This window comes from Rutilus rutilus, assembly GCF_951802725.1.
Source record: "Rutilus rutilus genome assembly, chromosome: 1".
Classification (NCBI taxonomy): domain Eukaryota; kingdom Metazoa; phylum Chordata; class Actinopteri; order Cypriniformes; family Leuciscidae; genus Rutilus; species Rutilus rutilus.
Genome location: NC_140209.1, coordinates 78,833,012 through 78,895,464, shown reverse-complemented (window position 1 = coordinate 78,895,464; position 62,453 = coordinate 78,833,012). Strand labels below are relative to the sequence as shown.

The 62,453-nt window shown below is 39.1% G+C and overlaps 2 protein-coding genes and 1 long non-coding RNA gene across 4 annotated transcripts; 1 reads left to right on the top strand and 2 right to left on the bottom strand.

Annotated features, from left to right (window-relative positions):
- The first annotated feature begins 16,976 nt into the window (after positions 1-16,976).
- LOC311297571 lies at positions 16,977-19,217 on the top strand. The gene is made up of 2 exons (XR_014628832.1): positions 16,977-17,160; positions 17,739-19,217. It is a non-coding gene; the product is annotated as an uncharacterized lncRNA (long non-coding RNA).
- Positions 19,218-19,617: 400 nt separating this feature from the next.
- LOC311301261 (uncharacterized protein) lies at positions 19,618-22,883 on the bottom strand. 2 transcript variants are annotated; one of them, XM_084426230.1, is made up of 5 exons: positions 21,951-22,883; positions 21,679-21,800; positions 21,219-21,382; positions 20,995-21,127; positions 19,618-20,314 (listed from the first exon to the last, which is right to left on the bottom strand). In XM_084426230.1, exons 1-5 carry the CDS (start codon positions 22,030-22,032, stop codon positions 19,808-19,810), a joined length of 1,008 nt encoding a protein of 335 aa, XP_084282356.1. In that variant the 5' UTR covers positions 22,033-22,883; the 3' UTR covers positions 19,618-19,807. The 2 variants fall into 2 exon arrangements, with proteins under 2 accessions (XP_084282356.1, XP_084282357.1); XM_084426231.1 differs by having other exon boundaries at positions 19,618-20,269.
- Positions 22,884-29,337: 6,454 nt separating this feature from the next.
- LOC311275615 (uncharacterized protein) lies at positions 29,338-39,749 on the bottom strand. The gene is made up of 2 exons (XM_084384754.1): positions 39,404-39,749; positions 29,338-30,903 (listed from the first exon to the last, which is right to left on the bottom strand). Exons 1-2 carry the CDS (start codon positions 39,728-39,730, stop codon positions 29,485-29,487), a joined length of 1,746 nt encoding a protein of 581 aa, XP_084240880.1. The 5' UTR covers positions 39,731-39,749; the 3' UTR covers positions 29,338-29,484.
- Between the last annotated feature and the right edge of the window lie 22,704 nt (positions 39,750-62,453).

Here is a 62,453-nt window from a genome sequence, read left to right as displayed (position 1 = left end):
AACAGTTTGAGGCAGGATAAAGAGCTCCAGGAACGATTTGTAAGTGTGCTGATTTCGTTTATAACTCCATAGGGTAATCTAAAAAGTAGAATTAAGATTGTACACTGCATATTCTAGTCTGAATCCACAGCCTGTCACATTTTATATTTATGTATGATAAGCTTCATAGAAATGTAATTTGTAACACTTTTTTTGGATTTTCAGCTTCGGCTTTGTTTTACAGGCTTTGTTTCGAAACAGCCGTTCCTTTGGAACGTCCGCTGAACGAGACAAAGAGCTGCTGTGTCTGTCTAAAGGCAGCAGAGCGGGACATATAAGTTCTTAAAGCCCTAACAGGGCAAAGAAAACTCGAGTCCCCTTCCTCACTCGACGCCGGCAGGGCAGCCAGGGAAATGACCTGAGCCCGAAAAGGCGTGTTGAGGGATTTCGGCACATAGCCGTGCTTAGGTTTGAGTATGACTTTAGAGTCATTAGGACCAAACTCCAAGCACGCCGGGCTCACGGAGAGCGCGTGCAGATCGCCTATGCGCTTCACTGAAGCGAGAGCCATCAAAAACACTGTTTTGAAAGACAAATGTTTGAGGCTGATTGACTGGATAGGCTCGAAAGGGGCACCTTTCATGGCCGCCAGGACCGTAGAAAGGTCCCACATAGGGACTGACGGAGGTCTGGGTGGATTCAGTCTCCTAGCTCCCCTGAGGAAGCGGATGACTAAATCATTCCTTCCTAGTGACTGACCCAGCGTTGAACCGGAGAACGCTGAAATAGCCGCCACATACACTTTGAGCGTGGAAGGGGATCTGCCCTTATCCAACAGCTCTTGTAGGAAGGAGAGAACCTCCGTTACCTCACATTCGAGGGGTGAAAGGCTCCGAGCTGTACACCAGCCGGAGAAAACCGACCACTTTGAAGCGTAGAGTCGCCTGGTCGACGGCGCTCTAGCCTCCGTGATGGTATTCATGACTCCCTCTGCGAGACCAACGGGTATCCGTTGAGCGCCCACACATGAAGGGACCATAGTTCCGGGTGTGGGTGCCAAATCGAGCCCCTGGCCTGCGAGAGGAGATCTCTCCTCAACGGCACTGGCCATGGGGCGATGTCTGCTAACTGCATCAGAACTGGGAACCATGCCTGGTTCTTCCAGAACGGTGCTACAAGCAGCACTGGGCATTTCGTTTTCCTGACCCGTTCCAACACCTGAGGCAGGAGGGAGACGGGGGGAAAAGCGTATAGCGGGCAGCGCGGCCACCTTTGGGACAGCGCGCTGTCGGTCTTTGAAAAGAATGCGGGGCAGTGAGCGTTTTCGCGGGACGCGAATAGGTCCACCTCCGCTTTGCTGAATCTCTCCCACAACAGCCGGACTGTTTGTGGGTGTAGAGACCATTCGCCCGTAGGAACGTTGTTCCTGGACAGTCTGTCCGGGCCCACATTCAGCAGCCCGGGCACATGTACTGCTCTCAGCGAGCGTAGGTTGTGCTGAGCCCATAGCAGGAGGCGTTTCGCCAGCCTGTACAGGGGTTTGGAATTCAGACCGCCCTGGCGATTTATGTAGGACACCACTGCCATGTTGTCCGAACGGACTATGACGTGTTGGTCCTTGATTCGGGGACAAAAACGCGCCAGCGCGTTGTGCACTGCCAGCATTTCTAGGCAGTTTATGTGTTGGAGCTTTTCCCGTTCCGACCATAGGCCGAAGGACGGTCTGCCGTCGAGCAGAGCTCCCCATCCCGAGGTGGATGCGTCCGTAGACACCATCTTCACCCTCGAGGAAGTCCCCAGGCTTACACCTGATTGGTACCAGTCGTTCGCCATCCAAGGTACCAGGGCTGTGACACAGTCCTGATCAACCTTGAGGCGCAAATGACCGGACACCCACGCTCTGCGCGGAACCCGCGCTTTCAACCAGAACTGCAGCGGGCGCATGCGGAGCAAGCCCAGCCGGAGAACTGACGATGCTGAGGCCATGAGACCCAGCATCCTTTGAAATTTTCTGAGCGGGGTGAAAGCGCCGTGGCGGAAAGACATCGCCGCGCGCTGAATGTTCAGCACGCGCTGTGGCGACAGCCGCGCTGTCATAGACTGTGAGTCCAGAACTATACCCAGAAACGGAATCGTTTGGCTGGGGTTCAGTGAACTCTTCGCCCAATTGACCGTTATACCAAGATTCTCGAGGTGATCGAGTAAAATGGCTCTGTGCTCTATGAGCTGAGATCGTGATTGGGCTAGGATCAACCAGTCGTCCAAATAGTTCAGCACTCGCATGCCTCTGAGTCTGAGAGGAGCGAGCGCTGCGTCCATGCATTTCGTAAAAGTACGAGGTGCCAGGGACAAGCCGAAAGGCAGGACTGTATACTGGTATGTCTGACCCTCGAAGGCGAATCTCAAGAATCGCCTGTGATGTGACGCTATCTGTATTTGAAAATACGCGTCCTTCAGATCTATCGACATGAACCAGTCTTCTCGGCGAACATGCGCGAGAATTTTGCTGGTTGTGAGCATTTTGAAACGGCGTTTCACTAATACTCTGTTCAGTCGTCTTAGATCCAGAATGGGTCTGATACCGCCGTCCTTTTTGGGGACTAGAAAGTATCTGCTGTATATCCCCTGTTCGCTTTGAACTCGGGGAACAAGCTCTATAGCCCCTTCAGTTTTGATATTTCGGCGCGAAGTAGGTGTGCTACATTCAGCGGTACCGAAGTTTCGACGCGCGCTGTGAAGCGCGGAGGGCGTCGATAAAACTGTAGCGAGAAGCCTCTCTTTATAATGCCTAAGACCCAGTCCGAAACCCCTGGAAGCGCTGCCCATGCATCTGCATGGTTGGCTAGGGGCCGGATACAGAGCGCGCTCTGTTCGCCGTGCGACAGAGGTGCTACGGGGCTCACAAACATAGGCGTTATGCCTGCGGCATTTGAGGCGGGGGGTGCGCTTAATACAGCGGGCGGAGCGCTCGCCCTCGACCTTACAACAGTGTTTGACTGAGTGAGGGAGGGCTGCGCGAGCCCCGCGGGACTCATGTGTGCGAGTAGATGTGGGCTGGGAGCGGGCACATTTACTGCTTGGGGCGCGCGCGCTCACAGGTCTCGTTTTTACAGAGAGCCTGTGATCTGATAGACATAGTGTTCGTGGGCACTGAGTAGTGGGCACTTTTACTATGTGGGGGGCGCAATCGACCTGAGTCGATTTTATTTGCGCGAGCCCTGAGTGCAGGGCTGTGCTTATGTGTATGGATGGGCACAGAGGAGTGGGCATCGACACTACATTTATAGCACCATCGGCCGTGGCCGGGACACCAGAAATCACACTCTTTTCGAGACATATCTGGGTAGCCATAAAAACGGCTTTTGAGTGCAGGCAAGCGGGCACTTGTACAGGCTTGCGCTTTGCAGAGAACGCTGGGACAGCCGCGAAGCTTGGGGCTGAGACAGCGAGGCGCTTGGGTGGGAGGCCGGCCGCAACGGGACTCACACACCTGCGCTTTCCTAGGCGGGCTAGGACTTCTTCGGGACCTCTGGTTTCACCACAATCCTCGGTCGCGGGGCGCCGGGCGCTCGATCGAGAGCGGGGTCTCGAGCTGCGCTGTTGAGGCTGCTGCGAAGAGGGGGCCGAAGGCGGCGGCTGAGGCTGTGCGGTTCGCGGGGTCCGTTTGTCTCGACCCGCCGCGGAACCAGAGCGCTTCGGAAGGAAGTGCTTGAAGGCTTGAGACGCTTTCTGGGCTTCGGTAAATCTCTCTACGAACTCGGAGAGAGAAGAACCAAAGAGGCCAGCGGAAGACAGCGGGGCGTCGAGAAACGCGATGCGCTCGGAATCGGCCATCTCCGTGAGCGTCAGCCATAAGTGCCTCTCAGCGACAGTGGCGGAAGCCATACAGCGTCCCATGGCTTGTGCGGCAGCTTTGGTGGCTCGGAGCGTGAGGTCCGAAGCACTCCTCAAATCCGCAATACAGACAGCATCAGGTCCAACCTCGTCCCATTTACGGAGGAGATCACCCTGGAAAATCTGTAATGTAGCCATGGTGTGTAGCGCTGACGCGGCTTGCCCAGCGGCGGAGAATATTCGCGCGAGCAGCGTCGACGTCATGCGGCAGGCTTTTGAAGGCAACACCGGTTTAGTTCGCCGTCCAGCAGAGGGCGGGCACAGATGGGTCGCTATAGCCTGTTCCACCGGCGGCAGAGAGAGGTAGCCTAGTTCATTCGCCTTGTCCAAAGAGGAGAATGCAGGCGACACAGATGAGCGCGTACGCGCAGAGTAGGGCGCGTTCCAGGCCTTCGCAACTTCTTCATGTAACTCAGGAAGAAAAGGAGCGGGCTTAGATTCCGGAGAATTGCGCTCACCTGGGAGGAAGCTACCATCGAGCCGGGTGCGAGAGGGGGGCTCCGGTGCAGACCACTCGAGGTCGAGGTTCGCCGCGGCCAACGCGAGCACTCGCATGAGCTCCGTCTCGATGCTGGCTCTCACTGAGGGCTTTCGGGCTGGAGGCGCGAGGTCCTCAGAGCTCGCCCAATCCTCGCTGCCTGAAGCGAGGAGAGAACAGGAATCCTTTTCCCCCGACGCGGCCTCCGAAACAACTTCCTCTGATGAAGCGGCGGCAGGCTGCGGGCGCTGAGCATCAGGAAGTGATTCGGGGGAGGTCGGTGAAGCTGGCGGGCGAACCGGCGAGCTTGGTCGGGGTGGAGAGGGTTCCGGGACCCGCTGCGAGCGGCGCTTCTTACGGCGCTTCTTACGGCGCGGCATCGCTCAAGCCCCTGCCCCTTTTGTCTCAAAATGTATTGTGCCCCTCTCTAATAAATGTAAATAATAATAATTATTAAAATAAATATTATAATAAATAACAATACACTTATACACCATTGCCACGAACAATAATAATAAAAACAAATATTAAATATTATTTTTTTGACGGAAGCATTTGGCGGAGGTGAAGTGGCAGTAGGCGGAGTTCTTTTTTTCAGCGCTATGTACGCAACAGTTCGCCGCGAGTCTTCAAACTGTACGGGCAGCAGGTAACATTAAGCTAATACAGAAAAGTTACATTTATCCTACCATGCTACTGTAAAAGTTGCGGCAGCATGTGAGTTATGCTTAACAATCATAAAAGTATTACTCAATTTCAGCCGCATTCTGAGTCTGACAATGTCATTCGTTTTTGTCCAGGCCATAGCAAGTGTAATTAGCTTGGGGAAATACATCTAGTGAAAGGAAATTTCATGTCCAAGGAAAAGTCCATGTCCAGCTCTAAATTGTAAGGAATTTATATCTTTGATTTCATAGTACACTTTACAATAAGGTTCATTTGTTTATTATTCATATTAACTAACATTAACTAATCATGAGCAAAACAACTAAAAACATTACAGATCATGTACAAAGTAAAAAATCATCAATTGCCAGAAAGAATCCAAGGGTTGTTCACAGAAAGAGAATGCCAACATGACTTAAGGGGAACTTGTACAGTTCAAAAAGAACATAGGACCAATGCAAAATACCATTGTATTTCAGTTAAAGGTGTAAATATATGGAATAGCTGTCATGAGGAACTAAAAATATGTGGGGCACTTAATAAGTAAAAGAAACTATTTAAAAAGAATGCACTGAAACTATATGAAACCATTTAAAGAATGATAAATGAACAAGCTGCTTTTGTATTTGGATTGTGCAATGGTATTGCATAGGAAATACTAATGTTTTTGTATTCTGTTTATATTTGTTTGTCAACATAATGATGTAAGACAATAATTATTTTTATTTTTTATTAAAATATGAGATGTTTTAAAAAGGTAGGCATTATAAGCAAGAGCTTCAGCCTACACCTGTTTCAGACTGTGCTGTTGTTTGTTAGCTCAACTGTGTCTGAAACTAAACTAAACATTTGTTAGGCTACTGTAGGCCTATTTGTTAATCTTAGTTAATTATACAACTTTTAATTGTTTGTTCATATTATGTCACAGTCAGTGCATTAACTAATGTTAACAAATACAACTTTTGATTTTATTAAAGTTTTAGTAAAGGCTGAAATTAATATTAACTAAGATTAATAAATTGTGTATAAGTGTAGTTCATTATTAGTTCATGTTAATACATTTAACTAATGAAACCTTATTGTAAAGTGTTACTGATTTCATGATAGCTAACACTTTATTGAATACATAGGCCTACAATTTATAACATCAACATAACTAAACATGAATTCCTCATAATTACCGACTTGATTCTCTGTTTTGTTTGGTAATGTAAATAATAATTAGTTATATTATCATCATTTCCGAGAGAGGCTCTCTGACCTACTGCTGCTCTCCATCGAGTGAGATATTCCAAATGATTGTGAGGAAGTCATTAAAATAGATTAAACACAACAGACAGACGGATACTGCTTTAAATACAGGTGATTTATTTAAAAAATAAATGTTTTTTAAAAAAAGTGCCCTTTTTGGTCCTTCCGCCCCTGCCCCGGAGGAGGTCTGTGCACGCCACTGTATATATATATATGTGTTGTGAGTTATATATATATATGTGTTGTGAGTTATATATATATATATATATATATATATATATATATATATATATATATATACAGATGTGGCCTTTAAAAATGCGCGTCTCAGAGAAAAGAATGCCACGAGCACTTTCGAAATTCTGCGGGATCGTGCAGAAGGGGGATTAGGTGTTGGACGCAGGAAATACTAAAACCTGTAGATGGCAGTCGTGTTTCATGTGGCCATACTGAGTTGACGAAGTATGACGAATACAATGTTTTCTTTTGCCAGTTACATAAACAGTCCCATATTCTTCATAAAAATCCGACTCAAACGCGCATCATTTGTCTTATTTTTTTTTTTCTGTGTACTTACAGTAGAAGAGACGTGATGTAGGCTATGATAACTGAGTCTTATAACACAATAATTTGCGAAGACCTTTAAAGAGACCGAGATCATTTGCGCAATATCATTATCTAATTTTACATTTAGTTCATTTTTGCATCTTAACGTTTTAAATAGTTTTAACATGGTTGTAATGCGCTTTTCTGCATTACACACAGTACTTTTTATACTATCATGTTTCCCTTATAGGCGTCGATTTCGGTGGGGACGGTGGGTACGCACCCACCAGATTTCGTCATGAGTCATTTTGTACCCACCACTTTTAACTTCAGTCCATATTAATTTGACTTTTGGTTCGATTTTTTTTTACCGTTTTCAGTGGTTATGAGGAGCTAAATTAATTTAACCTGAGATGTGCGTTATATCGCTTTTTGATCATTCTTTGTGTTGTCGAATTTTGACACAGTTTCATTATTTGTTCATAATAATTTGATTCATAATTATGTCATTTTTTTCTAAAAGTAAAAAAAAAAAAAAAAGTTTTTTCTAAAAGCAATATTCTAAAGAGATACAAAGACATTGTACGTGTACCCACCAGATTTCGTCATGAGTCATTTTGTACCCACCACTTTTAACTTCCGTTGACCGTTTTCAGTGGTTATGAGGAGCAATATGAGAGAAAAAATTTGTAATCATTGTCTGACACAACAAAAAAATATATAATATTCATTTTATTTTAATTTTCGTGTTCGCATTTATGAGGGAAAAAACAACGTGTCAGTTTATGGTTATGGACGTGAGCGCTCTAAAAGCGGCAATAAAAGTCTGCTTTAAAACTTTCACAGAGACCTCAAACAGCTGCCTTTCTTTAAATTGAATTTCGTTTTGTATTAATTATATCTTAATTTTAATCAATGTTTCGTGAACCAATTGCCTGGATTTAAGAAGTAAATATAGCAGACAATCACGACATTGGAGGCGCCGGCGATATCTTATAAATGAACCGAAACTCAGCGTGTAATGCACATTCACATTTACAGTGTATTTAGACACATTTAGACGCATTCATAATCATTACTTTTACCGGTTCTTTGTGGCAAGCTTTATGCGTGCGGTCGTGCGCTTGAGTGCGGCTATATAGTAAACGCTCATGATCCATATGATATAAGTAGGCTAATTAAATTAATATAAAGGGGCGATTTGTCCACGAATTACTTAAATGAACAACTAGCCTAATATAGTCGACTAGAAAAAAAAACTTTTAGTCGAAAGCAGCCCGTATCCCACATATTTTTGAACCAGGCAACAGGACATCTGTGTTGAGCGAGGCCGAGGACCCTGAGCGGAATGAACGAGCGGAGCGGAATATTCAGAAATGTGCTCTCCACTCACGAGCTCTGATCGGAACAAACCCGAACCTCACTGTCTGCTGAACTTGCAGAATCATCAAAATATAATATTTTCTAAAGAAGAATTTTAAAACTTTATTGGTGGTAGTTGAGGAGAATTCCTCTTTCCATATCTAAATCATTTCGAGTGCAATATAAATGTATCATATTGTTATTCTTATTATATAAGAATAATACGTATTTTTTACAACATTTTTAACATATAGAGAATATAAGTTTAGCGTGTTGTGTGTATTTCCTAATTATAAGCTTTTGGTGAAATTGCAACAAAACTAAAAGAGTAAAAGTGCATAAAAACATAAAAACATGGCGTCGTCTCAAGAAATATCTGCGTACACACTAAACCACTGAAACCGACTCAAAACGATGTAGCCTAGTATACATACCAGACCAGGCACTGTAATTCTGCCACAGACATACACTAAAAACGGAGAAGACTTAAAGCATGCGCATAAACCTTGCGCGCTATACAACAATAATATTAGGCACAGTATAGCTTCTTTTTTTTCTTTTCTTTTTTTATCAAAAACTTTGTTGAACAATATGAACAACCATAAATGGTCTGGTACAAAATATGAGTCACGATATTCGATAGTTAACGGACGCTTAAAGCTTGCCACAAAGAACTGGCAAAAGTAATCATGTGTCAAATATAGCAAGGAGACATTTTAATTGTTTACTAATAAACTAGTGTTTTATGTGTCAGTCAAAGATGTTGACAATGCTGACTCGTCATCTTTGCAGATATTGTGAACGTGCTTATAGAGAGAAATGCACACTTACATAAGAGAGTTGTCTGTTTCTTTTCGTTTTGAATTGTTTTGTTTAAAAGTGGACATTTCAAGCTTTCTAGATACATTTTTGAGTTTCGGTTCATTTATGAGACGAGCTCAGTTCACGAGCAATGCAAGTTATATCGCGCCGGTGCCTCCATTTCCTGATTAAATCGTCTTAAATGCGTCTCCGTGTGGACAGAAACCAATGTATTCTTCCTGATTTAATCACGTAAAACACAAGTCTAAACACAAGCACCACTCTTCTGAATGATGGTAACCACAAACCTCCAAGAGTTTGTAAACCAATTGTTTGTAAAACATATTTAATATTTACAAATTCAAAAAAAAAAAAAAAAATGTTTTACAGTGTATAAATAAAACGACATGAAGAAAGTTATTTCCAAAATGTAATTAATTGCACAGTCTTTGTTTTAGCTGCTTGTTTTAGCTGCTACCAATTGCACAGAGTCAAGAAATTACAACCACCCACCCCCCAGGTCTGCCGATTGCTACCCCCAATGCTAATCGATCTCCTCTCAGGGAATCAAAAGAAAACCGTTTTTCCTGTTTTCACCAGCGTGTGGGCGGGGTTTTAATCCCTTGCAGTTCCTTTGTTTAAATGCTATTTAAGCAAATATACTATACATACGCTTTAAGTTATTTCAAATTAATGTTTATAGCTTAATTTGTTGATATCGCGTAACTTAATTTGACATATGTTGATATAACCAACTGACATTGTAGATTCCATTGCATGCCAGGAAGATTATGCTTTGTTTTAAGTAATGAGCATTTACTATAATATAGCCGCACTCAAGCGCACGACCGCTCGCATAAAGCTTTCCACAAAGAACCGGTAAAAGTAATGATTATGAATGCGTCTAAATGTGTCTAAATACACTGTAAATGTGAATGTGCATTACACGCTGAGTTTCGGTTCATTTATGAGATATCGCCGGCGCCTCCAATGTCGTGATTGTCTGCTATATTTACTTAAAATCCAGGCAATTGGTTCACAAAACATTGATTAAAATTAAGACATAATTAATACAAAACGAAATTCGATTTAAAGAAAGGCAGCTGTTTGAGGTCTCTGTGAAAGTTTTAAAGCAGTCTTTTAGTGCCGCTTTTAGAGCGCTCACGTCCATAACCATAAACTGACACGTTGTTTTTTCCCTCATAAATGCGAACACGAAAATTAAAATAAAATGAATATTATATATTTTTTTTTGTGTCAGACAATGATTACAAAAATGTTCTCTCATATTGCTCCTCATAACCACTGAAAACGGTCAACGGAAGTTAAAAGTGGTGGGTACAAAATGACTCATGACGAAATCTGGTGGGTACACGTACAATGTCTTTGTATCTCTTTAGAATATTGCTTTTAGAAAAACTTTTAGTTTTTTTACTTTTACTTTTAGAAGAAAAACGACATAATTATGAATCAAATTATTATGAACAAGTAATGAAACTGTGTCAAAATTCGACAACACAAATAATGATCAAAAAGCGATATAACGCACATCTCAGGTTAAATTAATTATATAAAAAACAGGGAACATTTTGTAAAAGCAAAACTGAACAAAATGCATACTTAAAATAATTGTATTAGGCTATGTGTTACCGAATATTTAATACCACTTCCCCATAATGTTGTAATTATTTTTTTAAAACAACATCTGTCAAACTGTCAATCAGATACCTCTTATCTGGTCATTTTTATTTTATTTTAGAAGTCATAACTGTTGATCACCCTTTGTATGGAATTTGTGAATATGAAAATTTAGAAGATTTACAAACTGTCGGCAAGACCTCAAACCAACCCCGGACATTCTGAGACTAACGTGGAAAAATCTTTATGCTTAATGCATTAAGACAGTTCAATTAAACTATTTATTAATAATGTAATGGCAAATCAGATGCGCCCAAAATATAAATGCTACGCGTTGTGCTGCAACATTACCTCACAAGAAATATCTGCACAAGAACAATCATACAAGAAATATCTGCACGAATTAAGAATCTGGGTAAGTCGCATTATTTAATTGCATTATGTTAGGATGATTTTGTGTATATATATAAAAAATACTGCTGGGTTTTTACAGGCAGAGTCACGTGTAGGCTATTATGCTCACACTAAATTCTCTGTTGCACTTATATAAATGCGCATTGCATGCACAATCATAGTTGTACAAAAAAGTTATGCGCTGGCAAGAACGTCACTTTGCTGTTTTAATAAAAGCAATGTTAAATATTCTGCATGCACTCATCTCCTGGAAACCACAGCAATGACAAAGCATATAAAAATTCGTAAACGTTGTCCAATACCCCTTCTTGTCTTAATGAACCTTTTGCATTTACAAATATTTTCAAATGTCTGTATAATACAGTAGCCTACTGTAAATATTTGTGTCTATTACTATTTATAATTTATATTTTATTGTGGATGTTTTCTCACAATCATGACGTAATGTGAAGTAAAAGAAAAAAATCTAATGTAAAGTTGTTTTTTATGCGCCACCTGGTGGATATTCTGTGAAGCGAAACACATTGAGGGATTTTTTAAGTAGGCCCCCCCCCCCCCGAAAGCACTTGCAGAATTCTGCGAGACTCTACAAGACGAATTGCCGAATGCCGCGGGAGAAAACGCGCGTTTTTAAAGGCCACATCTGTATATATATATATATATATATATATATATATATACAGTAAGCGGCGACCAATCGCTCGAAAATAGCGTTTGTCTCCGACGGGCCGCGGAAGGGCCGCCTTTGGTATAACGAAGGTGGGGTGGCGGTTGGCCCGCGGGCCGGCCGCGGAACGAATAGAGAAGAAGAATAAAGATAAGCATGTAGCCTATCAGACAATGACAATATTTTATACAAAACGAAACCATCAACACAGTCCAGCATCAGACAACAGCGCAGCATGTTAACATGGGTGTCGACGATGCTTGATAGGCAGAACACTCTCCCAGTCCCAGACTCTCCCAAATTCCCTCTGCACGCAATAGGACAGCACTTCAACCAACCAGAGCGTTTTCCCAACAGCAGAGCTTAGTTGATAGATTCAACTTTTGCCAAAACGACGAACACATCTTCCTTTTTTTAAGAATGACTTAAGTGCCGTTCTTTGCTCTTTTCTCAAAGAAAAACTTAACTCCAAGTCCTCCAGAGTCGCGGACAAAGCCGATTCGAAAGACTGTTCTCCAGCAGCCGTCATTCTTTGTTTTCAAGTGGCAGCCAGGTCACCGTCGCAACTCTGTCGTCATATGTTAAGCCCGCCCCGCCTACTCTATACACGACGTGATTGGCCTGACCCAATCTGGGTTTTTGCAGCTAGAAGGTGTATTGAGAGTTGCTAGACTGCCCTGGCTGCAAAATACATTTTGCTGCCTTTAGGGTGCATCTAGATTTCTAGGCTACTAATACGCACCAAAGCCTATGTTTACCTGTTGCCGAGGTAACGGGCACGTGATCGGCTCAGAATGCATTTTCAAAATGCACATTGAATTTTGCTACATTCATTGCGTGACACTTAATGGAAATGCAATCGCAAGTGTCTTAACTCAACTGTGAGTGTAAATGCAATTAAGAAAAAATTACATTTAAATTACAATTTTGCCACAGTTTTTGCTTGAACATGTTAAACATATCTTATAATTTCTGTAATACATTTAAATTTTAATTTTGCAACTTAATTAAACGCAATTTTGCAGCGTTAAAAATGTATTCAATTTACATATTAAAACTAGTGTATGAAATGGCAAATGTAACTTATATAATTGAATTTTAATTTTGCACGAAACATTGCACAAATGTATGGGGAAATTAAAATTTAAAATCAGAAATGCATTGCCATTTTACATATTGCATTGTCATTTTGCATATTACATTTCAAATAGAATATTGCTACACATAAACTTCCGTACACACACACACAAACACACACACACACACTGGCTATATAAGGACATTAATCTTACTACTAATACTACTAATAAGTAAGTATACTAATACTTACTACTCTTACTACTAATAATCCCACAAGCTCATTTTCATTTTTATGCGGATGATACCGTTATTTATTGTAAGGCTGCAACTTTACACCAAGCTTTTTCACATCTACAAACCGCTTTCAATCTTGTTCAGGCACAACTGTATCATCTTAAACTAGTTTTAAATGTTGAGAAAACTAAGACTATGCTCTTTTCAAAATCTAAGAAGTCTCTTGAAAGTCTTCCAAATATTTATACATGGAGAACAGATTGAACAAGTCAAATTGTATAAGTACTTGGGTATATTAATTGATGATCAGCTCTCTTTTAAGTTGCACATTGAAAAATTGGTACAGAAGCTCAAATTAAAAATAGGATTTTATTTTAGAAACAAAGCCTGTTTTTCTTGGAAAACCAGGAAGAGATTGGTTGCTGCAACATTTCTCACTGCACTTCATTATGGTGACCTGATCTATAGAAATGCGCCTGATAAATGTTTATCTTTATTGGATACTGTCTTTCATAGTGCACTAAGATTTGTGACTGGATGTAAAGCATCAACACATCATTGTACTTTGTATAAAATGACAAAATGGCCTTCATTATCAATGAGGAGGCACATTCATTGGCTTATGTTTATTTATAAGTCTATGTTGAATATGCTCCCTTCTTATCTTTGCACTTATATGTCTCGCAGCAACTGTTCCTACAATTTGCGTTCTGGTAATTTGTATTTGTTGTCTGTACCTATGGTCCGTACAGAGCTTGGTAAGAAGGCCTTTAGTTATGCAGCCCCTTCCACATGGAACACATTGCAGATTGATTTGAAGTTGCAAAATCTGATTTCATTTGGTCAATTTAAACATTACATGAAATCTTTGGAAATAGATGCTATAAATTGCTGTCACTGCTTTTAATATGTATTTTTAAGTAGTCTTATGCTGATTGTTTATGTTTATGTATGTGTGTTTGTTGTTTATATTTGTTACTGTGTGCTGTCAATACACTGTCATCTTGGCCAGGTCTCTCTTGGAAAAGAGGTTTTAAATCTCAATGAGAACCTGGTTAAATAAAGGTTAAATAAAATAAAAAAAATTAATGCACTTCATCAACACAGCCACTCTGAGAGTCACTTCAGCAGCATTTTAGCTTCATTCGAGAAAAACTATCATCATATCAAAACACAGAGGACCCTATCTTGCACCCAGCGCAATTGACTTTGTACACCAACGCATGTATCATTCCTATTTTGCACCCGCGCAAAGCGCGCTTTTCCCTCCACAGAAGCACGTCGCTAAACTAGGGAATGAACTTGCGCTCCCTGGGCGGTTCAGCGCAAAAAAGGAGGCGTGTTCCGGCGCAAACGTTCCTTCATGCTATTTTACAGGTTTAGAAAACAATTGCGCCACTAACCAGGAAAAAATAGTTTAAAGTCAGTGGCGCGTTGCGCATGTTATTAATATGCTATTTTAAGGGCGCATGCTTGGCCATAATCAATGTAGCGTGTGCACGCGCATACACTTTGATTCTCTCATCTACACAGAAGCAGCAGTTTTCATTTTTGCAAATCATACATTATTACGATAGATAGATAGATAGATAGATAGATAGATAGATAGATAGATAGATAGATAGATAGATAGATAGATAGATAGATAATTTATTATAAAAGCATACATCTAGCTTACACATTTACCCAAATTATCATACGCCTGTTTAACCGAAGTTAATTTGGGTGTGTTTCTCCATCCCCAACGTCCCTGACGAGAACGTCGGTCTCCTCGGCTGTGAAGCGCTCCTGGCGTGCGCCTGGCAAATCCGCCGTTATTATAGGAATCCGCTTTAGAACAAGCGCGCCTGCTCTTAAAGGGACTGTGAGATGACGCTCTGATTGGTTTATTTCACGTTACGCCCAAACCACACCTATGAATAATAAAGCTACTTCAGACCAACTCATTTTAGATTTGCGCCTGGCGCAAGAGTCATTTATCCCGCCGGGAAAATAGCAACAGCGCCAAGACCCGCCCACAAAGTTACTTGCGCTTTGCGCTTTGACACTTGCGTTTCAGATCGTTAAAATAGGGCCCAGAGAGACTCAAAGGTCTACACGGCAACCCGTCAAAATAAAAGTTTGGTTTAACCTTTGAAGAAAGTTTTGCTTAAATCATTACATTTTAAATAATTGATTTTAACAATTTAATTAAACCATTAAAAGGGAAATTTTTACTTCACAAGAAATGTATTCACGTAATTGATTTAATTGAAAGTTGTTTTTTGTTTTGCTTTAATTTCTAGACATTTTTTAGATGCATAAAACAGCTTTAATAATATACAAACAAAAGCAGATTTTTTAACTAACTGTTCTGATAACTTATGACCAGTGTTGGGAACGTTACTTTAAAAAAGTAATTAGTTATAGTTACTCACTACTTGTTCCAAAAAGTAACTGAGTTAGTAACTGAATTACTCTATAATAAAAGTAACTCGTTACCAGAGAAAGTAACTATTTGCGTTACTGTTAAAAAAAAAGTTGCAAAGAATTTGGAAACACTTGTAACGATCGTTACTGTGTATTCATGTTCATCACATTATAGTGCAGTGTGCCCTTTAAGAGAGATGGTTACGTCACTCATGACGTGTACTATGCGTGATGACATTGTAGGAGATGAGTTGAGACCATTGTAGATGCTAGACGTGCTCTACCCTTTTCCTGTATATTTTATTTGTTGACTAAGTTTTGTGACGCTAAGAAAGAGTAGCTCTCATGTATGAGAGGATTGCATTGCCTGTGCACTTATCATTAAATGTGCGTGATACAGCCTTTTCCGCCTTCAAGCTCTTTCTTCCCTCGATTTCTCTCGAGTTATCCGGTCCAAGCGTTACACACTTTGCAGTTTGAATGTCCTGTATAAACAAAATTACGGAACGTTTTTATGTTTCCACTATTCGATCGCGTCCGCGCCTCACACACACACACACACACACACACACACACACACAAGTAAACACTTTGCGACTTTTCGATCGCGCCTGCGCCTCTCTCGCTCTCTCTCTCTCTCCCTCTCTCTTTCTCGCGTGTCTAACAGTAGTTCCGCATAAATTAATTAATTAATTTGTACGCGAGTTTTATTTATTTGTATACCGTGTATTCTCCGTGTAAATGTGTATGCACCGATCGAATCTCTGTTTAGCTGGTGTGTGCGGTGCGTGTGCTGCCATGTGTGTAAAGGTAAAAACACACATCAAGCGAGCCAGGGGTGCGTTCGTATTACACAGTTTATTCAATCAATGCAAAGTAACGCGTCCAGTAATGTTAACGGCGTTGTAACGACGGGAAAAGTAATACCCGTTACTGAAAAAATAACGTCGTTAGGGACTGTTCGTTATTTATTTAAGGGGCCACCGGAGGAGTTTTGAGATCTGTTGTCAAAAAAGACATGACCCTCCCTTCGCCAGCAATACATTTTTTCTATGACCCTCCAAAATGATTGTGAAAAAAGGCATGACCCTCCCCGATAATTTATTGATTAGAAAGCAAGAGTTTATGGTTTAAAAAACAAACACACAATGGCTATCTGAACATCTTTGCCAAGCGCAAAACTGGTTTGCGCTTGGCAAAGATGTTCAGATAGCCATTGTGTGTTTGTTTTTAAACCATAAACTCTTGCTTTCTCATCTTGGGCTGTAACGATAGACCAAACCTACGATTCGGTTCGTATCACGATTTTTGATTTTAGATTTGAAAAAAAAATCATGTTTTCGGTGCTGATGCGGTGTAACCCCCAATTTCCACCAGATGCGTAACGGCTGCGGAACGGCTCCGCTGCGTGACAGCTCCGTGTTCCGTCGTCCGTCAATACCCACCAGGTCCGGATTTGTTGCGGAACGGCTGCGTCCATGACTGACAGCTGAAGTCACGAGGACCCACGAGATCTCGCTAATTCACGTATGATCGCGCGATATATAGTTTCTATAGGGATGGCTAGTGCCTACGTCATCGTAGCCAAATACGTCACTTCCGTGTCCAAACCGAATTGGGCTAGAATGGTGCAGTGCTGTGTCCCAAGTTGTAACAACAGAAATGATGTCAATAAAACGATTAGTTACTACCGCTTTCCTTTGGATGACAACGAGAAGAGGAGATGGCTTAAACTGATACGGTAAGCTGGATATCTAACCATGAAAAATACATTTAAGTGCGGGCTAGCGCCAGTATTTGCGCTAAACGTTAGCCGAGATAACGTTACCTGTTGCTGTTAACGATGGAGTGGGGCCACATAAAATAATCGAGATTAAAGTCATTATTTACGGGAATAAAGTTGCCATTTACTAGTTTAATGTGACTGAGTTTAAAGTCGTTATTTATGAGAATCAACTAGCTAGTTATTTATGAAAAGTCATATTGTAAGATATTAAACTTTTTTACAAAAAACAAACATTTTACAAGAATGAACGAGATTAATTACGAGATATACGTAATATTTTACAGAATTAAGTCGTTTACAAGTCCTTTTTTTAGATTTACGTGACAATTTACCAGAATAAAGTCAGTATTTACATTTTTGAGAATGAAGCCATTAACAATATAAAAGTCACTATTTATGTATATACAGTTGCCAAATTGTGTTGCTTTTGTGGAACAGGGGTGAGAGGGACAAGGGTTCTGCACTGGCAGAACCTACTTCTTTTTGTTTATCGCCACAGAGTTCTTTATGTAATGTTTTTTTCTTTTATCCAGGCGTAAAGATTTCACACCTAACTACAACTCAAGGGTCTGTGGATGGCATTTTCCACATGGCAAAGCAGCGGGGCCCACACGGTTTGCCTGGAATGAGGGAAAGGCTTTTCCTCACATCAGCCAGCCGACCAAACGGCAAAAGAAAATGCTCCCGGCGACTGTAGAGGACGAAGGAGGAGCTGAACCAGGCCCAAGTCACCTTGACACTGCTCAGAAGACCCCAAGTAGTTCAAGTGTTTTGGTGCTTGAAATTGAGAATAAGATGCTCAGAAAAGAAAATGACAAACTGAAGAAAGAATTGGAGAAACAAAAACAAACATTTTCATTTAGTCAAATATCCTCCCACCCAGACATAGTCAACTATTACACTGGCTTGCCAGATGCTGCCACAGTCTTATTTTTGGAGACCCTTCTTTCCAAATTTGATCTCCAGTATCACTTTGATTGGAACGTCCAAAAAATGCCCTTAATCGATCAGCTGCTCTTGACTTTGATGAAACTCTGACTGAATTGTGGTCTTGTTGACCTTTCTGTGAGGTTTAACTGCTGCCGGGCCACAGTCACCAACATCTTTATCACCATCTCCAGTGCCCTGTATGACATTTTGTATGTCGGCATGATGGAAAACAAAATTCCTTCCAGATTCAAGAACCAAACCTCCCTGCCACATTGCTTCCAACCATTTCCCAATTGTCGGATTGTGCTCGACTGTACTGAAGTACCTGTGTCCAACACAGAAAGTTTGGACACCCAAAGTCATCTGTACAGTCATTACAAAGGAGGTACCACGCTTAAGGCTCTGATTGGTGTGGCACCTAATGGATTCATTACCTTCGCCAGTGACCTGTATGGTGGAAGCACATCGGACAAAGCAATAACAGCAGACTGCGGAGTACTTCAACAGCTAGAAGCAGGTGACATGGTGATGGCTGACAAGGGCTTCACTATTCGTGACATTTTACCTGCAGGTGTTTCACTGAACATCCCAACATTCCTTGTCAACGGACAGTTCACAATGGAGGAAATCAACCACAACAGACTTATTGCCAGTGCAAGAGTTCATGTGGAGCGTTCTATTCAGCGCCTGAAAACATTTCACATTTTGTCATACATTCCGTACCAGTATAAAAAGCATGCAAACAAGATACTGAAAGTGTGTGTTTCTCTCACAAATTTACAGACACCCATCCTCCGTGAAATAGCATGAATTTCCTCTCACTGTTTGCCACAATGCCATCATCAGCATTGAATTTTTCTTTAACTGTATTCCATATGAACTGTATCAATGTTGTTTTTTACTTGCTAATCAATTTTCCTAAACTCACATGTTAAATGTTATATTTTTTTAAAGGTTTGTTATACATATTATCAACACAACTGTGTTTGATCCTCCATAAGCTGAATGAATAATTTTGTTCCGTTTGACAGCCTGGATGCAACTGAAGCTGAACAAGACAATTAAAAAGTCTTCACACTGATTATGTTGCTCCCACTCAATTTATTTGAACTGCATGTTACTGCTTTTCTTTTTCTTTTTTAGAATAAATAAAACAACAAAACACACAAACATCATTTTAACTGGTACAAATGCACAGATATTGATATATACAAATTGGGAGAGGCTACAACATTCAAACTGAAAATAATGCTTTAGAACTAGGAATGTCAAGATTAACTGATTTTTACAATAACCGCGGTCCATAAATCCACTCAAACGCATGAAGTCAATGGCAGGTTCATAAGTTAAATGTGAAAATCTTATTTTCATAGCGGCCAAAGGAAGAGTTAAAAAAAAAAAGGATCATGTGCAGCCGCGTTTGTCACGTAAAAATGGACATGAACCGTGTAAACACATGGAAAGACATAGATCTTTCAAAAACATCCACATAAATCTGCTTTCTTATAGCTAGCTAGGTAGGTATAGGTATTGCTAATAATGATAATAATAATAATAATAATAATGATATTCTACTGCCTATTTATAAGTTTACTTTTTATTATATTACTTTTTTATATATATTTGAATCCTGACATCCCTATTTAGAACATGTAAACAAATGCAGGGTTAATCATTTAATATCGGAGAGAATATGGGGCAGGAAAATGTCCTTATAAAATGTTTCTAAAACACTAATGTTGTTTGCCCAAGCTGGATCTTTATGGATGAACAGAATTACAACATCCAGCGGAGTCCATACCACCAGGTGGCATGTGCCAGCTCCCGTAAGGTACAGGTTGCCCTGAATTTGATGCCAGTAGTTGTGAGTCGGCTTCATTTTCAGTAGGCCAGTAACTTCATCCAGTTTGAGATAAAAGTCCTTTGCCTCTGCTGCCTGAATTATGGTCTTGTTTCTGGCTGCATAAGGACATTTCACCTCAATGATGCAGTCAGCAGATACTGTCCCATCTGGAGAGCCACCAAGCAGGCCACTGTCAGAGAGAAACACTCCGCTCTCCTGGATGGTCACACCAGTGCGCTTCATGTACTCTTCTTTAGCCTTTGGCTCATGAACGATTCCCCAATCACAAGCCTGGGGGTTGAAAGGGAATTTCATACACAATGGCATCACAAGGTGCTTTATAAAGGGAGAGAAGGAAAGAAATATCAGCCCAACCCTTGTAGTACAATCTTTGTTTACACTTGTTTGATTTAAAAATTACCCTAGGGTCTCTATGTGGGTTTTTTCTGCCACCAAAGGGTGATATGTAGAACTAATTGACAATAACCTTCACTGTATTTGAGAGTAAAAACATTTTTGGTGAAGAAACTTAATTGTACATAAATTTTGAATATGTGATAAAAAATAATGTAAACGGTCTAAAATACACTGTGGGCAAATTTACAACCCTTTCAAACCTAGTTTTGGCTGTTTAAAAGCCACAACCATTACAGCTGAAAAAACCTCTGATAAAAAAATTTGATCAACCTTTTTTCCCCAAACACTATTCATCAAGCTCAGACCTGATCAAAACAATTATTTTTTTGTTTTTAAATAATGGATTTTAACCTTGTGAATGCCTTTCATATGTGATTTCACTGCAGTGTCATGGTTGAATGAAAAATTGTGGTTATAATGGGAGTTGCTGGGGAGTATTACTTAAAATTTGATGCTGCAGAAAAAGTAATGTGCCAAAGCAGATGTTTTCACAAGTCTTTGGAAGATCCAGGAGTGTGATAGCATATAACAAATATAACTAAAGGATATGTTTTATTACAGTACCCAAGGGTTAAAAGAACTTTGTGTCCATCACTTACATGAGCTCCTTGCTTGAAGTTGTAATGACCAAGCAGCGTTTTGAATAATGAAGGAGGGTAAGAGTTCCTCTTCACTGCCGCCAACACAAGACCAAAGTTGCTGGCTGTAACTCTCTTCTTGCGATATGCCATCCTGTTATAAAGAAACACACAACAGTTAACCTCACAGTCACTAATGACTTTTAGTACACATGAAATCAATCGATCCTTGTATGTATTATTACCATAAGTCATTCTGAGTTTGCCCAACTGTGGCCCTCTCGATGGCTTCCTTTTGTTGTGGGCTCACAGCAAGGGATGAAAGGAGATGTTGAGCTTTGTCCTCACAATACCCGGAGTTGGCCAATATCCCATCAAAAGTTTTGACGTGATGGCAGGGGTCAAAAGTCTGTCCCAACAAATATCATTGAATCAGAATAACAACAATTAGATCCCTTCATGTCAACATTGTTCACAGACATACATATATTGAGTTGCCTTGTGTACGAAATGCGCGGTTTGAATAAAGTTAAAATTAAAGTCTGAACAGGTTTATGTCTGATTTGCAATTTAAATCTGTGGATATGTCAAACTAAATTTACCATCTTACTAGGGATATCGTCAATCTTTGTAACTGATTTAATGTTGTGTACATGTGAAGTTTCTGATAAAGCAGGACATGAAACAACAAAACACAAGTCAAACCTGAGGCAGTGCAGGAGGTTCTGGAGCTAATATCCAACCCAGACCTGTAAAACGGTCAAGCTGTGCCAGAGATGACGATGCCCATTCTCTGTCCTCCGGGGTGACAGGGCGTTTAATTCCAGCTGAAAAAATAGCATAAAGGATATGATGGTAACTGCTATCTAACCCAGGCTTAGATTTTACTATGAAAAGAAAACATATGGTCATTGTTTTTCCAATGATAACAAAACAGAAAGCATGACAGATATTTCCAAGTTACTCGAAGAACTAACCTTGTGATGTGGAAGGTGCAATCACAGACACTTTCTTGGCCGTGATTTGCTCTGTTTTGGGTGTCGTGGGCCTCTTCCACATACACTCGACATCCGTGCGGGTGAAGTTCTTCTCAGCCCAAATGAGGAGGGCTGCAACATGGTGGCACTTGGACCTCCCGATGGCACAAGAGCAAGAACTTGCCTTCACTTCCTGTCCCTCAACGTGTACCTGAGTGAAATCAACTTTGCTAACCCTCACAAAAAACTCTTAACAATGCTAAGAGGCAAAGCTTTGTAGTGCACTCTGTAAGCCTGCACTGCTAACTTTTTTTTATTATAGTATGTTTATTTTTTTATTGTTTATACTTTTTGCCCCCTGAAGTCTGGTAGTCACTGTATAAGATACCTCCTATATTTACTATTTAATTGTTCGTTTCCTGTCTATTCTGCACACCCTGAGTGTTTTCTTGAGAGCTGAATGTAACAAGTGAATTGTGAGATCAATAAAGGTTTTTCTTATCTTTGTGTTGCACTAGGTGGAGCCAACAACTAGTTAGGTAACGTCTAATCTGTATTGGGCGAGCAATACTTTTCCAGAGTTTTAAGTTGTCAACAAACCATAGGTACTTATTCTAACATAGCTAAGTACAATAGTTAACGTTACACTTGTACAGTAAAGTTAGCTTGGTGGCCGACAGCCTTATGTTAGCGAGGTAACGGTAGCTACTAAAAACTTGTAACGTTTGAACCGTGACAAATGTACAATCTTTTTATGGTAAAGGGCGACAGCTTAATGTTTGATTAACAATTTGTTTTATGCTCATATAAAACAACAAAAGTCATAGAAATTTGTGCCATTTGACGAGTCACTCAAGAGTCGGGACCTCACCTCAACCTCGTAAACTTTACTTTTCATTGAAGCCTGTACTTTCCCTTTCAGACTTCCACCTGCCAGCACACTAACAAAAGTGACCGGTTCCTTAGCTACTGCCATTGTGTTTACATTAGACGCAGCGGCTTGGACACGGAAGTGATGTCGTGACGTCACACTAGCCATCCCTATAAACAGAACGTTATGAGGAATGGCATATTATGACGTTTTCAAGGTGTAGTGTAGGGAAATATGATCCGCCATGATCACGGTGTATTTTATTTAGAAAATTAACCGGATCTTTTATTTTGTTTTGGTTTGTTCTGTTTTTTTGCTCGACTTCCTGTCCTGCGCATTCTGCCCTGTAGTGCTGCGGAGCTCTCCGGCATCCGGCAAAAATAGAAGCTCTGCGTATCTGCTCCGGAGGGCTGCGGATCGCCGGAGTCGGAACGCAGCTGTACCGCATTCAGTGGAAATACACTCATTGACTTTAATGGAAACCTATTGCCTCCGCCGCCGTGCCGGAGCCGCAACGCAGCCGTAACGCAGCCGGTGGAAATTGGGGGTGACTCGTTCAACATGTGGGTGGCGTTGCGAATAAAGCATCTAAAAGCTGTCACAAAGAACCGGCAAAAGTAATGATTATTAATATGTCATATAGCTAGGAGACATTTTAATTGTTTATTAATAAACAAGTGTTTTCTGTGTCGACTGCAAATATAAGGTTGACGATGCGTTGCGATCTTCTCAGAACGCGCCAGAGAGAAATGCACATTTCATAAGCAGAAAGCAGTCTTTTTTCCTTCGTTTTGAATTGTTCTGTTTAAAAGTAGACATTTCAAGCTTTTTATATATTTCTGAGGTCTGTGAGGCAAGTAGCATAGCACGCTGAGTTTCGGTTCATTTATGAGACAAGAGTCCAGTTCACTCGCCCGCGCCTCCGTGTGTCATGATTATATTTTCTACTTTATTTAGACTACTTCTTATTTATTAAATCCAGATGAAAGATTGATTAAAATTAAGATAAAATTAATAAAAAAAAACGAAATTCACTTTAAAGAAAGGCTTTGTGCTTTCTGTTTGAGGTCTCTGTGAAATTTTTAAAGTCGCTTCAGAGCCGTCATGCCCGTAATGGAGAACTGTCACGCCCGCAACATTGTTTTTTTTTTTTTTTCACATAAATGCGAACACGAAAAATAAAATAAAAATAATATAATATTTTATGTTCTGTGGAGGCCGATCTTTATTCATCCAGTGGGTAGGCTATATATATTTTGGTTTGCACAGTGTAATTTATAGAATTACTAAAAAATATTTTACATGCACCTAAAAGTTAAAGATTTTTTTTTGTGTCACGTCACATGTGTATTTCCCTCATATTAAATATAAAACGCATGTGTAGACTGATATTTTTCTAATGTCTTGACTCCTTTGAGATGTTTCAAATAAATGCATTTTCTGAGAATTTTTATTTTAAGTTTTGACTGCAAATGTCACGTCCATTCACTGGAATTGCCCAATTTTAACGAAATTATCCTCAACTAGTTTTTGTGGTGTAGGTCTATGTATTTTATGTTAACTTAACCCTCGTGTTATGTTGGAATTCTGTGCACTCCCCTTATGGTCCGGGTCAAATTGACCCGCATTGGATTCAATACAATTCCTCAAAAATCACACTATGAAAAACAACAAAGATTCAGGTTCAAACTGTAAACTTTTAATATCAGCATTTGTCAAATATTCCAAAAAATATATATCTGAAGATATGATTTAATGAAAATGCCCTTAGAAGTCAGTTTTCTATACATACATATACATGCACTAACATTTGCATAGCATTTATGTACAAATAAAAAAGTTCCTGTGCAAAACTAAACTTGTAGTTAGGCACTGGTTTGGTATAAAAAAGTCCATTTCATGCTGTGCAGGGCCCCACCACCCCTCTCGAATCAATGTAAATGGTACGACCCGCAGGTCAGGTGCTTCTGCTACGGACGCGGACCCGCGGTGAATCAGTTGATGAGAGACAGGAGGAGCTGGAGTGAGCTGTGATAGGAACTAGGAAGACAGGGGAAGAGTCATGTCTTTCCTTAAGAAAGGAAATTAAGGGGCTCAAAAACGAAAAGAAAAGAAGATTAAAGAGAGAAAGGCAAATGAGGGCAAGCAGTTGCTCACTCAGTTTTTTTAAAAGAAAGGTGAGCTCCAAATGTATCATTGAGCATTGACATTGTTTTAACATAAATATCTACTCCAGGTTGAATAGCACGATACATTTATGTTCGTACTCTGTTTGAATAATATACCAATACTTTATAGTATCACACCCTACATACAGGGATGCAAACAGCGTGCTTTTCGGCGCCTCGCGCTTTTTTCACGTCAGTTTGGGTGACAAAAGTCATCTGAAGCCATTCCATAGCTTAATGTGAGGGACAGACGTCTAATTACATCATTAAAGTTTACGGAAACTCGTTTTCCCTCCTCTGCGGCTGTCAATCATTCTCCATTCAGTAGCAGCTAACGTTATTCAAACAGCGCGCGCGCGCCTCTGCCGGTTACAGCAGGATGCACGGTAAAACTCTCTCCAATATGATATATTAACATTATAATGCTTGATCTGTAGAGAAAAGGCTGTGGATTTGCATAAAATGACTTTATTTTGTTGGAGTTTGTTGCTGTTTTTAAACGACTCGCTACCGTGTGCCTGTTAGATCACAAACAGCACAAGGACTATAAATCGGCATCAAACGCACAATAACTGGAATTTAAAACTGTGAAGAAACAAATGATCAATAAACTGTTGGACAGATAAACACTAGGATTTGTGCGCTCGACATGTCTTCGCTTTGTGCCGTGAACTTTTAAATGCACACTTGCTGTGACTCCATGTCGCTTTGAGCACATCATTCTGCACCCGCGATGCGCATACACGCTCTGTTTTGAAGCGTTTCATTTTATCATGGTTTTGCGCACTGAAAGATTATTAAAAGCCTATATTTTTTTATACCTAGCCTGCTCAATACATTTAAAATAAGCATAATTTAATTGTGTATTATTTCTGTTTAGTGTAGCGTAGGCTATATAAATACACTTCTAAATTCTTGACATTAATATATAAATATAAAATTGAGAAATGTATGATTGCCTGATTGAATTTTATAAGAGTACTAATAGCAATTTGTTTTTATTAACGTGTAGATTTGATAAAATTACTGTGCAGATTTTTTCAAGAATTACTTTTTGCTGCTGATTTATACACTCGATAAGTTTAATAAAAATACATAATACATTTATGTAATATTTAAAGGTGTTAACCGTAATCTTACACTGCAAAAATCAGAAGTTTACATAAAAACACTGTATATTTCCCTCCATTGTCAAAATCTAACACCCGCAAAAATCGTTAGCGCCTATTTTTACCGCATTGCTATGAAAATTAGCTCGCGCACGCTCTTACATTAAGTACAGGATTGTTCTCAGTTTAATGCACATCTTAATGATTGAAAATGACTTATTTTAAAAACGTAATTCAAAGACTGAATGTCTAGTTTGGCGGTTAGTGTACCCTGTGATTCTATAGTCTGCATTTATTTTAAACAGACAAATAATCATCAATTAACTTGTACTTTTGACAATAAAACAAAAATATATTAATCAGAGTGTGGCTTATTTTGTTTACATTTTAAATGTTTCTATGATAAAAATGCAATACCCCACCCATTGGTATCACTATGGTATTTGGTACGGGGGCCCAGCAAGATGGTTTGTACCCAGGGCCCAAAATTTGGTGCTACGCCCCTGGTGCCATCACTCGCATTTTCCTATCAACAGTGGAAACAACTTAAATACTCCATCATTTCTGGTCATACAGAAAATAATAATACATCAGTCGCAACTACTTGTATTTGTGTAAACTCACAACAACAAGAAAACAGTGTGCCTTTGTAAAAGAAAAGAAAACGAACAGGACGCGCTTTCATGATCTCTGTAAATTGAAACGCGTCTCAAAAATGAACTGACAAACAGTGTATAGACAAGCCTCACAGACATGAGAAATATAACTAACTATATAAAGTTTATTAAAAAAATGTCCACCAACGAAAAAAATCCAATCGAAAGCAAATACGGTAGCTACCATCTGATTATGCCTAATCCTGTCCGTATGAAAGGCACGCATCTACAGCGGAGATGGAGATATGTAGGCTATGCAGGCAGCCTACACTGATAAGAAAATATTAGTTCATTAATAAACAATTAAAATGCTTCGTTATTTTTTTCAGATACATTTATTATATCATTAGCCTACTTTTGCCGGCGCTTTGCGGCAAGTTTTATGCATGCGCTTGAGCGCGAAATATAGTCTACATGCACCCAGGATTGAATATAAACATGCGATTAGTTAATTGCTTAAATGAATGACTAATCTAGAAAAATCCTTTAGTCTATGGCAACTCTAATCAATAGCCTACATTTAATATTTGACATTATTTAATTAGTAATTAGTATCCAGCTCTTCACATTAATTAGTTGAGTTAGCATAATTAGTTGAGTTAGCATAATTAATGAACTAATACTATACTAATAAAATAATAAAATACAATTTAAATTAACCATATATTTCTATATAGCATTGCTTATTCCACCACACAAAGAACTGTTTATAAAGTGACAATCCGTCATACATGTGAAGATTATGTATCTTGAAGATTTTTGTATTGTATTGTATCTTCTGTTATAAAGACATTTCGTCAATTAAACAAAATAAGAACAAAAATGTTGTAAAATTTTCTGTTAGATGTGTTTTGACAACTTTTTGGTTAATTATATCTAATGAATAATATAGCCTAACACAAATAAATCTTATATATAGGTAATATATTATATAAAAAAAACGTATAGGCCTATAAAATATATTTTCAAAAAGGGCCTCATTGATTAATTTTGCATGATTAGGGGCTGCTACTATTTGCTTAGAGTGTAAGTTGCAGGTTAACCACCACAGCCAATTAATGTGTAAATTAAAGTGCTCTATATGTATATATTTAATTATTTCTGTCTTAAAATGCGTTAAAATAACATTTATTGGGGTTTCTTCAAAGGTAGCGTTTTTTCAGTAACTGGGTGATGACGTCACAAGAGGAACTCGCAACCCATACTCTGCTATTCTTACTGTATTATGGCTATTTGGAGAACGACTGAGGATGTGGGAAACCATCAAATTCTTTATGGACCACAGCCCTACAATTTTTAACCGGTCAGGCGTGAGAGAGGGGAGCCATGGCACTCAAAGAGTTATTAATGCTTGGTGTGAGGAGAATTAGTGGAGGGTTGGCCAGGTGTCCCGGTGAGTAACGTTAGCTACGTTAGAGCAAGTCTAGCCTGGTGCAAACTTAACCTGGATAATATAACGGAACAAGAAAGTCTTTTCAAAATCTTGCCGTCATGTAGAATAGCAAGGAGGGACAACGACTGAAGACATTATTTACTTACAGTAAGTCAGTCCAAATCAGAGCTGTAGAGATGCACACACTGCACAGGCACCAATCGCTAGTCTCATCGACGCCTCAAACGTCATGTAATACCCTTCCTCAATCCACACTATTTCTCACGATTTAATTAGCGATGTTTATTGTCAGAAAAGAAAAAGAGAGATCGATGTCCCCATCACTGTGTGTGTGTGGGCTATCAGCAGTGGAGAGTGTGTGCTGCCGTGAGGTGAACGCGTTTTGGAGTTTAGTGGAACAGCTCGACCCGCGACCGGCTGATCTGACGGCCTGAACCCGTTTGTTTTGCGAATAGCGTATTCTCATTTCAGGCAGGATCACGGCCCCCTTGAAGTCAGCACACACGAGTATGTTTACAGTTGAGTTATTTTATCCATAATTTTTTTTATCAAATAAAACATACAACCAACTTTTCTGTAGTTATGTAAGGCATCTATAGCTGCTAGCGTACGGTAACTCTACTAGCGAGTTCCTCTTATGACGTCATGCCCCATCTAGTGGAAGGGAGCGGGAGCGGTTAAAACCACTGTTAAAAGTGCCAACTTTTCGTATTATATCAGCATTTTGGTATAAAAAACAATGGTGGGCGGTTCTTATCTTTATGTTTAATAAACACATTGCATTACTTCGTGAAAAATTTAACCTGCAACTTACACTTTAAGCTTTTTGAACGTGTGATAAAGGCGCGATAGGCTGTAAATTTTATGTAGATAAAGGCATATTTTGTACATGACTACACATGTCCTTATAAGGGCAAAAAAAGATGTCGTTTTAACGACATAAGATCTCGTTATTACGAGGAAAAGATGTCGTTTTAACAACATAAGATCTCGTTATTACGACATTATTGAGGGGAAAAAATAATATGTATGTGGCAGCAATGCGTCACCGTAAGAAAGCTTGTAGGTTAGTAAGAGCTCCAAGTACAATCACAATCAACTTTGCAAAGTCCTGCTTTAGTCAAAATCATAATCATAGGGTGTGTACTGTATTAATTTGACGGAATATTCTGTATTTTTTGTGTTTATTTACAGGTGTTTTACCTGTGCTTTGAATATTAAACTGCATTGCATTGTGTTTTATAGTTAACAGAAATGTCCGTAAATTAATGGATAATGTCCCGGTAATGAGATGCCAGTTCTTTTTCTGTTATTTTACGGATTTATATTGTAACAGTTCAACAGTAATCCCAGTTATTTTTGTCATCTGTGTAGCACCACAGATAACTTGAACCATATTTGGCACAGGCATGGTCGCTGCGGCAGGCCTTCCCATTTTTAGTTTTACTTTTCCAGAGCGGAGGACTGCAGTAATCCCAGCCGCCTGAGGCTTTCTTACACCAGTAGTAGTCCTCGCCGTATGTGGCGCAGGGGTGATCATCCAAACATCTCTTTCCTTTAGCCGTGATGAGTGAGTACCGCGGTGAGCACTCTATCTCCGTCCAGCCTGAGTTACACCAGTAGCTCTCGAGATTGGGCTGGTACAGGCAGGGAGAGGAGCAGCAGGGCTTGACTTTATCTCCTATGTAGCACACACAGTTGGTCCTGGTATCTGAGACGCTTGAGCAGGGCGATCCATCAGCTGCAGTCTTCTGCTTCTCTGGGACCAACAGGCATTCAACCGCATCCGACTCCTCATCACGCACAGATTTCTTTACTACTGGTCTGAGATCAGTTATAAGACAAGCACTTCCAGCAGAAACCTTCAGATCCTCAGCCATAGTATAGTAAGTGTCCATGCTGTCAAAGGCTAATTTTGCTGACATCTCTTTCACCTTGACTTTCTTATCAGAGGATTGGCTGTCACTGCCGATGGCCCTTTTCACGGCATTATATGTGGTCTGCACAGATGTGCTCGTGTGGATTTTACTTTTGAACTTCTCCTTAACCATGTCTAATTTATTATTGTCACCAAAACAAGCATCTGCAAAAATAGAAACTCTCTGTGGAGTTCCTGAGAGCTCACTGTAGAGTGTGCTGAGCTCAATCTCCAGGTCTGAGACACTGATCGGGTTTATGCCAGACTGGTCTGACTGGTTCTCTGCCATATAGCCAAAGGAGAAAGACTTTCTGTCATCAGTGTGGTGTTTATAACAGACAGCCGTCCAGATGTGAGAGGGCACCGTCACCCTTTCATAGATTTCTTTAGTCTCTTCATTGGTTTCTTCAGGCTCTTCTTCGGTTTCTTCAGGCTGTTCAAAGACTTTCTTAAAGTTTCCTGAATAGGGTTCAGAGTCTTCCTTCTGTGGTATTCGTAGATTTGCGTTAGGTACCGTACCTGTGACAATGTAGGCTTTTGCTGAACCACCATCACTGCTGAGCTGGTTTAGTAAAACACTCCTCAAAGCTAACTCCCACTTTTTCCAGTGGCCCTGGTTGAAACACGGGTCCATCGGTGCGGCATTGGTCAGTGTGTATGTTGCCGTACGGCCATCACCGCAGCTGAAGCTGCTGGGCTTCAGGTGTCCACGATCATATCCGGTTAAACTGTAGTCACTGCTCATGGCCTGACTTCTTTTAATAACGTCTTCATCTAGTCGAAGCTCTGTCAAGTCTCTCTCACGGACCATATTTCTATCTGAGTAACCTTCAGAAATCTAGAGAATAAATAATATGTTAGATGGTTAGTTGGATGTTGACCACTTCTCTAGAGGAAAAAGGTTCTGTTTTTTCTGCCTACTTCGTCTCTTTTAGGGGACATTTATAATGTTTACTGTACAATTACCGTATTTGCAATAACAAAACAGAATGAAGACCAATAATTAGATTAACAGAACTGCTTCTAATGGATTGCAGAGTTTAAAGGATAATTCCGGTATTTAACACTTTGAGTCTATTTTGTAGTTTGTTTTGGATGAACAAGAGTGGTGGACAAAGAAATTTTGTCAATGGTTCCTGTCGCGACTTTTTGACTATTTTAGAATTGCCCATGACCACATTTGAATGGAAGTCAATGGCCATGTACAAACACATCCTTAAAACAACCCTTAACGTTCGTTTTCAAAACTGTGCAACTCACCGAGTGGTTAGTGGTGTTCGTTGATGATTAAAAACAAATATATCGGCGATATATCGGCGCGATGTATGATTTCAATCTGTTTATTTTTCTATAGTGGAACTATATTTTCAGATACCTCACAACCGCGTATAAACTTCCGCTCTTCCATTGCTCTGCTCGTGCTAGCCTTGAGAGAACCAAGCGAAAAGACCTAAAAGACTACAATCAAATGTAAACAGCATCCTTTCCGTTTCCGTTAGCGCAGTAATATCAACGAGCAATGAGTCCTCCAACGGAAATCAATGGATTTTACAAAATGCCAAATAAAACACGACAGAAACTGTATTTCGCTACGCTACTTGTTTTGGAACATCAACGAACACCACTAACCACTCGGTGAGTCGCACAGTTTTGAAAACGAACGTTAACCCCCTGGGGACCAAAAACGCGCCGGCGCGTTTTGCTCGTTTTTTTTTTTTACCAATGAAAAATAAACACAAAATGCTCTGTTAATTTTGATCTTTAATTTTCGTGTAATACATCAATCGATCCTGTTCAGTTTCTATTTTTTTCTGTATACTCACAATAAAAATAAAGTGTTTTGCTTTTTGACAAATAAAGAAACTTTAACATGATGCGATTTCTGCCTTCTCTCTGTCAGTAAACTCCCATTTGAAACGCGTTCGAAAATGATCTATAACTCCGCGAAAATTCAGTCAAACAGGCAAACAGACCCACGGGCATAAAGCTTGAGATCACATCTTTTAAATGAAGTCATTTATATAAAAAACAAATATGATCAGCTTCTGTAATCTGTATAAAAAGAGAGCGACTCCAGTCGAGCTCATTACGAGCTCATTGACTTTAATTAGTTCACGCCTACTCACGGAGCGCGCTAATCACAAGATAATGTGCTAAGCCATCTATGCAAAACAGGTAAACGCCCCCAAGCAAATGCATTAAACGCTTCAAGTTTCATCATTGCGTCACCTGCGCGTTGGGAAGATGACACGGTACACCGGTGCGGAAGCCCTTCAGTTCGTCCTGGATACATAGCAAAATCTCCAGTGTTGAAATCCTGGTGTTAAGGACTCTTAGAGTAAAGAGTTAATTTTCTGGTGTTGAATTTCAAGGGATTAACTCTGCTAGTGTAAACCGCAAACTCTGGCTGGTGAAAATACGTAGAGTTACTAAATTTACACCGAGCGAGTGTTATTAGTTACATCCGGGACATTTACGTGCTGGGCGCGACGAAACGACCTGAAACTTTTTTCCACAGACACCATTTTCTTTGACTCGCGATGCAAGGCATACGAGGAGGGAAAACGCAGATATTAGATTAGATTAGATTAGATTCAATTTATTGTCATTACACAAGTACAAGTACAAGGCAACGAAATGCAATTTAGGACCGACCTGAAATTAGTAAGAATACAGCATAACATGAGGAGAGTTGAGGAGAAAAAAAGGCAACCCCCAGACTATGCTCCAATAGGGAGTACAGTTTGGGGACAGTAAAACACCTCAGCAATTTGCACATAATCAGTACACAACATGAACACACAAGACTTGCAACAGGGGAGGGGGGAGGGGGGAGGGGAAATGGGGTTGGAGGTAATCCAGCAAAGGCAAGCAGCCATCCGGTCCTGCAGCCATTTCGGCGCTGGTCACAGACCCGCCTGACAAACTGGTGGTAAAAAGCGTCGAAGGCGTGGGATGGGGGGTGGGGGAGGGTGATTGCATATCTGTATCTATGTAAGAGTTCGTGTATGTGTAGGCCTGAAGAGTCGCTACGCCTGGCATCCCAATCTAGGTGCCTCAGTCCGCAGGATGTCATATCGAAACACAGCAGTTGCCATGGAGACAACCTTGATCAGGTCCCAGACAGAGTCAACAAACAGCAGGTGTCAGTGTGGAGTCGGGGAAGGAACGAGAGCGTCTCGCTGCAGTGCTCTCTCCAGAGGGAGTTGTTGTTCCAGCAGCGGCCTCGGCCAAGGCCAGTGCTGATAAAGGGGGGCCAAAAGCAGATAAGATTGTGGTTGTTTGGTCTTGGGACGAGTAGCCGCATTCCAATTTACACAGCTCCTGGTCCGTTTGGGTCTCCGAAACGATCAATTTGCCTTTGCAAAGCTGTGAGCTTCTCCATGATGTTATCCATATTGTGGTTCATAGTCACAGTCTGAGTGCCAACAGCTCTGCCCACTGCTTCAATCATAACGGGCAGCCTTGTGGGGCTTTGGACAGCTGTCACCGTCTTCTTAATTCCTCGATAAACCAGGGCAATGCCTAATCCAAACAGCAGAAAACCTGTTATCATGGTTCCGAATAGGTAGATATCTTCAACGTCCTCCACGGAAAGAGCCGCCAGACACACGACCCGCCACCTCGCCCATGCGTCCATCGTGTAGCCAGCTGCGAACGTTCCGTCAGGGCAGTCAGGTTCCCCCGAACCCAAGCTTCTCGTCGAGAAGATGGTGTCAATTGCGTTGAGAGACCAGTTGATCAAATCCATAATTTCTTAATTTGTAGAGTAGTGCGGAGAGAGTCTCTCAAAGTACAAGACAGTAGACGAGACGAGAGGAGCAAAGCAGGGAAGATAAGGGAGAGGAGGGTAGAAAAATGCGACCGCCTTCGTTGAGAGCCAAAGCAAGAAAGGATATTAAGTGTTTTATCGCATTTATATATGCATTTTATTACATTATATTGTTTTATTACAATATTTATGTGCTAAATCGTTCTCAGAAAGGCATTTTCGTTGACGCGCGATGCGGAGCAGACCAGGATGAGGTTGCTTTTAAACAGAGAAACGACAAAAGTAAGTGTTTTATCTAATTTACAATATGTATTTTATAACATACTGATAGAGAAATTTAAATGCTCTGCGTGCTTAAACGAGCCGAAACCTTTCTCAAAGGAGACATCTTTGACTCAATACGGAGCTGACGACGAGGAGATTTGCTTGTAACGTTAACAAGAACGACACCGAAAGTAAGGGGTTTTTAACCTAATTTACAACATGTATTTCATGGCATTATATTATTTTATAACGATATTTATGTGATGTGCGTGCCTAAACCTTTCTCACAGACTAACGTTATGCCCTCCATCTTCTTTGACTCGTGACGCAGTGCAGACACGGAGTTTGCTTTTAACGGTGAAAACACAGAGTAAGTGTTTTAACTCATTTACAATACGTATTTTATAATGTTATTTTGTTTTATGACAATATTTGTGATGTGCAAATATCATAATGTATTTATCCTCAAACTATCTTTTACTTTAGTTTGCCAGCACACCTATCTTAACTGAAACCTAACGTTAACTGAATTTTTTTTTCTTAGAATGTGTAAGTTAATTCTTTAAGATTAACGCTAAATGTTTATGAAAATGTATTTATCAGATTCAATTTTGGTTGATGTTTGGATTCTTTAATGTTTAAATGTATTGATTTTGCTATTTGTGTTTGCTAGGACCATTTCCATGCTGCACCAAATGGCTAAGGCTAACCAGGCTTGGTCTTTAAAGGCTGTAAGTTACAGACCCTGGTGAGGGTCAGATTTTACAGATAACATATGAGATAATGTGCATAAACATAAAAAATAATCATAGCTTTGTTGCTATTTGGTATAACTAGATTTTTTGTGTTTCATAACACTCCTTTTGAATTTGTCCAGTCAGATTACTTTACAAAAGTATTTTTTCCCCCCTTTTTTCATTTTACTTAAATAAAATTAGTTTTCAAACCAATTGTTTTCATGATTTGACAGGTAGATGTTTTCTTGCTTTTTAATTTTAGACTCAACTGATTGGGAAATCTCTGCCCATCACCTGCCTCCAACATCACAAAGCCACAAGAAGGGAACGAAGATTCTTCCGTCAGCTGACTATTTAGAGCGATTTCTTAAGGTGCGTGTCTAAATTTATTCCTAAAGGGTTAGTTCACCTACAAATGGAAATTATGTCATTACTTACCCTCATCTCGTTCCAAACATGTAAGACTTTCTTTCATCTTCACAACACAAATGAGGATATTTTTAATGAAATCTGAGAGGTTCCTGTCCCTCCATTGACAGTCCACGTAACTACCACTTTCAAGCCCCAGAAAGGTGTAAAGGTACATCATTAAAGTACTCCATGCGACTCCAGTGGTTTAACATACATTTTATTAAACTACGCAAGTGCTGTGTTTGCAGCAACAAAACATTTACCACTTAATTTATAAAATATAAATTTCCAACATGCGTTGTTAAGTGAGCGTGCATCGAAGATGAATAATTTGTAAATAAAGTTGAGTTTTTTTGTTGTTGTTTTTTCGTGCAAACAAAGCACTCTTGTTGCTTCATAAAAATTTATACCTCTCTGGCTTTGGAAGTGATAGTTGAATAGGCTGTCGATGAAGGGACAGAAATCTCTTAGATTTTATCAAAAATATCTTAAGTGTTCCGAAGATGAGCAAAACTCTTACTGGTTTGGAACAACATAAGGGTGAATAATTAATGACGGAATTTACATTTTTGGATGAATTAAGTCTTTAATTTACTTGGAAATCAGTAAATTCAAGTCTTAATCTAACCAAAATAGTTTATTGTTTTAGTCACGAAAGTCTAAGATTATTGAACTTTTTCCACCATAAACTTGCTGCATTTATAAAACACAAATAGTATTAATTGTAAATGGTCTGGTTTTGTGTTGTCTACTCTAGGGAACCAGCACTACAGGATTTTGAGAAAGTTGGATCTGCACAGCCTTTCCTGCTCTGTGAAACAACTATGCACTGAACTTTACTGTTAGCAACTGGACACAACTGATCCACTCATATCCTGCAACTGTTTTTCATCTGCTGAATGTTGTTGCTGTACTGTTGCAAAGTCGAAGGTATTGACTCAGCTTCACTGACACAGGACTTACATTCACTGACATGTACAGGACTTGAAGTATTAGACCATTTGATGAGCAGCTTTCACATAATTCTGATGACAGAAATGGCTATATCTTGCCTTCATTTATTTTAAAAGTTAACCTATGATGTATGATGTAAAGGGACTTGTTCGTTAATAAAAACTAGTTTGTTAAAACAACTGTTTGCATTTTGACTTTATTTTTAACTTTACAATGAACAGAATTCTACTATGATCTCAGACTAAGGTTACATTTGAACTTTCTGGATTGTTTTGATGTGCATTCAATGTTATCAATAGGTTAAATGCTTTGCTTTTATTTCTGAAAATATTCCTTTTGTCAAAAAGCAAATCTCATAAATACAAACTCATTTTGAGTCAAATTTAACACTCCTGAAATGTATAAATTGATTCCGAATAGTATTACAAATCAATACAGATCAATTCTACAAGAGTTGCATTTTATGTTAAACTTTACATCCTATGTAGTGTTAATATGGCAACAACTCGGTAGTGTTGAAAGAAAAACACACATTTGGTGTTAAATTTTGACACTACGCACTGGTGTTGGGTAAATTCAACACTAACCAGTGTTGACTAGTGTTAAAAGTTAACTATTTAGGGAGTTGCTGCAACTCTATAATATTTAACACTTTGAAAAGTGTAGTTTTAACTCGATCTAGTGTGGACCAATATAGACACTTTTAAAGTGTTGAATTTAACTCTATAGGTGTTGAATTAGCACTGCTGATTTTGCTGTGTACTAGCGACGAAGAGTCCAGATTTTCATCAGAAGAGGAGCGCAACTACTCTGATGACGACCGTTTGTATTTGGAAGAGCGACTTGATCCAGCCGTGGATAGAATTTCGGATGAGTAAGTATTTATTCTTACAGTACTTGCATTAGTTGACAAGCTATTCAAAACATGAGCTTACATATTATACTGGGTGGACTTGCCATCCAGAGTAGGCTATTGACATTTGATATCTACCTATATTCAACACGACCTAATGAAAGTGCATATCTATACCATGAATTTAATATCTCGTACCATTTCAACGTCAAAAATGTTTTGTTTTGTTTTTTTGTGTACATATGCTACACCCCTTGTTTAGGAAATTTGTATTTGTATGTGTAGCCTAAATTATATGTTTAGATCATTATGTATGAAACAAGATAGAATTTAGAAATTATTTTAGAAAGTAGGCTTAGTAGGTGTTTAGATTATATTTTGACTATATAAATGCTGCCTCATTATCATTAACGATGCATGCTCGCAAATATCAGTTGTAAATGTGTGTAAATGTGCTGAAATGTGTAAATATACCCAGTTAATGAAGTGCACAAATGTGTTAGGCTAATGTTTGCGGTGTGCCTCTCCGGTAATGGCCCATTGACACGCATATAGGCTTATTGCACGCGTCTAAAATTATTTACATCAGTTATTCATTATAGACTAATGCTACTATAGTTATATTTATGTAATAATATTCTTCAACTTTTTTTAAAGGAATGTAGCTTCATCACTACCTCCGCCTGCAACTCGGAGTGCGCTTAGCAACACAGTCAGAAATCAGAAAGAGTAAGTACATATTTACCCACTATTTTACAGATGTTAGTTCAATTTTGTTTATACTTAGTGTTAATAATATGAGCCTGTATGACTTTATTATTTATTTTTGGAGATTGGTTGATGTTACATATGTTTTGTAACTTTTTTAAAAGGAATGTAGCTTGTTCACTCTCGCCTTCCACTGCAACGAGGACACGCAGCAACAAAAATCAAAAAGAGTAAGTACATATTTACCTACTATTTTACAGATGTTAGTTACATTTTGTTTATATACTTAGTGATGATACAAATGTAGCCTATATGTGCCTGTTTGCAACAAATGTGTTGTTATGCATGCACAATATAACAATTATTGATTGGTAATGTTAATATAAAAGAGCTTATATTGTGTTGCTTTATCAGCATTACTAAATGTCCATCAGTTATGCATGTGCTGGAATAGTACTCTGTAAAATATATGATAAAAATAGTTTTCAACTTTTTTTAAAAGGAATGTAGCTTGTTCACTCTCGCCTTCCACTGCAACTCGCAGGACACGGAGCAACGGAAATCAAAAAGAGTAAGTACATATTTATCTACTATTTTTTTTGCAAAAAATGTGTTATGCATGCGCAATATTACAATTATTGATTGGTAATGTTAATATAAAGGAGCTTATATATTTTTTTGTTTTATCAACATGCTGATTGACCTGCCCTGGCATGCTGATAGTACTTTCATCAACCTTTATTAACCTTTATTAATATTATTATTTTTATAGGAATGTGGCAAAGAGGGCCAAGACAAACATTCAGAGATACCTGCCTTTACTTTTGTTTTTACAAAATTACAATAAAACAGATTGAAAAACAAAACATTTGAATCTCCTCATTCTTTGTTCAGGCTGCCTCACCTGATGGCCCATTAGCACTTGGGGGAGCGTCTATGTCACACCCCTGGTCTGAATCTCATTAATATTGATGACCCATTACCACTCCCACGCATAAACCTCTTCTGACAAAAAAACATTGTTTTACAATGTTTAAATCAATGTAGTGTTTTATGTGAACAATTAGGCAGGATGATTTTCACATAATTTTGAAGCTAGAACTCAAAGGGACAACATCAATTAGTCAAAAGTCTTGTGGACACATATTTAATGTGTTTTGTGTTCTTAAATCAGCAACTTTCATTTTATTTTTTTCCAATAACCACGCATAAACATTATTCTCTTAAAAATACAAACATCTACATACACGTTGCTCGCATATTATGGTAGCCCTGTTTGTGCTATATAGAGTGAATTTACACCTTTGCCATTAACATGTTTATGAATAACTGAAAAAAGCACAAATTTCAAGGCATGTCAGAACATCTCAAGGACCCCAAAAACAGCTTGGTCCCCAGAGGGTTAAGGGTTGTTTTAAGGACATGTTTGTGCATGGCCATTGACTCCCATTCTAAAGCGCTCATGGGCAATTCTAAAATAGTCAAAAAGTCGCGACAGGAACCATTGACAAAATTTCTTTGTCCACCACTCTTGTTCATCCAAAACAAACTACAAAATAGACTCAAAGTGTTAAATACCGGAATTATCCTTTAAACTGCTAATAAAGTGTTTTGTTAGAGAACAGAAGTACATAGTCACCTGTGGCTCGACGTGCCAGATGTTTGACCTTCCACTGTCACTCTCACAATTAGGATCAAACACGTAGGCGCTGTAGAGGGGAATCCTGTGGTGTGTTGAGTACAGCGTAGCGTAGTAAGAGCGCATGGGAAATGGTATGATGTTTTCTCCTCGCCTGGGTTGTTCTTGACCATACACCTGACAGATTGTCTTGGCATTGTGATCCATTCCTCCTGGTTCTGTGTATTGGTAGAAAAAGTTCTTACACCCTTTAAAATCATTGACCACTTCTGCGTGAGCCCTGAATGCTGTCAGCACAGCACAGGTGAGCAGACCCAGAGCAAACATGATGTGGCGCTGGTCTCGTGTTATAGAGACAGCAGAAGCACAGCCGCTTTAAGTACAGTCTCAGTCAGAGGGGTGGTTGTGGGTGGGACTGACATTAACAAGTGAAGAAATGAGGAATATGATGGGACCTTCACCTCATCATGCTTATGGGACTAACTTTACTGTAAAGCAAACACTTTCAAATGCTTCTCAGTAATAGAAATGCAGTGCTTGCAATTTCCACTTCAGTTTTCTAATCCCTGTTACTCACTTCTGCGTCTGCAGCGAGGAGCTGGTGATTGGAAAGTCAGATACTCCCTGTTTTGTCTGTCCGTGATCGTTCAGGGTTTGTCTCAGTAGTGAGTCATTAGAGAGCGCTTTAACCCCCAGGTCTAAGGTGTTTTTGGGGCCCTTGAGATGTTCTGACATGCTCTGACATTTGTGCTTTTTTCAGTTATTTATAAACATGATAATGGCAAAGGTGTAAATTCACTCTATATAGCACAAACAGGGCTACCATAATATGTGAGCAACATGTATGTAGATGTTTGTATTTTTAAGAGAATAATGTTTATGCGTAGTTATTGAAAAAAATAAAAATGAAAGTTGCTGAAATAAGGCCACAAAACTCATACTAAACATGTGTCCACAAGACTTTTGACTAATGGATGTTGTCGCTTCGAGTTCTGGCTTCAAAATTATGTGAAAATAGTCTTGCTTTATCGTTCACATAAAACCATACATTGATTTAAATTGATGTAAAACAGGTTTTGCTTGGAAAGCCAATATGCGAGGGGGGCGTGAACGAGGAGTGGTTTACACCTGAGAATACAATGTCCCACCCACTCTGCATAATGAGCCATTCATTCAGGTGTGAAACTGACTGAGCCACAATGCACAATGGACAAAAGATATATTTAGAAGAAGACTTATATTGACCATTTAAGATTATGCTTACATCTATCTTGTAAATATGTTTTGGTATTTTATTAAAAAGGTTACATTTACAACAATAATTACAATTTCAACAATATTTCAAGAGTACTCTTTCTTTGTAAAAAAAAAAAAAAAAAAAATGATTGTAGGCCTACATATTATTATGTATTCATTAGTTTGAATATAGCCAACATTGGAACAGCTTACATCTTAGTTGATTACTTTATTTTTGACAAAAATAGTGTATATATATATATATATATACACATGTACATATATATATATATATATATATATATATATATATATATATATATATATATAACATAACATATGAGTAGAAATTGCTAAACAAAAGCTTATTTGATGTGGCAGTATATTCTACAGTAAAAACTGTTCCCAAATCTAGTCAACAAAATGTTGTCTTTCATATTTCGCCTGACTGTATCGTTTTTATGAAATATTAGGGCAGTAATATTAATTTGCAGTTTAACCCTCTGAGGTTGACAAACGCACCGGCGCGTTTTGCTGGATTTTTTCCACATTGTAGTACTATAAACTTAAATTACTCCGTCATTTATGGTCATACAGAAAAAAGAAATATAAAAAAATAATCTGTGATATTTCTCCTTTTGTATGTGTCCACTTACAATCAAATCAAAACATTGTGCTTTTGTAAAATAAAGAAAATAAACAGGGTGTGCGTTCTGCCTCTCCGTCCGGTGAACTTTTTTTTCTTGAGCACGTCTATAAACTGAAACAAAACTCTGCGAATACTTGTCACACATTTATGAGCCATACACCTTTATAAACATTTAAGTGTGTACTTTTAAATGATCGGATTCAAACTGAAAACAAATATTCTCTGTTTAAGTAATTTGTATAAAACCAACAAGATGTCCAGCTTCTCAAACGCTTCCTCATTACAGTTAATTTGGCCACGCCCACTCGCGCAAAAGATATTCACATGCAAATCTCCACATGGAACGCATCTCGCTCATTACCTCAACAACAAAACACTTCACTTCACTTTTCGTCGAGTTTGAAAGACGTGCCTGAGCTTACATTGGATTTACCTCAGAAGAAGAAGAAAGCGATTTGAAGACAAGAAAGATGTAAGGTAAGAAATTCTTACATATTAGTTTATTGTTGCATAAATTTCACATTGCAGTTGAACTGTTGCTAGATATGGTGAATATTATAATATTTAGACCCGTGTTTATTGTTACTGTGTTTGTGGATATCTGCTCAAACGGTCAGGGGATCTCTAGATAATCCGTAATTCGTTTGGAGTTATAAAACGAAAATACTGTTTTTCTGTTTTTTGTTTCAAAACGAAAAACCAAATAACCGTTTTTGGTGTCAGAATCAAAAAACGAAAAACCAATTAAAAACGGCCCGTTTTTCGTTTTGAACTTCAGTCAATTCGTTTTTCGTTTATAAACGATTGTAGACTAACTATAACGTTTTTAGTGCAACTAAAGTAGCACTGGGTGTGAAAAAAAAAAAAAAAAAAACACTTAAGTTAACTGAAATAAAAATTAAAACTAATAAAATAATAACTCTGGCTGTTAGGGAGAATTAAACATTTGTAAGACCATTGGTGACCTGTAACTTCAGATTAAGACAAGTGAACTAATTTTATATGAAGCTTAGGATAGCAGGTAGCCTATTTATTTATAAGTTTCTATTATTTAATTCACATTTTAGTTTTGTAAATCATTTAAGGGCATATATGCAAGTGAAAGAGTTGCAATGCAGAGCCCTGATTCACTGTACCTTTGTACATTATGATGTACATTTGTATTTAAAGACATAAATTGACATCATCCAATTCCACAAAAGTAGTGCCACAATTCAAAGATGTGGCTTACCATAAACCATGATGTAAATATCTGAAAGTGACAACAAAGGCCCTTTTATGGTGCCGGAGGAAGGAGTGGCATGGTGTCCTGCCAGTCCAGCATTTATTTGAAGAGAGAGTGATGGTAGGTGACTGGGGCCAGTCTTGCTACTATCATCAGTCCTTAAACCCTGCACACAGTGCACAGGCTCACATCCTCCAGGTATTGGGGAAACTCTGGGAGGCCCTGACACGAGTACTAGGGTAGTACCAGAGTACGAAAACTAAATGATTTAACTTCACTTTTATTTTACTTTACACAAGTACCAAGAGTACAGAGCACTGCCTTTCCCTGGTGGTTCATCAAACAGAATTAAACCCAAAAAAGCACTAAAAGATCTGAAAGTCCCAGGGCTAGAGATAATTTTTGACTGAGTAAGGCTAGGTTTCACACACAAGTAGGTCTACATAACTAATGAGAACTACAAGCTGCATAAAAAATATTTCATCTACTTTACTAACATAATAAGTATATTACACTGGAGAAAAATGCGAATGAAAATAAAAATTATACAACTTTATAGATTTGTTTTGGGAGAGTTTTGTTTTGACACAGAAGGGGTAACAGTAGATGGTGGAAGCTGAGAGTTTTTAGCAGCTATAGTGCCATAGAAAGATGAGCTGGAAGGCACGTGAAGTTCTGTACACCCTTCAAACTCAGTGATTAGCTTCTGTTGGTAGCAGTGCTTGCCTTCTCTTTGATATAAACACAAGTCAAAAGGTCAAACCCTTGTTGCCTGTTGTCGCCACAGAAAGAGTCGGTGCACAGAAGGGGGTAGAGTGACCTCTGCTGGTTGAGCTTCCACATAGCAAGAAATATGTTACAAAACTAAAATGTGAATTAAATAATAGAAACTTATAAATAAATAGGCTACCTGCTATCCTAAGCTACATATAAAATTAGTACACTTGTCTTAATCTGAAGTTACAGGTCACCAATGGTCTTACAAATATTTAATTCTCCCTAACAGCCAGAGTTATTATTTTATTAGTTTTAATTTTTATTTCAGTTAACTTAAGTGTTTTTTTTGTTTTGTTTTTTCACACCCAGTGCTACTTTAGTTGCACTAAAAAACGTTATAGTTAGTCTACAATCACCTCGTTAACTATAGTTACTTTTATTTTGAAAGTGTTACCGGTTACTTTCGCTTCCAAAAAAGGAATAGACCACGTGACTTCCGTTTTTGGTTTATAAACGAAAAACGAATTGACTGAAGTTCAAAGACTCTCTTCATTCTTTGTTCAAAAAGGAATAACGATAAAATGATCGCCAAAAACGAAAAACGGGCCGTTTTTAATTTGTTTTTCATTTTGAAACAAAAAAACAGAAAAACGGTATTTTCGTTTTATAATTACAAATGAATTACGGATTATCCAGCATAGACCACGTGACCTTCCGTTTTTCGTTTATAAACGAAAAACGAATTGACTGAAGTTCAAAACGAAAAACGGGCCGTTTTTAATTGGTTTTTCGTTTTTTGATTCTGACACCAAAAACGGTTATTTGGTTTTTCGTTTTGAAACAAAAAACAGAAAAACGGTATTTTCGTTTTATAACTCCAAACGAATTACGGATTATCCAGAGATCCCCTGACCTCAAACGTATATGTATATGGTAACCATAACGTTTTATATTCGAGCGCGATCGCGTTTGAATGTATCTTGGATCGGAATCATGTTTGAATGTATCATATTTTGGATCGCGATCGCGTTTGAAAAGCAAACGGCTTCATGTTTTTACTATTATCTCATTTCATATCATCATAACGAATGGAAACATTTGAAGTAGCCTAACATGATAATCAATATATTTTTCTCTAGCTTAGTTGTTACTGAAATCTTTTGGAAGATTTATACTGTTATAGGTTATTATTTTATCCAGCACTGCGCATAGCTTATGCCTACAAGCAGTGGCGGCTGGTGCTAAAAAATTTTGGGGAGGCACAACAAACTGAATTTTTAATTCAGGACTGAATGTAGGCTTATTGTTAAATAACAATTTAACAGTGATAATAATGTAGCTATATCATTAGCCTAAAGTTTAGCTAAAACTTCAGCCGGTAGGGTAGCCAATTGCCAAATAAATCTGAATTTTTGGGCTAAATGGCGATGTATGGTATAATCTGAGTATTTAATTATTATTTTTCTATTTGAATAAAAAAAAACCTGTATTTAATTTAAAAAAAAAAAAAATTAATATCCTGATCGATATTGTCCTACAAACAATGTTCATATTGAAGGTTATAAAAACAAACATAGTGTTGCTGTCTATCTGCAGTCTATCCAAAAAGGGGTCAAATCACATTACATTCTAACATTGCAACATTACAATCTAAAAACAAAATAATGCTTTTTAAAGAAGTAGTTAAATTTACTAAACCAAAAAAAAAAAAAAAAAAAAGCTAATATCATAAAAATACACATGTAGGTTTGAAATTCTCTAGCACATTTATGTTCACCAACAACAACAAATATTCAACAACAAATGTTTTAGCTAAATATATTTATAATTTAGTGCTAATGGGTCATTCTACGAAAATGTCCATTTTTCTGTCCCTAGCCTTTACAGAAATATTACACTTAAAAAACACTTTAGGGTTACAATTTCTTTACATTTTAAAATAAAACAACATGTTATTTGAACAAGTACACCCTCTTGAGCCATCAATGTGGCAATATTTGATTTTTATTAATTATATAGAATTTCAAGCACCACAGAAGTGCTCGTCCCCACAGTCATGTACAGAGGGAAAATGCTTTATTTTGAGGTCAATAACAGATTTTTACACCATTTAAAATACAATAATGTATACTTAACTATCAAATATATTATGTTAATGATATATATAAAAAAAATGCAGAATAAATATTATAAAATTTATAATGAAATTATACCATGGGCTGTTTAAATACTCGATTCTGATTGGCTGGAAGGTGTGCAGTAAAACCGTTTAATGCACAGGTAGTTCCAGTCAGTTTGATTACAGTTCGAAATTAATCCGCTACATTGGTAACCATAGTAACACAGATACACTTGCAAGCAGAGTGAGAGACGCATATGGAAACGTTTAGGTAGGCTAAATGGATGATTTTTGAATATCGTTTAATTTGTATCAGTGTTGCCTGTCATTCATAAATAATTGTAATAAATCCATTAAAGAATCATTAAGTTAGCTATATGCTTAAGCAACGAGGGGACTGTAGCTGCTAGACTTTAAAGAAGAGATCGACGCACACAGGTAACTTGCGCACGCATCTCTCTCTCTCTCTGTTCCTTCTCCTTCAGTTCTCTGTCTCTCTCTTTTAATAATGAATTTAAATAAATGTGAATTCATTCAAATAAAAGCAATCTGATGGCTCTACTTTATTTAAAGCGGACGGAGTGCAAGAACTGACGAGCCTTAACTTAAGAAATAACCGTCATTTTTACACGTCTGTTAAAAATATACACTGTAAACATCAGTTACAGCTTTAACTTATTTTTAACTTGGCAAATAACCAAGGTATAAGCGGGATAATCCACGGCTAGCCATGCACACAAAGAATTTTAATGCACTTCGTAGAGGCAACCACCCTCCGCTTCGCGTCGGGTGGTTCTTCGCCTCTACGTCGTGCATTAAAATCCTTTAATGCATGGCTAGCCGTGGATTATCCCTTACGTAGTGGTCCCCTGGAGTTGTGTCACTGGTGTTACCGTTAAACAAAAATCTCTTATTTTGAAATAAAAATCACACTGATGACATCACTTGACTTCCTTCTTCCAATTTCCTGAATATCTATGAAGAAAAGCCCATGGTAGATCCAGTGTCTCTTCTCAGTTAGCAGAAATCTTCTCATTTATCTCATGATTTCATATGAAGCTTTTAGTTGAAGTCACTGGTATGACCTACTTTACTGTTAGGTAATTGTAAAAAAAGCTAGAATACAAATGGATTAAACTGCTTAATTTAGTTAGTATACCATGATTGACAACATGTGGTTTGTTACCTTGCAGCAGCCATTTTGTAAAATTAATTTTTCATGAAAATTGTCACTGGTGTTACTGTCATTGGTGTCACCTTTCTTATGGGTAACACCAGTAACACCAGTGACTTCCATTTATAGATAAACTTTATTGTGTCACTGGTGTTACTGTCTTTTTTTCTCTCACATTAAATGCAATGTCACATGTGACATAGTAATAATGTTACATCCATTTTATTCTGCTACACTCAAAAGTTAAGATTTAAAGGATTTAAAGGAATCATTACTTGATTTTAACTTGATTTTAACTGGTTTTCAAATATTTTCATTGTTATAGCAAATAGATGGTAGTGGTGCAGATGAACTAACCTCATTCAAGCACACTTTTAACAAACCTGATTCAAATAAATAAAACATAATCTCCTTATTTGTTGTGTTATTATTATTTTTTGCTAACTCTGTCTACATGTGCTGAAAAAAAATTGAAATAATATTTCATAAAAACCTTTAATATTGCCAAAGAAGTAAGGTAACACCAGTGACAAAAAAAATGGTACATGCGGTCTTTAAATAAATGTACAAAAAATATAAAAAAATCATTAAGCTGTAATTTATGTGTATTCATAAAGTCAAAGGGTAATCTAATAATGTGGTGTAAGTTTAAATGTTAGAAAAAGAAATCAATTTTAAGACATCTTGCCATACCAAAAGTGGACGTTTCTGTAGAATGACCCTAATGTATATTTTAGTCAGAATAATTGCGCTCCTATTCATTGCGCTCCGTCTGTTCGGCGCGCATGCACGCAGGGGCGCTCGTTCACGGAAGTATAGCTTGCAGAAAGCTCGCCCACTCATGACAGCAAACTGGACTTTCTAACATTTTAGTGTTGCACGGTGTACCGATACTTCAAAAGTATCGCGATACTCGGAAATTAAAAACGTCACGATACCTAAATTTATCAGTATCGATACTTAAAAAAAAAAAAAAAAAAAACGCCTCCCTATGGACGTCTGTGTTTTTTTCCTGACGCACGCAGCAAAGGACCTGCCGCTGTCAGTGTCATGTGACAAAACACAACAGCGAGATGGCTGCATGTGCGAGCACAAGTGGTCCACGACTCGTAGAAAAAGATGACGCGAGGAGTGACATATGGAAGTACGTTGCCTACCTTGCTCTGTATCGATTATCGATACTTCTAAGAATGACCGCGTTCCAGATTTGTAAGGCCGGCGACACACTGGCTGCGTGTCGTGTCCGTTTTTATTTCGGCTCCCATGTTAACTGCCTGCGTGACACGCGTCTGGGCGCAGCTCGAGACAAGCGGAAAACGCGTGCATGCTAGAAATAGAACCGACGCCTATTTGTCACGCGACACGCACGCGTGTTGGAAGCGTTTCCAGGCAAAACAGAATAGGAAAAGGTGTTTCTATGTCATTTTGACACAAATACATATTAATGAATGACATTTTGATGTTTGAAAGTTTTGACATAAATACAATATAATAATTTAAAAAAATATTATCGATTTTCAAATATTGCACCTCTCAATACAGAACGAATTATTCTGTAGCCTATTTTGCCGTCAACACTGCCGACGTTGTCTTTGCTGCTATATTTATGTTTAACATTAAGTAGGCCTTCCACAACTCTCTCCCCACATGTCAAATATATCACCAATGAGGCTTATCATATGTTACCAATATTAAACATTGTTTAATATAATCGCTGTTCATATTTTTATTCAAAGCTCAGAATCAAGATAAAGCTCTTATGTTTCTTATGATAAATAAGATAATGCTGCTAAATTTATAAAATATTTCATATTTTGTTCAAATGTTTAATATATCTGCTGTTCACATGTTCATTTATTAGTGTGTTATATGATTAGAATGTTGTCCCGGTTTTAAAATAAAGCACAGCAATGATATTTGAGAGTGTTTCTCCCTTTTCAGGAAAAGTATCGAAAAAGTATCGAAATCGCAATACTTGACTTGGTATCGGTATCGAAACAATAATTTTGGTATCGTGACAACACTATAACATTTACAGATGGAGAATATGTCCGTGAAATGTAAGTTATGCACTGAGGAAATTATTGGATGTCACTTCAGCTTATGGCTAAATACTATTAGAGGTACATTTGTTTCCACCAATCGCTGCACAAGTTAAGGTTACGTATGATGACGAAAGCACGTTAGTGCGAGCCCTCCCGGAACCCATAGAGCTGGTAAGTCCCGCCCCTTCCGTAAAACCCCGCTGGACCTCAAAGTTGAAAAACCGTCAATGCAAGTGAATGGGAGAAAATAATTATTTTCTGATCCCGTTTGAATTGTGCCATGAATGTGAACATATGTTGTCTGTGAATTTTTTATATTTTCATGTTACAAGTTTGACAGTATATGGTATGATTCTTCGGCTAGCAGTTGTGGAAAAGACATAACGAGAAAGACTACATGTCGCCTATGTGACGTCACCCCATAAAGTTGACTTACCCGTGGTTTTCGCCAACATTAACGATTGTGTCCTCTGCCTGAAAGAAGGCGGTGAAGTGCACCAAAGACACAGCCATGTTTAGCGGGATCCGTGAGCTTGTCCGTGTGCGAGTGGTGGTGACGTTTCAAACGCGTCGAGAGTTGTAGTCCACAAAGTGCTCTCACACAAAGTCTACCCGTATCAAACTTCTACCCGCTAAATTGTATAATTCTTTACACGAAAAGTTATAGAAAAAATTCACAGACAACATAAGTTCACATTCATGGCACAATTCAAACGGGACCAGAAAATAATTATTTTCTCCCATTCACTTGCATTGACGGTTTTTCAACTTTGAGGTCCAGCGGGGTTTTACGGAGGGGGCGGGACTTACCAGCTCTATAGAGAGTGCATTGCAGTGCCTGCAGTTCGAAAAAAAAAATCTTTGAATGTAAGTCTATGGGAAGACTCTGGGCGATTCTCAGCCAGAGTGAAATCGCCCAAAAAGAGGCGGTACTCCACAGAACGTGACTCGGCGCTGATTGGACTATATCCAGAGGCAGAACAACAGTGAGTGACTGCTAGCGTAACTCTGTGGTTGAATGAGATAGTGATTGAAAAAGTCCCTTTCACACTTTAGTTGTGCGTCGCCCGATCGCCCTAATGAAGAAACCGCCGCTGCCTACAAGGCACAACAAACCTGGTGTTCACTGTTCATTATATTAGCCTATATATTGTTGGAAACGTGTGTGTGTGTGTGTGTGTGTGTGTGTATTCTGTGAATTTTAAAAAGCAATTTTAACCAGAAAAATCTAAAATGTATTCCCAAAATCGTGCAGGCCTTTCTCTTGATATCAGTATGTTCACTTTTTTTTTTCAGGGCCCAGATGACACTAAAGGCCTCATTATACTTCTGCGTCGGACCTACGCCGGAGCCTATACGCCGTAGGCAACGTGTTGGTTTTAATTTATACTTCTGTGTCGTTCTCCGCGTTGACGCGTACCTAGGGAGCGTGTGAAACCCCGAGGGAGGGGTTCTGGCAGACCAATCACAGCGCTTGTGTCCGCGTAGAATTGACGCGTTGTTACATTTTTGGAGAGGTGCACGTCAGGGTACGCCGTAGGGTACGCGCGCCACACACAGCCTACGACGTAGCTACGGCGGCAGTTCGACGCAGAAGCATAAAACAGGCTTGAGTCCTGCTGAATTCAACATTCACATGACTCTCTGTACATGGTAAAGTGAAAATCAAACACCTTGGAAATGAAAGGTATGTACAATGTTTTTAGGAATGGCACAAAGGTCTCTGTCTTTGGATCATTGTTTTCAATAATAACTTTTTTTGGCACTTGTTGTGTATCTTTGGATTATGCTGTGTTGTAAATAAATCCAAACAATTTAAAAGCCATTCTTTTTTAAATGTCCTCATTTACAGTATTGTGCAAGGTTGCCCAGAATGACAGGGGCAAATGACAGCCTGATAGCTCCTAATAGTCCTAATGATAGCTCCTAAAGTCTTGTGAAGAAATAATCGGTATGGGTTTCATAGCCTTATTTCAGTGAGAATTTTTTTTTGTATTTTCACAAACCACGCATAAATGTCATTATCTCAAAATTACAAACTTTTACATACATGTTGTTGATATATTATTGTAGCAGAGTTTGTGCTGAATACAGTGTAATTAGACTTTAGCCATGAAAATGTCACAAGTAACAGAAATAACCAGAAATGTCAGAGCATGTCAGAACACCTCCAGGGTCCAGAAAACAGCTCAGACTCCAGATGTTTAATACGTTGCTTATACAAATAGCCTACATTTTATTTCAACATATTTCAGTCGATTTTTACTCAGTATAGCAATACAGTTTGCTAAAACATCATCATTCATTCACACACAGAAACGCAATTCAAATTTATGAACGCTTTTTGCAAGCTGTGGTAAACAGCGCACATCTCTGCCGTTCATTCATTCACACACAAAAAACTTACTACAGTATTCCTCAGCTCAGTCGGATCCTTGCTCCTCGAAATACCTGCACTTCTGAGGTACATTTTCCATTATAGTATTATTCCTCACAGCGCTGCGAGACGGTGTAAACAAGTACAATGTATTTTCTCGAGCTGATATGGGGGCGTTCACAGGCTTGCGTGGATTGCCTCAGTCATTTGCGTTTGAATAGCGCGCACCCTCCGTGGGCGGGGTCACATTAAAAATAATTAGATGAGATGAGAACAACTGACATCTCGCTCTTTTCTTACAGATTACATGAACTGAGAATATTTGTTTTTTATACAGAGGTTTCAAGTAACGAAGTACAAATACTTTGTTACATTACTTAAACTGCAAATTAATATTACTGCCCTAATATTTCATAAAAACGTTACAGTCAGGCGAAATATGAAAGACAACATTTTGTTGACTAGATTTGGGAACAGTTTTTACTGTAGAATATACTGCCACATCAAATAAGCTTTTGTTTAGCAATTTCTGCTCATATGTTATGTTATATATGTACATGTGTGTATATATATACTATTTTTGTCAAAAATAAAGTAATCAACTAAGATGTAAGCTGTTCCAATGTTGGCTATATTCAAACTAATGAATACATAATAATATGTAGGCCTACAATCATTTTTTTTTTTTTTTACAAAGAAAGAGTACTCTTGAAATATTGTTGAAATTGTAATTATTGTTGTAAATGTAACCTTTTTAATAAAATACCAAAACATATTTACAAGATAGATGTAAGCAAAATCTTAAATGGTCAATATAAGTCTTCTTCTAAATATCTTTTGTCCATTGTGCATTGTGGCTCAGTCAGTGTCACACCTGAATGAATGGCTCATTATGCAGAGTGGGTGGGACATTGTATTCTCAGGTGTAAACCACTCCTCGTTCACGCCCCCCTCGTTCAGGCTGCCTGCATAGCCTACATATCTCCATCGATGGTGGATGGAGATGCGTGCCTTTCATACGGACAGGATTAGGCATAATCAGATGGTAGCTACCGTATTTGCTTTCGATTGGATTTTTTTCGTTGGTGGACATTTTTTTAATAAACTTTATATAGTTAGTTATATTTCTCATGTCTGTGAGGCTTGTCTATACACTGTTTGTCAGTTCATTTTTGAGACGCGTTTCAATTTACAGAGATCATGAAAGCGTGTCCTGTTCGTTTTCTTTTCTTTTACAAAGGCACACTGTTTTCTTGTTGTTGTGAGTTTACACAAATACAAGTAGTTGCGACTGATGTATTATTCTTTTCTGTATGACCAGAAATGATGGAGTATTTTAAGTTGTTTCCACTGTTGATAGGAAAATGCGAGTGATGGCACCGGCGCCTCCATCCATGTCACAGTGCGCGCTCCACACTCCACGCAAACACTTGGATATGCGCTTCATAATAGCAAACATTTATCTAGGTTAACGTTAGAACGAGCGGCCATGCCAGACGGATAATCCTCTTCATGTTTAATTAATCAAATTCTGTTGCATTTTATTGCGCCAGTTTGAAAAGGGTGGCTGAAACACTATATATCCTATACAGCCCAACGCTGGTGTTTTTCTTTAAACAAATTCGTTTAGGCTTTAAAATAAATATTGTTTATGGGCTAATTAATGCCACAATAATTTGTTTATTTTATTGGCTACTTTCATTTTTGTTTTGCATTGAATACCATTGAATATTTGCATTGAATATTTGCTGTGCACCGCAATGCCATCCTCCCATAGAAAGACACGTTAAGAGCCGCATATTTTCTTTATAATAAAGGGTTTCTATGGAAGGAAAACGCTTAATGTATAATTAAATGCATTGCGTTCATATTCTTTATCACTAAAGCGTTTTCTTTATTATAAGGGTGTATTATTCCGTTTAAAATGGGACTGTTTATAAGGTGACAATCCGTTATGAAGATTTTTGTATTGTATCTTCTGTTATAAAGACGAAGATTGACATTTCGTTAATTAAACAAAATAAGAACACAACTATAAAAAATATTATTATTGTAAAAAATAAACAACTTAGGCTATGTTCTGTTAGATGTGTTTTGACTATACTTTTTGTTTAATTATATCTCTAGGTAATGAAGATATATCCTATTAACAAAAATAAATCGTATTAGGCCTACATAATATAGCCTATCATGTTAAAAAAAACTTATATATAAAATATAAAAAAGCCTATATAAAATATATTTTTTAAAAAGGGCCTCATTAATTAATTTTGCATGATTTGGGGCTGCTACTATTGCTTAAGCTTTTTGAACGTGTGATAAAGGCGCGATAGGCTGTCAATTTTATGTGGATAAAGGCATATTTTGTACATGACTACACATGTCCTTATAGGCTATGTGCACAAGCGTCGCGACGAACTTCCGCTATTGTCAGAAGTTGGCATATCAGTTTCCGGTTTACGGCCGCTTCATCGGCATCCGATGTAAACAAACAAGATGAGTGCTGCTGTTGTACGAAATAAAGAGATATAATGTGCGTGACACATCTAAGTTTCTAAGAACTGTAGGTGGATCTAACGCCCGTTTCACGTTTCCGTGTGTGTGTGTGTGTGTGTGCCCTTGTTTATATTACATTGTGGGAATGTCCCCATAAGAATAGTAAAACCTGAGATCACCTACATTGTGGGGACCAGCCAGCGGTCCCCACTTTTCAAAAGGCTTATAAATCACACAGGATGAGTTGTTTTGAGAAAGTAAAAATGCAGAATGTTTCCTGTGATGGGTAGGGTTAGGGGTAGGGTTAGTGTAAGGGGATAGAATATACAGTTTGTACGGTATAAAAACCATTACGTCTATGGAGAGTCCCCACAAAGATAGTGAACCAGACATGTGTGTGTGTGTGTGTGTGTGTGCGTGCGGTGCAGGAGCAGCACGCGCTATATGCTTCACATTATGATGCGTTTGCAGTGAATAACTGATTCACGGCAGTACCACAAACACTTACTATTTTTATTTAAAATCCAGAAGTTACGCTGCAACTTTTATTTAAAACAAAGTTTTGTCAGCATTGCGATTCTCTTTGTACACATATAACTTACACTCTTTATGGATGCATGCACATTTAAGCACAATTTAAACAACGTTACGTGGGGCTATTATTCCATGCATTACTTATTAAGTTGCTCAAGCAAGTGGCCAAATATTTAACTGTAAATTGACAAAAACAGCCGACTCTCATGCCTTTTCTTTTCCATAAATTTTATTAAAATAAATCTTGCATGTCACAAAGAACTTGTTTTTCCACCTCCACGAATGAGATGAGTGTTGTTCATTATGTCGCCTTGTTGAAGTAAATTGTCGTATGTCATAATTTCGGCTTTTAATGTCATAGTTATGACTTAATGTCATGATTTCTGCTTAGTATGTCAATTTCAGCTGCATTATTATGAATATGCAAGTCAAAGTTTTGACTTTTCATCTCATAATTGTGGATTAGTATATCATAATATCGTCTTTTTATGTCATATTTTTATTGATGTTTTTTTATGTGGTGAAAATGGGCTTTCATACTAGACGGTTAAGGGTCGTCACACAATTTTTCTAAATCTATATTTCAATTAGGGCTGTGCAGCAGTTAATCGCATCCAGAATAAAAGTTTGTGTTTACATAATATATGTGTGTGTACTGTATATAATTATTTTGTATATAAATACACACATGCATGTATGCATGCGTTCGCTCGTAATAGAATGCAAAGGTTTTGTGAGCGAAATTGAAGCTCAAATGGCTGTTGGCGACTTTAAGCAGAGCAAAGTGGCACACAGCAATGCTCCTTATATGTACCCATGCTAACAGGTTAGAGCTTTCACACTGCACGCGGTTGCAGTCCGTCGATCCGTTCCAGGTGCGGCAAATATAAAGCATACAGAAGTGCAGATATCGTTATTTCCGCACCGAGTCTATTTTTGCTGTGCTGCAAACGCTGAATTAAAGTGACAGCGCATGTTTCGTGGTCAAAATGAACAAAGATTGACCTGAAAATGTAGTAATTTCACCATGAATGGGTTTAATTAAATAAAATGTAGAAATCTCACCATAAATGCATTTAATTAGGCCTACTATTATTTTTTACAGTCATCTTTTTACTTTTAGAAGACCGGGGTAAAGGAAGGTAAACTACAATTTACTTCAACAAGGCGACATAATGAACAACACTCGTCTCATTCGTGGAGGTGGAAAACAAGTTCTTTGTGACATGCAAGATTTATTTTATTAATATTTAAATGGAAAAGAAAAGGCATGAGAGTCGGCTGTTTTTGTCAATTTACAGTTAAATATTTGGCCACTTGCTTGAGCAACTTAATAAGTAATGCATGGAATAATAGCCCCACGTAACGTTGTTTAAATTGTGCTTAAATGTGCATGCATCCATAAAGAGTGTAAGTTATATGTGTACAAAGAGAATCGCAATGCTGACAAAACTTTGTTTTAAATAAAAGTTGCAGCGTAACTTCTGGATTTTAAATAAAAATAGTAAGTGTTTGTGGTACTGCCGTGAATCAGTTATTCACTGCAAACGCATCATAATGTGAAGCATATAGCGCGTGCTGCTCCTGCACCGCACGCACGCACACACACACACACGGAAACGTGAAACGGGCGTTAGATCCACCTACAGTTCTTAGAAACTTAGATGTGTCACGCACATTATATCTCTTTATTTCGTACAACAGCAGCACTCATCTTGTTTGTTTATAGTGGATGCCGATGAAGCGGCCGTAAACCGGAAACTGATATGCCAACTTCTGACAATAGCGGAAGTTCGTCGCGACGCTTGTGCACATAGCCCATAAGGGCTGAACTGCCGTAGCGAAGGCGACGTCTAGTGTATATATCTATACCCGCCCGCGCCCTCAGATCATTTGGACGCGGCTGTGTTCGAGAGGTAACAACGATATAAATCGTGTCTTAGGCCATCAATGTGTACTTACGATGGGGAATTGTTTAATTTGGACGATGGGGAATTGTTTTAATTTGGACTCTGTGCATGCTCTTTGAGACAGTGACCATAGACCTGCATGAAATGACTGACAGACAAGAACGGTTTGACCTAAAAATATCAAAATTGAAACTACTGCAGAAAAAAAGACACCTACATCTTGGATGCCCTTGAGGTAAGCTAAAACATACCAAAATGTTATTTAAAAGTGAACTATCCCTTTAAAGACATTCTATCATAAGTCAGGACACAATCATGGTTGTTCCAGGACAGTTATCAACTCTGACATGACTCCTGACAGTACTCCTGATAACTCAGATGTTCCTGTTAGTACTCCCAATAGTGACTTGTATCCTTTGTTTAGACCTAAATCCCTATTTACGCCTATGGTATCGAATCCATCTCTTGTTGCCTTTTGTAAAAAAGTTGATTATGATGTGCAAAAATTCTTTGATACCCGGTCCAGACCCATACAAAAATCGAATTTGACGATAAGTGAACGTAAGGCTCTCAAGGAGCTTTCTACAATTGATATCATTATTCGCCCTGCTGATAAAGGTGGGGACGTAGTGGTCCTGTCGAAAGATATGTATATCCTAGAGGCGACAAGGCAATTGGAAACCAAGCACTATGAAAGATTAGCTAGTAATCCTTTGTCTGAACTGACTGTTATTTTTCATAACATCTTAACTCATGGCAAAAATTCGGAATGGATTACTGAAAGCGAAATGAAATATATGATAGTTGAACACCCATCCTTGGCTACATTTTATTTACTCCCTAAAGTACACAAACCCCCTTTTGACAACCCTCCTGGGCGACCCATTATCTCGGGCAATGGTACACTTACTGAACCTGCGCCCAAGTTTGTTGATTTCTTTATTAAGCCTTTTGTGAGGACTCTTCCGTCTTTCATTGAGGATACTGTGGATGTCTTAAACAGCTTGTCTAATTTAGGCAATGTTGGGTCCCAATACTTAATTAGCATGGATGTAGAGTCTTTATATACCAACATTGACCACGAGGAAGGGTTACACGCCTTGAAACACTTTATTTCTTATAGAGATAACATTAGACCTCCTTCTCACTTAATTGTACAACTCACTGAGTTTATTACTCACAACAATATTTTTGTGTTTATTGACAAACTGTACAAAGATTACAGAAAAATTTGTGTACAGAACGCAGAAGATTGGCGTTCCAATGGGCTGTTGTTTTTCACCCAATTATGCCTGCCTGTATTTGGGTTTATGGGAGAAGTTACTGTAACGGATGACAGACAGGATGTATATGCAACAACGCTCTATTGAAAACACAGATGGTCAGAAACTCAGCACACAGATGAACGCCAACACAGCGGGACAGGTGGGCGGACACAAACGCTGGTGGTGTGGTGACGCAGGGACCTCGGTGGGCAGCTGGTGCTGGTGCTGTAACCCAGTGATGATCCCTCGTGAAGTGCTCGATGATTCCGTGTAGAGTGCAGGCAATCCAGGAAGACATGACGAAGACAAGAAGATCCAAAATGGCACAGGGAACACAGGAACAGGAACGGGAAACACACCAGGAAACCACAACGATCTGACAACATGAGACACCAGTTACTGAGCTTATAAAAGGACATACAATTGAAACCAGCTGGCGCTACTGATCACTGATGATCAGTGACCACGCCCACAGACACACACACACACACACACACACACACACATCAGCACGTTAGACTAGAGAGAGACAGTGAATTCATGAACCGTGACAGTACGCCCTCCCCTTCCCCAACGGACTTACCTGTCGATTGTAATCATCGATAAGGGAGTGATCCAGAATGTCTCTAGCAGGAACCCAACTTCTCTCCTCCGGACCGTAACCTTCCCAGTCCACCAGGTACTGAAATCCGCGTCCCCTCCTTCTCGAGTCCAGAATACGGTTAACCGAATAAGTTGGTTCCCCATCTACGAGACAGACCCCCCCATCTCCCCATCCGCGGGACTGGCGGATTAATGCGTGCCCAAAACACAGGTTTAATCTTTGACACATGAAAGGCGGGATGAATTCTCCTGTACGCTGGAGGGAGGTTGAGGCGGACTGCCACCGGACTAATGATCTTGGTGACAGGAAACGGGCCGATGAATTTGGGAGCAAGTTTATTAGAAACGGAGCGGAGAGGAATGTTCTTGGTTGAAAGCAACACTTTTTGACCAACAACGGGAGGCTTCGACCGGTGGCGATCGGCCTTAGCCTTGGTGCGCGCCCCCACTTGGAGAAGAGTCTCACGGGCTCTGGTCCATGTGCGGTGACACCTTTTTATTTGAATTTGAATTTTATTTTTTCATTTATTTTTTTCATTTCATTATTTCTTTGTTGGTCACCTGTTGGTTTGCTTTTGTTGATTTTCCCTATCCTGTGGGGTATTCCAGAAAGCAGGTTATGTGACATACCCGGGTAAGTTTAAGGGTAAGTTAGTGGATAACCTCAACTTTTGGTTCCAAAAACGGAGGTAACTTTCTGGGTATGTATGCAACCGTAGGAACTTACTCTCTGAAGATAACCTGCTCGGTAGCAGGTTATGTTCCAGGGTTAGTTTGTTTCAGAAGGTTACTGAGCATGGCGTGCCCTTTTGAAGACGATCCAGTGGATGTGGAAGCACAGATAATATGAAATCTTTTCCGCCGTGAGAGGGTGCTATGCTAATATTCTGTGTGGAGGTAGATGGACCCTCATCTGTATTAAAATCTCCTGCCATATTCTGTAAAATGACAATTTATTTATTCTCTTATGCAAAAAAAGGGGGAATTCATTCTATGCATCATACCTCTATGGGCCTCCCCACATTTTCTGTTTCTGTCACAGCAGAAGTGGTCGCTTCATCGTCAGCCTACAGTGAAAATAAGGAAGGATGCTTGGTCTAGCAAACAGAAACCTAAAGACAATAATCACTTACAACTGTGACAGAGTGTGGTGTTGCAGGAGGATCCAATAATACAATGTGGCCATCAGCAACTGCAAGATAATTAAACCAATAAGATAATCATGCATATTCAATACTCAATGTATAGTCTTAAACAAATACAACTAATAAAGAAGAACATTAGCCCTCTACTGCACGGTGTTGCCATATGGCAACATACCCTTTCTTTGGACATTTCTTGAAATATAAAAATAAACATGAGCTCTGATTGGTCTTAAATTCATGGTAGAACCTGGTGGTAACTAATGATATGCTTTGATGACATCACATGACACTACACACCCTTGCACTGTCATTCTTTTCACACACTTTTGATGACTCCAGTTGCTGAAGAAGTGCTCGTGAATATGTGAAGATTTTCCTCAATTTTTCATATTTCTTCAGAATTTAAAATTACATCAAGCATCTGGGATAAGTTCTAATCTTTTTTCAATCATTGTCACATTGTTTTGATACTACTATTACCTTTTTATTCAATAAAATAGGTATGTTGCCATATGGCAACATTGTGCGGTAATGGAACAATATTTTGCCCATGCTAATGCAGAGTAGCTTTGTATGAATGACAATGTATGGATGCACTGATATAGTTGGATGTTTGTATTCTACTCATATATTTATATATATTTGTATATATTTATAAAGTAAAATAAAAGTAATATATACGCTTATTTTGTTTAGAAAATGAAGCCGTTAGTGTTCTATGGCAAGGCTGAGAGGAGGGCTGAAATGGTTATACCATCTCATGAAAGTGAGGATGAGCTAGGGATCAGTGACGATGAGTATGAGAGATAATGTGGTACACCTACATTTTACTAAGCCACTTGTTGAGTTGTAGACTGTTGAATAGTAAGTGTGCTTGTGACAATTTGCCCCATCGGCGGGTAAGTTGTCACACTAGGGTGTGTAAGTTGTCACACTAGATTATCTAAAAATAAGAACAGAAATACTTAATTGTGAATATTGATTTTAATTTTTAAACTCAAACCAGAACTGGAAATATAAACATCTGTGCCTGGAGAATCTGGAAAAACCAAGATTCAATCCAAATAATGCACATTTAAGTTAAGTGGCAAGACGTCTTTACTTTGAACTTTAAACTCAAACGTTCTATGGCTTGCACATAGATCCCGATAACTGAATGGAATGCTGCAGATAACTTGCTTAACTTAACATGTTTAACCTCTGAACAAAACAGATGTCCTGTATCTGACTAATCGGACTCAGTTATCTCCAGAGTCACAATTCTGGCAGGGCAGGGTTGGGGCTGGGGCCTGGCAGAGCAGAGTTGGTGCTGGAGCCTGGCAGGGCAGGGTTGGGGCTGGGGCCTGGCAGGGCAGGGTTGGGGCTGGGGCCTGGCAGGGCAGGGTTGGGGCTGGGGCCTGGCAGGGCAGGGTTGGGGCTGGGGCCTGGCAGGGTTGGGGCTGGGGCCTGGCAGGGTTGGGGCTGGGGCCTGGCAGGGCAGGGTTGGGGCCTGGCAGGGCAGGGCAGGGTTGGGGCTGGGGCCTGGCAGGGCAGGGTTGGGGCTGGGGCCTGGCAGGGCAGGGTTGGGGCTGGGGCTGGGGCCGGGGCCTGGCAGGGCAGGGTTGGTGCTGGGGCCTGGCAGGGCAGGGTTGGGGCTGGGGCCTGGCAGAGCAGAGTTGGTGCTGGAGCACATGTGACGACTTGCCCCAAAGTCATTGAGACAACTTGCCCCAAAGTCATTGAGACAACTTGCCCCAAAGTCATTGAGACAACTTGCCCCAAAGTCATTGAGACAACTTGCCCCATACTGACATGTGTGCTAATGTTGGCTAAATCTCAAGTTTAGCTCAACATATCACTTTAGCTAAAGTATCAAAAGACACATTACTGTCTCCTCTATTTTGTGCAAAATAATCATTTTAAAAATTCATTCCTAACCAAGTTGTATTGCATAAAATGTAAAGTGCATTTTTTTTTACTTTTTAAGTAGAAAAATAAGAAAATTGTGCTAACCTCAGATTACAGTGATCTTGACCACATGTGAACAGGAAGTTGACTATAGAAAAAGAAGTCACATAAAGTGGCTATTTGATTTTTGAGATAGAGCCTCTAGTGTTGGAGTTATGAACAGTGTGACAACTTACCCGTGTGACAACTTACCCCGCTCTCCCCTACAGTACACAGCATATGCAGTCAAAGCAGCATGCATACTGCACAAGTGAATCAATGACTGTAAAATGCATTCAAAATGCCTATTTAAAATGGTGCTTTATTAAAACACTGGCAAAAACAGTGCAAACATCAATAAACCATAAGTATTAATATGGTACACCTACATTTTACTAAGCCACTTGTCTTGGTAGCTGAGTCTGACGAACTGCCCCCTGGAATCCCATCGACCACAGGTCACCCTTTATTAAGGGCATACCTGCAAACTTGTCGCTTTTCGGCGACAATCGCCGTTTTCTTGGTCAATTGGGTCGTTTACGTGAATCGCGTAGAACCGGAGAGTTTTTTGGGGGGGGGGGGGGTATGGGGGGTATCGTCTCTCACAGTAACTGCCATGCAGGCTAGAATTGCGAAACATTGGATAATTCTTATAATTTACATTTCTCTGGGCCAATCGGAATCTTAGCACTTTTTCTCTTGGCCAATTGGAATCTTAGCACTTGCGTCAGAATCTTGAAGCACACAGCGTCAACTGAGCTCGCCATTAGATGAGACGCCTGGCTACCGTGCAAGTCTAATGGAAACTCACGCATGAATTTTCCTGCATTGAACTTGTTTTAGCGCCCGCCAAAGTGAATTTTTGTCCCGCCAAAGTCTTATTTGATCGGTGAGTAATGTAGATGAACGGCTGCGTGTGTCACAGGGCGTATGTTTAACTGAAAGAACGAGAGAGAGAGAGAGCCGGTTGCGCGCGCGCACTCTGTGTAAACGACTTCACCGTCTCCAAACTAGGCGCTGTGTTGCTCTCTCCCTCGCACATATTAATCAAAATAAATCGACACGGTGGTAAAAGGTCGGAAGACCAAAGTTTCATGTGGAGCATTCAGAGATTTCTTTTTTTTTTTTTTTTTTTTTTTTTTCTGAATTACTGCTGGGTGTGAATTGTGCTAAATAAGTTTACTTATCTTCTCTGAAAAGCGTTCCGGACATTCAGCTGACATAAAACAACACTTTAATTAAACGAAATAAAACTATACAGTGATGAAATGTTTTCTATGTTGACACAAATCTTGGATGTTCATGTCCTAACTGCTGGGATAATCACACAACGCGCACAACAGGTCCAATTCGCGAACTAATGACTCCTTTGAACCAATTCATTTTAATGAATGGTTAAAACAACTGATCTTTCCAACACTGAACTCAGGAGACGTCTGAATCGGTGTATAACTAATCAGTAACACTTTACAATATTTATTACATAAATTATATAAAAAGTACAGTTTGCTAACTCAAGCTTAACCTTTAAAATAAATAAAACCACTTGTTTTGTTTTTAAAGCAGATGACTACATTTTCCACACAGTGCTATCAAGAATCGATTAGAGAATCGTTAAAGAATCGTATC

Excerpts from the sequence above, each read along its gene's own strand:
- LOC311301261 (XM_084426230.1), bottom strand. The coding sequence starts at position 22,032 with ATGTGGAAGAGGCCCACGACACCCAAAACAGAGCAAATCACGGCCAAG. Across the intron at positions 21,128-21,218 it reads CAAACTCAGAATGACTTATG|GATGGCATATCGCAAGAAGA; the intron begins GTAATAATACAT and ends TCTTTATAACAG. Across the intron at positions 20,315-20,994 it reads ACTTCAAGCAAGGAGCTCAT|CACCTTGTGATGCCATTGTG; the intron begins GTAAGTGATGGA and ends CCCTTTATAAAG.
- LOC311275615 (XM_084384754.1), bottom strand. The coding sequence starts at position 39,730 with ATGTTTGCTCTGGGTCTGCTCACCTGTGCTGTGCTGACAGCATTCAGG. Across the intron at positions 30,904-39,403 it reads TCTGGCACGTCGAGCCACAG|ATTTCTGAAGGTTACTCAGA; the intron begins GTGACTATGTAC and ends TTTATTCTCTAG.